This window comes from Sminthopsis crassicaudata, chromosome 5 (assembly GCF_048593235.1).
Source record: "Sminthopsis crassicaudata isolate SCR6 chromosome 5, ASM4859323v1, whole genome shotgun sequence".
NCBI classification, from domain to species: domain Eukaryota; kingdom Metazoa; phylum Chordata; class Mammalia; order Dasyuromorphia; family Dasyuridae; genus Sminthopsis; species Sminthopsis crassicaudata.
The window spans coordinates 53,880,405-53,952,493 of record NC_133621.1 but is presented as its reverse complement, the minus strand read 5'-3'; the positions used below and the strand labels follow the sequence as shown (position 1 = coordinate 53,952,493).

Sequence of the window (72,089 nt, the reverse complement as noted above, 5' to 3'; positions counted from 1 at the left end):
AATTATACCATGACAATATATGAACAAATTGCTAAGGCTGCAATAAAAGCTTGGGGTGTCCTCCCTGGACAGAAAGATCGCAGAGAGGCTTTCACTAAAATACAGCAAGGTCCCAATGAACCTTTTGCAGATTTTGTGGGACGTTTGCAAACTGCTGTCAAAAGAACTATTGGAGAAAATGCAGCTACAGAAATAATGACCAGACATCTGGCTAAGGAAAATGCCAATGAGATTTGTAAAAGAATTATATGGGGCTTAGACAAAGATGCTCCTTTAGAGGAGATCATAAGACGTTGTGCTACAGTGGGAACAAATGCTTTTTACACCCGGACAATGATGAACGTGGAAAGACAGGGTCCCTCCTGGCAAGGGATTTCTAGAGAAACTCGGCGATGTTTTCAATGTGGAAAAATTGCGCATCTAAGAGCTCAATGTATGCATGGAGATATAGTGAGAAGACAGGGTGAAAGAAGACCTAAAACCCCATGTCCAAAATGCAACAGAGGACTCCATTGGGCATCAGAGTGTAGAATAATTCAGGGAAATGGGATGAGGGGCCCAGGTCCAGGGCCCCAGGCAAAAAAGACTTGGGGCATGATGGCAGCTGATGTTACACCCAAAGAACCTTTAGAAGGCCAGGACTCTGATTTAATCAATCAGCAGAGAAGCAATCACATGGCAGAAAGGGATTACCTGATAAGTCAGTCAAAAGGCAATCAGATTGCAAAAATGGATTACACTTGGGGAGAATACAGGCCTTTTAAACCAACAGGGCTGTACCCAGTGCAAACAACTCCAATGTAATTGTCAGATGATGAGAAGAGATTTAGAAAGTGGTAAATAGAAGGAAATTAGATAGGTTAACTGCCTGGGAGAGAGGGTTTGCTTGTATTTCTTCAGCAGGAGAAGGAATCAGATGGGTGCCAACGAATCATATTCACCTTGTCCATCAGAGAGAGACAGAAAAAGAGAAAGACCTCAAAATAAAGGAGAAGATCTAAGAAACATCTGACACTGAAAGAGCATGGATAATAAGAAGACTGTTAAAGAATTTTAAAAACCAGCAGGAATCATTGGACTTCCTCACACAAGATGAGACTAATGGACAATGGACTTATGGACATTTATAAATTTTCAATTTATGATTATTTGATTATGTTATTTGTCATATACTTCTAGCATGTATTATGTTACTATGTTACTATGTGCTTATGTAATTTATGTAATTATGTGTAATACTTCCCATATTGATGGATTTATGTTTCAAGATCATGACTGTCCTATGTTCTAAATCAAAAGAAAGGGGGAGATGTTAGGATTACTAAGTGAGAACTCGAGTGACAAGGTGAGAATTCAGGTTGGACAATTACAAGGTGAGAACTCAGGTTGACTTGATGGAAGGAGCAGGCTCATTGGCTGAGGTGGTTCTTCCCAGAAGCCCTTGCATTATCCCACGCCCATTCTCTGGGAGAATAAAAGAGAGGACTCCCAGAGATAGAAGAAGACTCTGCACTACATCTGGCTTGACGGGGCTCTCTGCAGGAAGGGAAGTCACTTCTCTGGACAAGAGTTAACAGCAACTGCATGGAGACAACGGTTTGTTACAGGAAGAAGAATCTGTCGGAGAGATTTGAGTAAAGACACAGCAGATCTCTTCCCAGAGAGTGATCCGGCAGCTTCTAGAGACGACAGCTCACTACACTCTACAAGTCTTTAACCCTGGTATTTTCAACCTCCAGACTGCAGTTTCAGTCATATATTGTCTGTTATGGTCCTTCCTATAGTCCTATAGTCCTAAGAGCTAAGAGGGATGAAGACATTGCCAGTATGATTCCTTCAAACCTTATCCTTTGTTTCAAAAGAGGTTCTTTCCCTTTTTTCCTCCCAAATAAAATAAGCCAATTTCACATGAGGAAAGTGTCAGATCACTTCTAATTCTTTAAACAAAGCAATAGACATATATTTGGTCCAAGCAATTTCGTCTCTAACATCAATTTAGTAATCCATTTCCTAAGAATCTGATTCATTCTTTCCACTTTCCCTGATAAGGACAGACGCCCAGGAATATAGAATTGCCACTCAATTTGCAATCTCTTCCCATTATTTCTTATAAAACCTTAGAAGTAAAATATATTCCTTTATCAAAATCAATAGTCTCTACTAATCCATACTTAGGTAAAATTTGTTCCAATATTATTCCATTAATCCCTCTTAAAGCAGCAGAGTACCTATTTCCACTAATGTCATTTCATTAAAACTTAACTTGGATATTTTGGAGCCAGATTCACTCCCTCTAGAGGGACATTTCCTAAATCCCTTATTTATCTTTAGACATATTATAAACTTTTCAGATACAACTTGTTCTGCAATTACAAATATCCCTATTTACAAATTCTCTTGCTTTTACTTCTTTGTTAAAGGGAGAAAGCAAGATAAACCTTAAGTTCAGAATATAGGTAATATATAAATAACTTTGGACCACATTTCATAAAATTTATACCACATATCCAGCAGGCTAACAAAATGTTACAGCACATCTCATATAGTTTTACCCAATTACAATTACCCAGTTGTACAATATTACCTAATATATAATTTGAAAAGCAACATGGTTTAATTAGGAGATAGAAACATTAGGTATCAGAGAATCAAAAATTTTTAACTTAAAATCATATCAAATACAGATTTAAATTTCTAGTAGCAATACTTCAATATCTAAAATCTTATACCAGAATAAAAAAGATCACAATTTTAGCATGCATTAGTGAGCAGTAATTATCTCATACAATTTCAGAATCATTATTCCAATTTAAACACATACACAGCCCCAAAATTTAAGGGGGACAGAAAACTGACTTTTCAAGTCTATCTACAGGATTTTAAGAAATTGGTGGACTTTAGATACCCTGGGAGAGAGGGTTGGAGAAATTTGGACCTAGGTATCCAGCTACAGTTCTGTGACCCAGTGACTAGCCACCTCCCTCCAAAGATGCTGCAGTATCAGGGCAAACCTCAAAAGAATCCAGGCCAGTGAGGCACATCAGCTAGTCAGGACAGATCCCACAAGCCTCTCAGAAGGAAGAAAAGCTTGGAAAATCCCAAAGAGGGTGTTGTTTTTTTCTTTTGCAGTTTTTCTCTGAAAGCCTCTGGTTCAAGTCCTCAGAAGTCTTTTAGTCATGTAAATTAGGCCTATTTAAAAATACAATAGACTAACTCAAGTTAGCTGACTGAGAGATAGTGTCTAGCAATTTAAAACTTAATCTCAATCCCCTATACACAGCCTTCAGGGGACCCACAGCTCTTCCAAGCAAGAGGGGCACCTGCTCAAATAAAACAACAGTATTTAATCCCTATACATTTTGATACTTTATCCCAATTCCTCCTAAAGAGCTATCTTCCCAAGACACTAGATAAGTTTTCAGAACCAGCCCCCTTAGATTGTGATGAAGGACTTACTCAATCTTACCAACAGAAAATGGGAGAACCCTTACAGAGTGAAACCGCTTATAATTTCCCGACATAAAAGGAAAATAGGAGACTTTTATAGACCTTAACCACCTAAATTCTCCCGATCCCAGTCCTAGGTACCCAGGCGGCTCACTAATTCTTGGCAAAGAGGCATTCATCCCAATAGAACACCTGCAGCTTTTTAGCTATACCTCAACTTGTTATTGCAAAGTCGAAAGTCACAATTAGGGCATAATTCAAGACCACATTCCCATGAGAGGTCTTCACTCAGTTTATCCCATTCAAGTCCATCTAGACACAGGTAAATACAAAGAAATTTGCATACAGAGCACACTTCTTTCTCATGCTCAAGGACTCTGTCATGAACCCACAAAATCATACCATAACCACTTTCACCTAGAATATCTACCCTGACTGGCAGTGGTGGTGGACAATGTTTACTGTGGGAACCCTAAAAACAATGGCTGCACTGATAGGAAGCCTAGGTCTCCTCCAGTATACTGGGGGTTCTCCAGAGGGCTGATCCAATTCAAAAGTAACATGACTGAAGAGGTTTAGAATTGGGGTACCTAAATGAAATTAGGTTTAATTGAGGTCTAGTGACAGATTCAGGGTACAGGAAGTCAAATAGAGCTTTGGATTCGGCGCAAGGATACAGAGTTAAATGAGGTCTAGTAGTGGCTCAAGAGTCCTCTGTAAAGGAATTTATAGACCTGAAAACCTAGATTGATAAAAGAGGTTTATTGTGCGCTTTGGAAGTAAAGTCTAGTTAGTAAAGTTGAGGGTTAGAGATAAAAGGAGACCAGAACTATAGGTCTGGTGGGCAGAAATCCTTGACATGACTGGTGTAATGATATCATGTTTCGGATCTCTGCAAAGAGTGGACTCTAGTTTGGACCTTTTTATAATAGGGGGGCTTTGACAATCTGAAGGGGCTCGTGGGTGGAGTCCCAGGTTGGCTTCTGGCTTGAGCTTCAGCCAGTGTTAGAATTTGAATGGAAATTAATGGGTTTTTAGATAAGGAAGAAACTGTTTGTGCTTGGGGTGGGGGTTGGGAAACCTGAGCAGATCATTAGAATGGGACAGCCCAAGTTAGCTCAGATCCCATGGGGGCTGGGAGAGCCCAGATATCTCCCATTGGAATTCAAAAGGGTGCTTTTGACCAGGATTTGTCCTAGCTTCTTCAGCCATGGGGGTTGGGAATCAGAAAGGAATCTTAAAGGGACAATAACCCACATCATGACTAAGACTATCACTTTTTAAGTTTCTGAACTATAAATCAAGGTAGAGCTCCTTGGTGAAATTGCCAAGGAAGAAGGATGATCAAGGACTTGGCCAACAATGCAGCCACTAAGAAGCAGCAACAGGATCTTTTGAAGGATCTATTCTATCACTTCCCCTAAAACAAAAGGACCATGCTATTGAAGGGAGAGGGGAATGTTCCCTTTAAGATTATCACTCTTAGAAATTTGTGTCCCCTTTGATCAGCATCTCCCAGGCTTCAAGGAGTCAAGACAGAGCCCAAAACTTTAAGAATAAGAGAAGCAATACTATTCAGGGGTAAATCAACTGCCATAGAAATTCTAAATTCTCATTCAATTGAGGAATTCTGATCTGATCAGCTCAGGCTGTCCCAGTCCCCATCAAGATACCCAATATAATAGCTTCCCTCAATTAAGGCATTTGCAGATGGCCCTAGGTAGCTTGAGATCACTCTCAGATGCCAGGATCCTTCTACCCACTGAGAAAGCATTCTCAGGGCCAAAACTCCATTTTCCACTAGAAACTGATTTCTATCCAACAACAAACTTTCATTGCAAATAATAATTTGGGAATGAGTGAATTCTTTCACTCCTAAACCTGCAGCCAATTTAAAGGAGATTCTTAACAACTCTCTTATGGTCACTAACCTCTTGACCACCAGGAATTGAGACCATTCAAACTGCATCACTATCACCAGTGGGCTGGTAATTATTTGACAACCAGTTCTCAGGTGTTTTTTTTTTTAAATTCCATTTTAAGTTTAATCTGCATTCTTAATATTTTCTCTATCACTTTCTCAAGTCTAGACAATTAAAACAATAAATCAAGCCCTGATTTGTACCATTTACTGATTTCTAAGTTTAAATATTCAAAAATTATCTCTCGAGAGACAGTTTGAGCTAATACCAGCACATTCTTTTTTTTTTATAATTTTTTTCACAGTATATATGCATGAGTAATTTTTTTAATAATATTATCCCTTGTATTCATTTTTCCAAATTATCCCCTCCCTCTCTCTACTCCCTCCCCTTGATGACAGGCAATCCCATACATTTTACATATGTTACAATATAACCTAGATACAATATATGTGTGTAAATACCATTTTCTTGTTGCACGTTAAGCATTAGATTCCGAAGGTATAAGTAACCTGGGTTGTTAGACAGTAGTGCTAACAATTTACATTCACTTCCCAGTGTTCCTTCTCTGGGTGTAGTTGTTTCTGTCCATCATTGATCAACTGGAAATGAGTTGGATCTTCTTTATGTTGAAGATATCCACTTCCATCAGAATACATCCTCATACAGTATTGTTGTTGAAGTGTACAGTGATCTTCTGGTTCTGCTCATTTCACTCAGCATCAGTTGATGTAAGTCTCTCCAAGCCTCTCTGTATTCCTCCTGCTGGTCATTTCTTACAGAGCAATAATATTCCATAACATTCATATACCATAATTTACCCAACCATTCTCCAATTGATGGACATCCATTCATCTTCCAGTTTCTAGCTACTACAAAAAGAGCTGCTACAAATATTTTGGCACACACAGGTCCCTTTCCCCTTCTCAGTATTTCTTTGGGATATAAGCCCAATAGCAGCAATGCTGGATCAAAGGGTATGCACAGTTTGATAACTTTTTGGGCATAGTTCCAAATTGCTCTCCAGAATGGCTGGATTCTTTCACAACTCCACCAGCAATGTATTAGTGTCCCAGTTTTCCCACATCCCCTCCAACATTCATCATTATTTGTTCCTGTCATCTTAGCCAATCTGACAGGTGTGTAGTGGTATCTCAGAGTTGTCTTAATTTGCATTTCTCTGATCAATAGTGATTTGGAACACTCTTTCTTATGAGTGGATATAGTTTCAATTTCATCATCTGAGAATTGTCTGTTCATATCCTTTGACCATTTATCAATTGGAGAATGGTTTGATTTCTTATAGAGTCAGTTTTCTATATATTTTGGAAATGAGACCTTTGTTAGAATCTTTAACTTTAAAAATATTTTCCCAATTTGTTACTTCCCTTCTGATCTTGTTTGCATTAGTATTGTTTGTACAGAAACTTTTTAGTTTGATGTAATCAAAATCTTCTATTTTGTGATCAATAATGATCTCTAGTTCTCCTCTGGTCATAAATTCCTTCCTCCTCCACAGGTCTGAGAGGTAGACTATTCTCTGTTCCTCTAATCTATTTATGATCTCATTCTTTATGCCTAAATCATGGACCCATTTTAATCTTATCTTGGTATATGGTGTTAAGTGTGGATCCATATCTAATTTCTGCCATACTAATTTCCCGTTTTCCCAACAGTTTTTTTCCAAATAAAGAATTTTTATCCCTAATGTTGGTATCTTTGGGGTTGTCAAAGACTAGATTGCTATAGATGTACCCTTTTTTGTCCCTTGTATCTAATCTGTTCCACTGATCGACCGGTCTATTTCTTAGCCAGTACCAAATGGTTTTGGGGCCTGCTGCTATATAATATAGCTTTAGATCAGGTACACTTAGACCACCTTCATCTGACTTTTTTTTCATTAGTTCCCTTGCAATTCTCGACCTTTTATTCTTCCATATGAATTTTGTTGTTATTTTTTCTAGGTCATTGAAATAGTTTCTTGGGAGTCTGATTGGTATAGCACTAAATAAATAGATTAGTTTGGGGAGTATTGTCATCTTTATTATATTCGCTCGGCCTATCCAAGAGCACTGAATGTCTTTCCATTTATTTAAATCTGACTTTATTTTTGTGGCAAGTGTTTCATAATTTTTCTCATATAATTCCTGACTATTCTGTGGTAGATGAATTCCCAAATACTTTATACTCTCAACATTTGTTTGGAATGGAATTTCTCTTTGTATCTCTTGCTGTTGCATTTCGTTGGTGATATATAAAAATGCTGAGGATTTATGTGGATTTATTTTGTATCCTGCCACTTTGCTAAAATTCTGAATTATTTCTAATAACTTTTTAGCAGAGTCTTTGGGGTTCTCTAAGTATACCATCATGTCATCTGCAAAGAGTGATAGTTTGATTTCCTCATTTCCTACTCTAATTCCTTGAATCTCTTTCTCGGCTCTTATTGCCAAGGCTATAGTTTCTAGTACTATATTGAATAATAATGGTGATAGTGGGCAACCTTGTTTCACTCCTGATCTTACTAGGAAAGGTTGCAGTTTATTTCTATTGCATATTATGCTTACTGACGGTCGTAAATATATGCTCCTGATTATTTTAAGGAATAGTCCATTTATTCCTATACTCTCAAGCGTTTTTAGTAGGAATGGATGTTGGATTTTATCAAATGCTTTTTCTGCATCTATTGAGATGATCATATGGTTTTTATTAATTTGATTATTAATATGGTCAATTATACTAGTAGTTTTCCTAATATTAAACCAGCCCTACATTCCTGGTATAAATCCTACTTGATCATAGTGTATTATCCTGGGGATGATTTTCTGAAGTCTTTTTGCTAATATCTTATTTAAGATTTTAGCAACAATATTCGTTAAGGAAATTGGTCTATAATTTTCTTTCTCAGTTTTCGATCGACCTGGTTTAGGTATCAGTACCATGTCTGTGTCATAAAAGGAGTTTGGTAGGACTTCTTCATCCCCTATTTTTTCAAATAGTTTATATAGCATTGGGGCTAATTGTTCTTTAAATGTTTGGTAGAATTCACATGTAAATCCATCTGGTCCTGGGGATTTTTTCCTGGGGAGTTGATTAATAACTTGTTCTATTTCTTTTTCTGAAATGGGACTATTTAAGCAATTTATCTCCTCCTCTGTTAATCTAGGAAGCCTATATTTTTTGGAGGAAGTCATCCATTTCACTTAAGTTATCAAATTTATTGGCATAAAGTTGGGCAAAGTAACTCCTTATTATTTCTCTAATACCAGCACATTCTTGTCAGCTACTCTCCTAAACTGCCAGTTCCAAGGCTAGAGAGTCTGTTAGGAAGACTTGGCGTGAGGGACAGAACCTTATTCTCTGAGGAGATTATCAGCATGATGAAACCAAAAGACAATCAAGCTTCTGTCTCATTGCCCACTCTGGTTTTCTTTCACTCTAATGAAAGAATATAATATGTCGTCTGCTTCTGTTGAACATTCCTCCCACCCTCCTTTGCGTTTTAGTCTTCATTACAAGAAATAGCTTGATGGGTTGGAGAAACACATATAGAAATTACCACCACTGTTCTCTGAGTCACTTAGGCTCTCAACCTTGGTTTTATCCTTGACCCTTCATCTTACTCACTTCACATATCCCATCTGTTGCCAAGTTTTGCCATTCCTACCTTTACATTATTTTTAAAAATATGTTTCTTTCCAACTTGTACAATTACCTCCCTGGTACAGGTTTTCAATTCTTCATGCCTTAATTATTGCTATAGCCTTCGGTTTGGTTGCCAAGTCTCAAGTCTCTTTTTATTCTGATCCATTATCCCCTCTGCTACCAAAGCAACCTTTCTAAAACATAGGTCTGATCATGTTGCTTGGAAATCTCCAGTGACTTCACACTATTTCCACAGATAAATAGGAAATATTTCAACCTATATTAATGGTCTTTCACAGTCTAGTCCCTTCCTACTTTTCTAGTCCCTTCCTACTTTTCTAGTCTTCTTAAACTATTTCCCTTCACACATTGTATGAAATGTCTATACTGCTGTATTTGATGTTATTTGTAGATAATATTCTTCAGTTCCTGTCCCTTTTCACTGGTTGTTTCCCAATTTTTGAAAGTGCTTCTTGCTCACTGCCATCTTTGAGCTTCACTGGTTTACAGAACAAAGGTCTTTCCCAAGAGGTCTTTCTTGCCCTCTCCTCCCCTGACATACATATACTCTGCTGGGATCTCCCTTCTGAGATTACCCTCCACCTACTCTTTATATATATTTTATACACATATAATTGTTTGAATGTTGTCTCCCTGTCAGAAATAAGTTCTTGAGAGCAAGGTCTATATTTTTGCTTTTCTTTTAGTTTCTGGCATAGAGTAAGTGTGGAATAAATACTTATTAACTAAGAATTTCTCATAATTAGTACCACAGTTTTGTTTAACCAATAATATATTTATTTATTATATATTTATATAATTAACTTTTACAAAAAGCTATTTACTGCTAAGATGTAGCAAGAATAGAAGGTACCAAATACTTCCCTGGCATAGGTGACATTTCTGCTTTCACTGATCTGGGCTTTCTGTTCAAGGCTTTCTCCTCCCTTCATCTTGCTTTTGGTATCTCTGGCAAATCCCAAAATACATAACTACTTCTGGTTTCTGCTGCAGGTGAAACCATCTTCAATATGCCTTCACCTAGGAGCAAGAACGAACAAACACAAAGAGACAAGATTACAAGCTGGAATTCATAGACATGTATAGGTGTGAATAGGGAGACTAAGGTCCCTGGTCTCTGTCTCCCCCATCCTATTCCTTCCAACATAGTTGGGGAGAAAAATGTCTTAGTTATTTAGTGCAGTTGAATGCATTCTCAGTTCAGATTTGGCAACCCATCAAAAATCTCTTATTCTTCACATGGTAGAAGGATTGGGGAAAAACAAACAAACAAACAAACAAAAAACAACTGTTCACTCTGAATTGGGGAGCAGGGTCTTTCCATTAAGAATCATCTTACTTTTCTAGAGATAAGCTCCTTAGCTGGCTAGGGTTGGCAGCTGGCCATCTGAGGATGGGGAAGGGGGGGAGGTTCCATTTACTAGGTTCCCATTATATAAGATAATTTGAGGAAGGGGGAAAATAGCAACTAATAGGATCAGAGAAGTTTCCTGTAGCATATAACTCCTAAACTGAACCTTGAAAGAAGCTAAGGATTCTAAAAGGTTGAGGTAAGAAGAGAATTTATTCAAGACATGAGTATAATTTAGTGCCCTTTTCTTTTTTAGTGGCAGATAGGTGTACAGTGGGTAGAATACTCGTCCTAGAGTCAAGAAGACTCATCTTTGTAAGTTCATAAGTCTTCATAAGTTCAAATCCAGCCTCAGACACTAACTGTGTGACAATGGGCAAGTCACTTAATCCTGTTTGCTTCGATTTCCTCATCTGTTAAAGAAGCTAGAGAAGGATGTGTCAAACTATCCCAGTCTTTGCCAAGAAAACCCCAAATGGGATCATGAAGAGTTGAACACAACTGAACAACTTTTTTCAACAAATAAATTTGAGTCTTTTTTTTTTTTGAGTCTAGAAGAAATAACTAAAAGACCAGTTGATCACATGATTCTGTGATTCAGATTTTCCTGTCCATACTGTTTCCTTCATTTAGTAGCTATTGGCCTATAAATGAGTGGTTAACCTCTTTATCCAGGGAAGAAACAGACCAAATACACAGAATTTATATATCCTAATGGAAGTTTATTGAAAGACATTCATTGTAGTCCATAAAAATCTCACATAAGCCTAATATGGTCTTGGAGGTTATTCAGGTCTGTGTTGCTAGTTGGCTTACAACCATCTATCTGAACAATACTGAGATCTATATCCTTAAATCAGCTAGCATAAGAAAGATTAGTCAACTTCCCAAATGACTAGTTATGAACTGCAGCACCAAAAGCGATTCTGTCCCAGCTATCTACGAGATGCAGAAGGGGGTCACATATCAGCCTAGTAAGAGAAAGCGATTCCCAGTTGGATAGTGGGGATAGCAACACTAAAACTGAAGCAATAGCATGCCAATGGAGTGCCAGAACCATTGAGGGCTAGTGGTGACATTATCAAAGTTGGGTCACTAGGCTAACCTTTTTTTTTTTTTTTTTATATAGGAAAAGTTCCAATTCTGAAATAGACAGGAATGTTCTCATTTTCTAATTTCCAGGGTTTCCTTTGTAGTAATTGATTAGATGTAGTGGCAAGTGAATGTTTGTTTGCTGGCGTTGGTCTGGTTTTAAAACAAATCTTAGAGGGCAGCTAGGTGGCGCAGTCTTGAATTCAGGAGGACCCAAGTTCAAATTTGGTCTCAGACACTTAACACTTCCTCACTGTGTGACCCTGGGCAAGTCACTTAACCCCTGCCTGGGAAGGGGGGGGGGGAATAAATAAAACAAATCTTAGTAAGATTTTAGGTTAAGTTCAGAATGATGAGAAACTGATTGATCAGACTAACCCCCAACCCTGAGCCCCTTAGAAATAATTAATCATGGGTCTCACTAGAATGATAAGCAGGCCAGCATATTCCATAACCAAATTACCAGATTACCACATGACGATTACTGCAAAACATAATTCAGAAATCAGCCAATATTAAAGTAGCACAGGATGCAGAACAGGACAATAAATCTCTTCCCTGACATATCACCCGCCAGTTCCTGTTCTTTGTTATATCATTACCATACATTAAAACCCCATTAGGTGAGCTTTTTTGTCTATATTCTGGGTAGTTCCATCAAGGTTTTAGGACCTCCCCATGTTAGCAGACTCCTCCTATAATAGCAAATTTTACATATCTTTTGACGTAATCAGCATTATTCACTCTATAAAAATCCTTGTCTTAGTTTGCTGGGCTGCTGATTCCTTCAGGGAACTTGGCCTGCCCAAGGAGTGTGTAAATCTCTTTAAAAATGCCTTTGCTTGGGTTGGAGACTGAGACTGAATTTTTTCAGAGGTGAAATTATGACACATACCTAATACCTCACCAAGAATATGCAAGTGATATTTAAATGAGAGAATTAACTTGTTCAAACTAAAATGATTTAAAAAGGTTTCAGTAGAGTTGCTATATACTGTAATCCACTTCTAGCTAGCCACTGCCTTTTAAGGTTGCTTTGAGTAAAATATTTAGGAATAAGAGCCTCATTTAAAAATAAAAAATAAAAATCTGTTTAGGACGAGAAAATTTGCTATACGAAGTATCTAGAATGATAAAAAAAATACATTTCATTTGGGTTGAGAGAAGTATTATTTTGGAAATGAAGAGATTATTTTTAGCAGCTTAGGGACAAGAGATGATATAGTAAATTTCAATAAATTCTATAGATAAGAAGAAAAACCAAATAATTAAATCTTCCCAATGAATGTTCCTTATTCTAAATAGCTTTTTATGGTGTCAAAGGAAAAAGTCTATAAGCTTGTTTCTGAGTAAAAGACAATGGAGTTTTGGAGTTTCGACTCAAAAGAATTGACAAATTTTCCTTAGGATTCTATATATGAATGCAATGCCTGACATATAATAATCTCATTGATTAATTGATGAGGGTGGGAGGGAGAGAGAAAGGAAAGGGGGAAAGCTGCAGGATCTCAATCTTAGAAAGAAAAATATTTCAATTTACCAATAGGGCTAAAACAGATCTGTATCTATTTATACAATGTCTAACAAAGAATTGTGTATGTGTGTGTACATGTGTTAATTTTTTTTTACCATTCACAAAGGAATAATGACATTTGCAGGCACAATAATTCTAAATAGTACCAAAAATTGTTGAGCAGGGGAATAACAGATATTGTTAGTCTTATGTTTTAAAAAGTACATTTACTAGGCTAATACTGGGGAAAACTGCTGAGGACTTCACTAAGACATCAATATTATTTCCAAGGATTAGAAAAAAACAAAAACAAAGACAAAAACAACCTAATCTCAAAAAGCTTTAACTATTATTGTATTTATGTCTACGGATGCTTTTGAATTTTTGTTACAGTTAACATCAATTAGCTTCTACAAAGAGATGTTTACTTGATGCATATGGCAATGACTTAGTACAAATATTTCCCCCAACATGTGGGGACATATTTTCTTGTATACCATCTAGATCTCAGGGAAAAGTAGCTTCAGCTTTAACAGTATTTCTTCATAGCATTCACTGGGTAAGTTTTAAATATTCATGGAAGATGAATGAATAAATCTATTATCTCTGTTCCTACTGGATGGAACTTGATAGGTCATTAAAGACTTCTATCATTACTGTTGACTTATACCAACTCCAGCCCCTGGACTTATGGTTGTTCCATCTTCTGACCTTTCAAAGTTCACAAGATCATAGCTCTCTCCAATCTCCTTCATCTAAAGGCTAGGACTGAGTGAATACAAGTACAAAAAGAACAGAAATCTCTATTCATGGGTTAGATGGAGAGGGCTCTGCCTCTTTCCTTACTGCATTGTCTTTCTCCCTGGAGCCTGGTCTGATGGAAAAGAACCAGGTCTGGAAATAAAGTTCTAGTTGACACGTACCATTTAAATGACCCTCAGTCTTGGCTAATCATTCAATCAATAGTCTATCTCCTCATCATGTGATTAGCAGATCACAACCAGCTATAGAATGTTTATACATGTTCCAAAATGGGGTATAGGCCATTTCTATTCCATGTCATTATCATGTCTTTCCAGGAGCAAGCCTGAATCCTTCTCCACTTGAAGTTTACATACAACTCTTGTTCACTAGCTCACCCCATTTACTCCTATATCAGTACAAGTGATCTTCTCTATTAGAAAGTAATTTCTTAAAAAAACAAAAAAACTTCAACCTACCAAATAAACACAAAACACAGAAAGTAAGGTCCTTTAGCAGGGATTTTTTTCAGATTTGTTTTTATCTCCTGTACCTACCACAAAGCCTGGAAAACATAGTGTTAGTTTTTTTGTATTTGTATAGTTCCAAGTATAGAGTAAGCACTCAATAAGTGCTTGTTGACCAAATCAATCTATTGGAGTACATACTTTAAAGCATTTGACTCAATAGAACAAACTCCAAGTTCTCCTCAAATAAAGTGATTCCCAAGCATAAGTTAACATGAGTTTTTATGACATATGTCATTGTAGAGATAATTTTGTTATCTGCGGTAGCAATATTAAATGAGGTACAAAGAAGGGAAATAAATGTTTCTAGGCAAGGCATCTAATACTTCTATTCACAAAAAACATTGTTCTAATTTCATCATACTTTAGATTCCTAGGAAGCTTCAATAAAATTCAGTGTTCTAAAGAATAGGAAATTAGAGACAGTGGAAAAACAAAATGAATAAAAAACATATTTCATATTGAGACAAAAAAGTGGAGGGTCATTGAGTTGATACACTCCAGAGTGAGTTCAGATATATAATTCAAGATAGTGATAAAGATTTTTAAATGGACCTAAATTCTTAAAGAGGAACTTCCTGTTTTAAGGATTAAGACTTTCTCTCTAAAACTAACAGTTTTAAATTTTAAATAAACATATGGCCTGCAAACCTTGAAAAGTTAGATGACTATCCCAGGGTCACACAGCCTCTGCCTGGAATAGGCAGGATTTACATACATAAATATATACAGTATCAATATAAAATGAAGAACTACAAATATGTATAAAATAAATATAAGGTAGTTTGGGAGGGAGGGCATTAGCATTTGTGAGGATCAGGAAATAATTTATGCAAAAAATGGCATTTGAGCTGAATTTGCAAATTCTTGTTTATTTTATTTGCTTATTTACTTTTACAGATTCTCCAGGCTGGAAGAACAGGATTACTCACAACTGATCCTATTACCAATCAGCCTGACACCCTCTATTTCCAATTTGGGCCAGTTTGCTTCTTTAGTCAACCCAGTTTAGTCAAGTGGCCTAGCAGTCTTTAGCTAGTCTTTAGCTACCCTGGTTAGCTTTAGAACCTAAAACTTCTTTAGGCAGGGAAGCTCCCTGAGACTTCCTATATGAATGCTAAATCTGACACCAACTGCAGTTCAGAACTCCAGAGCTCAAGGGATTAGTCAGAAACAGCTAACCTAATAACTGGGATTATGTGGGCCACCATGCCTGGCTTTGAAATGCATGTTAATGGAAGAGAGTGCATTTCAGGTATGTGGGATGGCCACTGCAACAATAAGAGATAGGAGATAGAGTAACATGAATGAAAAAAAAAAAAAAGAAAAAATTGTGTCCTTCTTTGTCCATCTCACTTATTACAAGAAAGTCTATGCCACTGTAGTCCACTCTTCTTGCCATTGGCCATATGTGGCAAATTGGATGTCACTTTCTGGTACTATTTAAATGCTTGCTCCTCCTATCCAATAAAAGCTCTTTCCTCTATCCCCATACAGATTCTTCCAGTGGGGCAAATATGCAATATTGCTCACTCCAAAGTTGATTAATGGCAAAATTCCATTAGACACTAATGTTCTAGTCCCTTTTCTTTCATTTTTTAAAAATTAAGGCTTTTTATTTTCAAAATATATACGTGGATAATTTTCAACATTTACCCTTATAAAATCCTGTATTCTAAATTTTTCCCTCCCTTCTCCCCACCCCTCCCCTAGATGGCAAATTATTCAATGTTTTAAACATGTGCAATTCTTCTATACATATTTCCACAATTATCTTATTGCCCATGAAAAGTCAGATCAAAAAGGGAAAAAATGAGAAAGAAAACAAAATGCAAGCAAATAAAAAAAGAGAAAAATACTATGTTGTGATCCACACTCAGTTCCTACAGTTGTTCTCTCGGTATAGATGGCTTTGAACTGGCATTGTTGAAAAGGGCCACATCTATCAAAATTGATCATCGTACAATCTTGTTGCCGTGTACTATGGTTTCCTAGTTCTGCTCATTTCATTCAGCATCAGTTCATGTAAGTCTCTCCAGGCCTTTCTGAAATCATCCTCCTGATCATTTCTTATAGAACAATAATATTCCATGACATTCATATACTATAACTTACTCAGCCATTCTCCAACTGATGGGCATCCACTCAGTTTCCAGTTCCTTGCCACTACAAAAAAGGTTGCCACATACATTTTTGCACATATGGGTCTCTTTTCCTCCTTTGGGATATAAGCCCAGTAGACACTGCTGAGTCAAAGAGTATGCACATTTTGATAACCTTTTGAGCAGAGTTCCAAACTGCTCTCCAGAATGGCCGGATCCATTTACAACTTCACCAACAATGTATCAGTGTCCCAGTTTTCCCACATCCCCTCCAACATTCATCATTATCTTTTCCTGTCATTTTAGCCAATCTGAAAGGTGTGTAGTGGCATCTGAGTTGTCTTAATTTGCATTTCTCTGATCAATAGTGATTCAGAGCATCTTTTCATAGGTCTAGTTATTTTTCACATCTAGCATTCAAATGTTTTGTCAAGAAATAATTCCATGACTTTCTTATCCTTCTCATTAAATACCAACAGTCAAACTAGAAACAAGATTTAAAAAAAAATGGTAATGTCAATGATCATGCAGATGGCTATGGAAAAAAATAAACCTGTTAAGTTCCTGCTCATTTGTAAAACTTAACAAAATGGGATTGTATTTTAGTGTCTCCAGATTTTTTTTTTGTGCATTGGGTGATGGATCAGTGTATTTCAGAAATACTATTAGGAAAGTTCCCTCAATTTGATCAAGTAGTTTCAAAGTCCTGCAGTTTCATCAGCATGTGGTAAAAGAGAAATTTCCTGCCTATTTTTCCTCATAAATCCTTCATAGTCAAACTGCATAATACTCTAAAGGGTTTCCTTTTGTTCCTTTATCAGTATTTGGTACTGCTCAGATGATCCATTTATTAAGTTACTCTTTCCACATGATTGGTTAATTTTATTTTCTTCTCATACACATCCTTGAGAAAATTAAAATAGTATATATTAAATCTGGCAAAGAATAATGGTTGTTGAAGAATTTGGTGCTAGAACTTAAGTTATAATTCAATGAGTTCATTTGGAAACATTGAAGAAAATCAAGATGGCAGATACCAGATAGCCGGGGTCTTTCCTTAGAATCCTAATAAGATGTACTGAAAATAGAATTAGAATTAAGTCTTGACTATTTCTTACCAGTTGTTTGATCATGAGGTCAAGTAATTTAACCTATCTTTGCTCATTTTCCACAAGGTTATGAGGAAAATACTGTTATCTATAAAATGCAACATAAATGGGAGTTGTAATTATAGGATTTATAGTTAATAGTATCAATAACAAGTTACATTTCAGTTAATAAATATTTAATAAGCACTTATATAGTAGTCATGGTGGTAGAGTTTGGGGATATAAAGTAAAAAATGAAAGTATACATTTTCTACATAGTTCCAAACCATACATTTCATACACCAAACGCATACATGAAAAAAGGTACAAAATGTACACAAAGTAATTTGGAGAGCATTCAAGGCTGGGGGAATCAGAAAAAGACCTTAGGTAGGAGGAACTTGAGCTGAGCTTTGAAAAGATTGAAGAATTTTAAGAGGCAGAAGTGAATTTTAAGTATGTTCTGGATTGTGTGGACATCCTAAGCAAAGGCACTGAGGGAGACATGGACTGTTAGGTGTTGAACTTTTAGAAGAACCATGGGTGAGAATCTCACAGGAAGGACAGGCACTGGTGAGTTGTGTTCTGCCTTGGTGAATCAAACTCTTAAAACTGTGAGATCATTTCTATATGTATGATTGATATACTGCTTGCCTTTTTAATGAGAATTGGAGGGGCTGAAGAGTGAAAAAGTTGGAACTCAAAATGAAAAAAAAAGTTAAAAGTAAAAAATAAATTAAAACAATTTTGAATTCACAGACTCACATAAACGTTTGAGTAACCCTGGAATGCTATGCTGGAATCAGACTGGAATCAGGCTTTGAATACTAGGATTTTGTCTTTGGCTAAGGACTAGATTTCTTGAGCAGGATAATGACTTGATTAGACTTGTATTTAAGGATATTACTTTGGCAAATATGTGAAAGGACTGGAAAGATACAAGCCAGAATTAAGAAACCAATTATGAGGAAGTAAAAAAGTATTACTTGAATTATGTAAACTAGGAGGGCAGTCTAGGGTACTTTCCAGAACATTTTCCTCTTTTTAATATATAAATTTTCTTCATTTTAAACTTAAAACAAATATCAACAGTTCAGTCCACATTACAAAAGAGAATTGTACCCAGCCCTATAAACTTCCTTTAGGTATATTAAATGAGTTGGTTTTTTGTCCTTCCTTCTCAGAGGAGGGCCACAATTGGAAGGACTGTTAGGAATTGGATTTAAGGGAGGGAAGGCCTCACTCTGGCATCCAGAGCCATCTGGATCCAGCGGCAAGTCTAGGTCTGGATGCCTGGAGGTGGCTGTCTTATGACGGGAAATGTGATGCTGAAATTGTGTTCCGATTCCCTCCCTGTGCGAGTCACGGGACAAGGTTAGACCACATTGAGTCTCGAGGTCCCTTCTCTATGTGCTGCCACCATGTCTAGACCCACAACTCTAAGAACTGGGCTCCCTAGGACCTGCCAGCACGTTGCCGTCAGCGATTCTCTGGGCTTCAGCTTCTTGGAGGACACAATGAGGGGCTTGGACCAGCCCATCCCCTACCCTCCCAGCTCCCTTCTGATTCTGCTAATCTGATCTTTCTAATGATCTTGCAATCCCAAAACTTCCACAAAAGGAGTAATCTAAGAATTACCAAAAGCCGATATTGTGTTTGAAATCCACATGTCTATACGGAGTGCTTCGCCAGGGCCAGCCTCCTTTTACATCGGATGAGAATCTTGTGCACCCAGAGAAACTTTAGAGCGAGGCAAGCAGGCGGAAGGTTCAGATAAGAGATCAGTTTAGCCCCGTGGTCCCTCGGGGGAGGAGCCTGTCTCTGTCATATCCCGGAGGTTAAATCTTCTAAAAGTTTATGGCCCTTGACTTAGCCATTACCTTGCCTGGGCTCAGTGCCCCGGGGCACTGCCTGGCCCAGGCTTTTCCCTTTCCCAGTACCATGAGAGGGTCTCCCCGTACTCCACTATGCTTCCCAGTCCCCTTTCCCCTTAGTTAACGCTTTCAGGGGGCGCTAAGTCCCTTTTAGGGTTTAGCCTGCCAGCTAAAGGCATGCCCCCACCTCAGGGCTGTTCCCTTGCTATTGGGCAATGGCGAGTTCCACCGAGGAACCGGACTTTCTGCGTTCTTCCACATTTACCCTTTTCGATGTCTATTGCATCCCTTCATCTTGTCTGTAACTTCTTCCCTAAATAAGTCTACCTAGTGTCCGAGGAAGCCATTGTGGATTCTTCACGTGACCCAACCCCGACGTTGGGTGACAAACCACAAACCACAGATCACACACGGAAGTGCAGGAAGGTCCTGACTTTGACAGGACAGACCTGGGCCCGAGCTTGACCTCCTCTTAGGAGCTGAGAAAGTACCTCTTCTGTCCTTCACACCATCCCGTACCCCAGGCCAGCCCCCACCCCAACGCCTGGCCTCCTTCTGTCAACAATTAATAAACAGCCGCGGCCAGAGCCGTTAAACTCAGAGGCCCGAGGGAGACTTGCGGATTCCAGGAGTTACTTGGCCAAAGAGCCAACCCCTTCCCACTCTCCTAACCGGGAAAGGCTCCGGGTGGAAGCGCCCTCCCCTAGCCGACCTCACACGACCGGAGGCTGGCAGGGGTCGCTCCCACCACACGCGCACAGCCCCAGCTCAGGCGGCGCAAACAGGCTGTACACGGTACTCGCCGCGGCAGCTACGCCGGCTCCCGCGCCGTAATGATGCGTGCGCACTGTGCGTGATGACGTCGCACGCCCACATCCTGCCGCGGCCGATATCCGGGACCTCGAAAAGTCTCGCTTTGGCGTACTGGGCGGGAGCTCGGGGCACTTTTCCGACCCCCGTCCCGGCCCCGTTTCTTGTGCAGCTGCAAGCCGCAGGCTGGCGAGGTCGAGACCGCTTCCGCATCGCGTGAGCAGAGGCTGGAAGAAGCCTCGGCGCGCGCTTCCGGGCCCTAGGCGCGTCCCCGCGTTGCGTGGCGTGGATCTGCGCTGCTCGTCCTGCTTCAATCCGGGCCCGGGGGCCCACGTGTGTTTGTTTAAAAAACCAAACCAAACCCAAATTTATAAGTACTTTAAAGCAAAGCAAAAAAAAAAAAAAATCCTCTTTAGTGCTTTTTTCCGTGAAAAGGGAGAAAAATAAGAAAATGTCTCTTTTCCCTAAAATATCCTTGAGACCCGAAGTCGAAGACTACCTCAGGGCGAGCTTTAAGAATCAGGAGGTAGGTCGGACAGGGCAGTGGTTAGAAAGGGCTGGTTCAGAGAGGCCCAGGCCGCCGGACTTCGGAGGGGAAGGCTCCCCGGCCCTGGGGAGCTGCGGTGTGGGGGAGGGACTCGGCAGGAGCTCTCCACCCCCGAGATTAGGGCCCGGAGCACGTGGGGTAGGGGCCCGAAAGCAGCAGCTAATCCGCCGAGAGCAAGAGAAGCGCTGCTGCAGTTTTACTCCGTGCGTACGAAAGGGCTTCTTTAGTTTGTGATTATGAAGATCAGGACAAAAAAAAAAAAAGCTTTGAGTAGGAAGGAGCTGGAGAGATGATGAAAGAGGCGTCCCCTGCGGACGCTCGACCACCAGGGGGCGGCTGGGAGTCTGCGAGACCTGTATTCAAGTCCCTCGTGGGGGGGTGGGGGTCTGTCAAGCCCCCGCTGCGTGGCCCGTCTGGACGAGTGCCCGAACCTGTCGGGAGCCCGGGGTGGCAGCTGTGAAACGCAGCGAAGCGCCGCCTACCTGGGCCGAAGTCCCTGTCCCGGTGAAATTAAGGTCGCGCCACGAATTCAAGGGTTGGCTCAGTTAGGGAGAGAGTAGTAGGGAACGGAGAGCTCGTTTAGTCCAACTCCCTCCTTATGCCGCCCACTCGTGTGGTCCCTGAGGACTGTGGTGGGGAAGTAGAACAAGCCAGGCCTCTGAAATCGCAGGTTTTAAAGTAAGGAAGCAATGGGCTTCCCAGGCGTGGACAGACCCTGCAGCCTCCTAAGAGTTTCTGAGGATAGAAGTGGACTTCCCAGGCTGGACAGAGGCTAGCTTCTCTAAAGTGGCAGATGCGGCTTTTTGCACGTCTTTGTCTTTCTCCTTTCAGTCCTGAGCCTATACGAATAGTAGACACTTAGCGCTTGGGGTAGCAGTTTGTTTCATTGCAACTTACATCAATGCATTTTGGCACTTGTTCGCATTTTATGGCACGGAGAATTACAGGCACAGAAGTTGTGATGGGCCTGATGAAACCTGAATCCTGGTCTTCCTCTTAAGATTCCATGGCCCATCCTGTCCACAAACCTAGATTTAGGGACAAAGGAGATCCGAACTTTTTCCTACATTTCCTTGTTTTAGGAGACGCTATCTGACTGTTACTTGTCAGCCACCGCTCACAGCTGGTTCATATATTATATTACTTGTTAACATTTAGCATTTTTAGGAAGCCAAAATTGAATTCTTGAAAGAACCATGTAATTATACTGGTTTAAGTAGCACACAGAAAACAGCTAGTGTCCATCCAGTTGGAGTTCCATAATTGAGAAGCATATATCCAAGTTCAGCTTTGTGAGGCCGAAATGTGGTGTATGTATATATATATATATATATATATATATATATATATAGCAGCAGCAATAGATTTGGAGACAAGGCTTTGGTTTAGCTGTATCTAGGCGAACACTAGTTGGGGTAACATTAGTTTTCCATTTGTAAAACCATGAGGGCACAACATGTGATATCATCCTGAGGTTTCTTCTACCTCTTGCTCTTCCAGTATCTAAAGTCAGAAAACCATGGATTACATATGCCCATTCTAGTGTCTTTTTTCCCCTAAATAACATTACAAAATAATTTCATAATTATAATAGAAGCAAAGATAATTATGAGAATGATGCATAGAATATTAGTGAATAATACTTTGATACTTTTACCTTTTTTCGTGTTCCATATTTTTCAGTTTTTAATAACAGATATGATAATGCAGTGGAAATGCTAAAACATGCTTCTGTAAAGGCAGCAGTCAAATTTTTTTTTTCTTTTTTAAGATTTGTTTTAAGTTTTCCATTTGAAAAAAACTCAGTTTTACTTTTTTTTTTTTGTTTTTTTTTCTTTCAAGATTGTAACTGTTTTAGGTGCTCAGGAAGCAGAAAGGAAATTTGAAACCTTGTTAAGTTACTTGTCACACCCACCAGCATTCACAACTGTTAGAGTGAATACTCATTTAGCATCTGTAAAACATGTGAAAGATTTGCTACTTGAAGAAATAAATAAGGTTTGTTGAACTTTTTATCCATGTTAATAATCATAATCTAAGGTTTGTTGGATCGGGGAAGCTTTTCAGCAAGAGAGTTTTAAATTGTCTGGATCTTGGAATTGGGAGGGGGTTGGAGGATGAATTCATTGATTCTAAAGTTCTTTTTACAAAAAAAAAAAAAAAAAATTGAGATTCAGTGAAAAGAAAAAACCCAACTACATGTCATGGTTATCTTTGAGTTGATTGCTTCTTTGTAACTTTGATTTTCCCTTCTGCTTATCTGAAAGAGGAAAGAGTAATTGAGGGTAATCACTTTTTTTTATCTTTTCCTCCCAATAATTCATCTTTTATTTATTTTAACTTTTAAACTGGCAGAAATAGGGACAGCTAGGTGGTACAGTGGATAGCGCACCAGCCCTGAAGTCAGGAGGACTTGAGTTCAAATGAGATTTCAGACGCATAACACTGACTAGCTGTGTGATCCTGGACAAGTCACTTAACCCCAATTGCCTCAGCCAAAAATTAAAAAAAAAAAAAAAAAAAAACCCAAAAAACTGGCAGAAATAGAGAGTTGTGTGATCTGGCAATCATTTCTCTGAGCTGCTGTTTCTGTATAAAATTTCTCCTTAAATGACTTGCACTGCTTAACCCTAAACAGTCAAATGGGAAAAATATATATGCTATGTGCTATACTATTTTGTAAAGTAAAACAGTATATAAATAATGTATGCCATCTTTTTTTTAACTTCTTTTTAAATTAAGAAACTTTTTTTTTTTCCTTCTTACATTCTTTCTAGGGTGAAAAATACAAAAACAAAAAATATAAACGTATTGGACAAAACATATTTCCATATTTGCCACATTCAAAAATGTATTTTATCATTTTTCTCATTAGTCTGTCACATCTGTCATGAAGATTATTCGTTTTCTAGAATCATTCTGTTGATTAAAGCTCTTCAGTCTTTCAGAAGTGCTCCTTTTTACAATATTCATGTGATAGTATAAATTGCTTTCTTGATTCTCCTCACTTCATTCTGTTTCAGAGAATACATATTTTTCAGGTTTCTTTCCCCTCATCCTTAATATGGGAGCAAAAGTATTATCAAAAAAATGTAGAAGCTGATACACTGACATGGACCCACACATTTCTTGGCTCTGTGACTTCATGACATAACAATCACAAGTATTATTCAAAAGCTCAATATGTCTATCTATACATATTTATAAGAGAGATTACTTTCTTACTAAATATCATATATATCTCCATCTGCGTATACTTATTTGGTGATCTGCTTTATAAATGCTAATTATGGCTACAACTCCCATTAAGGACTTATTCAGAAATTATTCTGGAAACAAGTATACATATGAGTGTATGTGGGGCCAGCTTTGTTAAGTCAGAGAGTTTCATTATTAGAAAGTTGAGCAGCTAGTGATTCGTTATTTTTAGGTCACAATTCGAAGAGTGTTTATGTTTACTAAGTTAAAGAGAGTATTGTGATCTGTATCTGTGAATGCAATCTACACAGGTGAATTAAGTGCCTGTTATATGAGTCTTTAATAGTTGTGTCTCTTTATTTTTAACAGCAATTTAAAGGACTAAGTGTTCCAATTCTTCAGCACCCAGATGTTTGGGATATGTTACTTATTCCTGTAATTGGACCCAGGTTTGTAATGACTTGGTTCAAAAACCATATATTATTAAATAATAGGATTCTTCTCACTAGTATGTTTTAATCTTTTTTTTTTTTTTTTTTTTTTTTTTTTTTTAATGTTTTAATGATAACATCTAGTTACTTTACCTTGCCTTGAAAATGTATTTGGTTTCATCATTGTTGGTCAGTGAAAATTCATATTAACCCTGATAAAGAAGATAGCTACTTAAGAACAAGCCAGAATTATTGCAAAGGCAAAGCAATGGACCTAGAATGTATTTTTTTAATTTAATGAAATTAATTTTAGTTTGATCTATGCATAAGCAGTAGACTTTGTCATTGGGGAAGATACTGTGCTAAAATCTTTTTCAGCAGCAAAACTGATAGATTCATATATTATAAGTTAGATATTTTAAGATAAACACTAGCCAAAGACTGTAGTTGAGAATAATTTGTTTTGATATTTTGGGATTTAAGCTGTAGACTGAAAGGCATGACATCTGCATTTCCCTTTGTGTCAGATATTGTTGAGGGGCATGAGGAAATTGAGGCAGGAAATTAAAAGAATTTATTAAGCTAACACCTATTATGTACCAGGAAGTAAAGTAAGCCCTTTACAGATATCTCATTTAATCTTCATAGTGACCTTGGGAGGTAGACACTATTATTCACTCCATTTGATAGTTGAGGAAATTGAGCCAGAAGGGAAGTGACTTGGCAGGGTCTCAGGGTTCAGTGTCTGAGGCGTGGTCCACTCTTGACTCCTCCTGATTCCTGGGGCAGCACTCTATCCCATCTTCTGCCTACCACCAAACTGACATTGTATTTATCCTTCTTTCTATTTGTCTGATTTCATTGAGGGTCATTGTGGTCCAATAGAAAGCTTGCCTTGTACCCAGGGACACCCACATTTGAGTCCCACCTCTAACTTCTAATACGGGTGCTTTGTCCTCCAGAGCTTGAGGGCACCCTGAAGAGTTGGGGGTGCAGGGTCAGCAGAGGCCCCTCTGGGAACTCTCTAAGCTAAGGAGTTCTCACGGCCATCTCTGCTCTGATTCTGAAGACTGCTCACATCCCCAGAGCTCAGCCTTTCTTGGAGCACACTGGAAATGTTTCCATAATCTTCATTAAGTGTTTGTTCAATGTCCATCAAGAGAGCAGCATTGTATCTTGGGGACAGGGGGGTGGTGGGAGGCAGTCCCTGCTTCCCAGCAGCTCAAGGAGAGGGAAACAGGTGTGATTGGAGGAAGAGATGCTCAAAGGGTGGGAATTGGCAAGTCTATTGCACAGAGGAAAACTAACCTGCTTAGCTGCACATGCAGGATTCCTTGGCAGAGGTTCATTGTTTTAAGAATCGCTGATTCTCTACCATCTTTCCTTTGTCTCTTGGATTCTTAGGGACTGGATATGAGATGCCATTGGATTGGGAAAACTGGGGGATCTTCTCTAATCATGTAGCTCAACATCTTTGCCCTATGTGCCTGTGCAGACTTGTCTGGAGTCATATGAAGTCTATGTCTGAGACAAAACTTGACCCTAACTGTTCCTGACTGACACCTTTTGTTTGATCCTTTCTGACAAAGGCCTTAGCTGCTCTTGCTTTTGTTTTTGCTCTTCCAGTTTTCTGTGAGCAGCTCATAGATATTCAGGAACTGACTCTGTTACCTGAGCAACTCCTACCACTACTTACCAAATGGAGTTTTTCCCCTTTCTAATGTTCTCTATTTGTTTTTCCATTTTCCCTCTTTTCTTTTAGACATTATTTTCTCTTTCTTACCCACCATTTCTTAGATGGCAATATCTCATAGTTTTAGTCAGCTGCAGTGATAATACTTCAAGCTGAAAAGTTGCTTATAAAAATAGCTTGGGGTCAGGAAAACTCTTCTTCCAGATTTAAATCCAGCCAGCCTCAGATACTTACTAGCTGTATAACCCTATGCAAGTCACTTAACCCTGTTTGCCTTTGTTTCCTTATCTATAAAATTATCTGAAGCTGGAAATGGCAAGCAAGTATCTGCTTAGAAAATCCCAATCATGGCAAGTCAGACATAACTGAAAATGACTAAATAAAAAGGACAAAACTGGAATTTGAAAAAACTTATAGATTTTAGTTTATATTATTCTATTTAACTTCCATGGTTTTATATTCTCAGGAAAAATATAAATAAACAACCTTCTGAAGTCATTGTTGGAGCTCACTGTGGTAATGCAGTGCTAAGGGGAGCACATGTCTACGTTCCAGGAATCATGTCTGCATCAAGATGTAAGCACACGTTTTTCTTTTGGAGAGAATTATCCAAATGTGTTGGTTGTTGTTTTTTTTCCTTACCATAAATTTCCTTCTGCCAAGTAAAATATTAGAGCTTAATGCACATAATTATGATCAATAAATGACTTCCGTTCAGTTTATCCTTCCTTTTTTCTGCTCTCCTCCACATCTGTAGTTCTTGGACCTTTTGGGATTACTTGGACTAATTGGACTAGTGCTTTCTTGGCATTTTTCTATTTGTTAGAGATTAGAATTTATTATCTCAAAATTTGTGACATGCTTTTTTTTTTTTTTTTTAAACAAATGTTTTTCAGAATTAAATCTCTTTCCAAATGAAAACTGTGATTTATCACTGAGTAAATGGGATATATGTATGTGTGTGAAAACAGTTTTTTTTATTTCATTTTATGACTTCATCTTTGTGGCTTTTCAGTAATATTAGGTATATACACATTTTTTAATAAACTTTTTTATGAGTCTGTAAATTAGGAATTAAGTTGAATTTAATTACTTTTTACATGACTTTAATAGCATAGTGCTCAACTCATTTAAGCTGAGTGAATTTTTTTTTTTATTTTGGTTGCTTTACCATTATTAGCTGGAGAATATTTAATGAACTAATAAGGCTGCATGACATAATTCAGGGCCCATGACTGTTCCATCTTGGAGGGAAGTGCACAGAAGTTCTTTAAAAGGGAACTGGGTTACAAATAGTTGTGACTATGCTTTATGTGTCTAAAATGACAAGGCTAGAGGCAGTATGACACAAAAAACTAGTAATTAATTTTTGCACAATTTTCTAAAATTGTATTGCCTGTATAATTTATATAAATGCCAAACACCAAACCAATCTTATTCCTTTCAGCTTCACCCATCTTTTTTTTTTAACTGATCCCCAGCTGGTTAGACTGAGAGTAAAAGTATCTTCTCATAGCAAATATAGCTTAATTTCTTCTATAAACCAAGAAAAAATTTTTAAAGAGATCAGAAAAAAGAAATCCTATAAGCATTACTAATTGGCACATGTCTAGATCTTTGAAAAAATTGAATACACCGAATACATGTTTATAAAAAATATTGTTATTTTGATTCTTCCTCAGAAAGCCATTAGCTTTGTTCTAAAAATGTAAATTAGATTTTTTTTGGTCAAGGACAGCATTAAGGGCAGTTCTGTTAAATGAGAAATCTCTGTAAAGATCCCTGATGTTCATTTTTCCTTGAAAAAACGTAGTTTAATAGGGTCTTTTAATTTTCTCCTTTTTCTAGTTATGAAAGCTGGAGATGTTGTCTCTGTTTATTCCGATATTGAAGGAAAATGTAAAAAAGGAGCCAAAGAGTTTGATGGAAAAAAAGTATTTCTTGGAAATGGGATTTCTGAACTAAGCCGCAATGAAATGTTCAGTTTGAGCAGCCCACTGAAGTATGTCATAAGATGTTTTATTAAAGAGTTGTATTCTTTTATTTATTTAAAGGAAATTTTTAAAAGAAGTATAAGAATTAATAAATTTATTTAATATTAGTTTGTCTAGAAAGTGGGACTGAGGGCAATGATTTTTTTTTTTAATTGGAAAAAAAGTAGAATTCATATAAATGGTTAAAGTAATTCTTACTAAGGTTCATCCATGATCCATCTCATCAGTGCAGCCTCTGGCACTTACTAGCTGTATGACTCCGGGTAATCACTGCCTACCTCAGTTTCTTACCTTCAAAATGGGTATAATAATAGCAGCTCTCTTCTAGAGTTGTTGTGAGGATCAAATGAGATAATATTTGTAAAGCACTTAACACAGTGTCTGGCATAAGCATTATGTAAATGTTAGCTTTTATTATCATTGTTGTTGATGATGTTCTATACATCTTTTACAAGAGGTCTACCCTACATAGAGATCTTTTAAATTTCTCTCTCTCCATAGACCCACTTCACCCCCTTTACTGGTTGTACATAGTTTATTCAGACTTTTTTTTATATAGCTACTTAGGCATAGTCATCATATTTCGTCTTTGAGAATATCTGTAATTTTGATTTTTTAAAGATTGTAGCATTTCATGATTCCTAGCCATAATGTATTACCAGAAGAATAGTGGCTTTAAGATGATGGGCTTTAAAAAAGAATCTTGCAATCTTTGAGAATTCTATGCCGTTTTGTGAGGGCTATCCATTTTGCCTTATTCCCTATTTGAATCTGAACCTCAATTCTTTGTCTGTTAATAACTGTCACTCCCAATTACATCTGCTGATGAACAAGCTCAAAACTACAGTTTGGTTCAGATTCTTGATTACTAATTTAAGAAGGAAAAAAAGCAGTAGTTTATTAAGTTAAATCCCAGTATAATTTTTAAACCTTATTTAAATCTAATTTCGTCCTTTTCTTCCAAAATTTTGTAGAAAACTTTGCATTCATGAAGTAAACCATTTAAATGGATAAATTTAAAGACTAGATAAACCATTTTTGTAGATAATGGTTTCAACTCTTATCTATAAGAGGAACTTCTAGTTCCTCTTGTTTCCTAGACTTTAGACATTTATGTATAGATATTCAAAGCTATACATTTTAAAACCATTTACTTTTTTGATTTTGTCTCTTGTGAATATGTATCTCAACTACTTTTCTTCCTTTTTTGTTGTTACTCTTTATAGTATCTAATTGGAGAGCTATATACATAGATAGTTTTGGCCCACTTCCATCCTTTTTAATTTGCAGTCCTTTTACTTGGATTTACAAAGCATTAGATGATTTCATTTGTACTTACTTTTTCTCCCAAAACCAAACCAGACAATCTTTGAACTTTTGTGGGTTTTAGTTTCTTTAGTAAGACTTTATAATTATTAATGATACTTCAGTGTTCCTTCTCACAGTGCTATTTTTATCTATATTGATTACTAGAAATGGTGGCTTTCATTCATTGGGGGAGTTTCCTTGTTATGTCTTGTATATCCCAAAGAGACACCAGATCTCTGTTAGATTTCCAGATAGGTGCCTCAGTCAGTGTTCTTCCCTTCATCTCTTTTTCATCTGAATCATATTGGATGATCTTATTTATACTTGATAGCTTCTAATGTCCCACTGTATCATTCTTTTGGAGGACTAGCAGCTTTTTTCCTCATAAAAGCATTAGAGCTCTTTAAGTCTCTAATCAGTTTTTAAGGTCTTAATTATACAACTGGTTTTCCTTCCTTTTCTTCTTTTGTGTAATGCTCTTTTACTCTTTTGCATCTTGAGGAGGATTTTTCTCATAAGTTCTATTTTGGATCCTTTTGTTCCTCCTAATTAAAGCCATGTTGTTTTCTTCCAGAACGCTTCATTCTCTTTAACTGTAGAGTATGGAGAGGCATTCTTTGAGTACCTTTGACTTTTTTCTCCAAGAGGGAGATCAGCCTGCATTTGAAAAACTGAGAAGTCAGTTGATGATGGCATAAATAAAAAAAACATGCAAACTGGAAGTTTACTGTACAATTTCCTCTTCTCTAAAAAAAGTTGAGATTCTCAGCCCCGTTTCTTTGATTTACTCATTGATATTTGCACTTCAAGCTAAAGGTCTGGTTAAAATTTTTTATAGTCAATTATCACCTCTTAACAACTTAACAACTCCACTCAACTTCCTTTCCTTAGTCTAAACAGCAATTCCACCCCCCAATCTTCTTTTCTTTAGACTTGCATCAATTTCTTACCTTTTTTTTTTTTTTTTTTTTTTAAAGTTGCCCAACACACTGTTAAATCAACAATCCAATTTTGTGTCTGGCACTGTGCTAATAAATTATGGGCATACAAAGAAGAAAAAAATAGTCCCTGCCTTCAAGAAACTTCATAATTTAGTGACTGTAATCTATTTTATTAGTCTGCTTAACTGACATTATTCCACTTAGTTCTCTTACTTTCTTAATCTGTTTTGGCAATTACCTTCTTTTTCTTCTTGAGTATTCCTCTTCAGATTCTGTTTTCTAATTTTTCTTGTTACTTTTATATTCTTAGTTGTTCTTTTTTCTTTATTAATTAAAAAAATTTTAATTAGCCCAAATCCATTATTTTCTCCTCCTTTCTTCCCCCAGATTGAGAATACAAGCAAAACAAAGCCCATTATGAAAAAAGTTTTTGTCAGTCAAAATAAATTTCCACATTGACCATGTCTAAAAAATACTCGTCTCATTTTGCATTTTGAGTCCTTCTTTATGACAAGGTGTAGCATGTTTTATCATTAGTCCTCTGGTGTAGTGGTTGGTTGCTTGTAAGAGCCCAGCACAATAGTATTCCATGGAATACTTTATATATTTACACACACATACACACACACACACACACACACACACACACACACACACCCATATATATACTATAACTTGTTCGTTATTTTCCCAATTTATGGGTACCCTCTCAGGTTTTCATCCTTTGCCACCTCAAAAATAACTATGTATTTTTGCAGATAATTTGTTTCACTTGGGACCATTCCCTCTCTGCTTTTGCTAATTCCCCCTTTATTCTTCTTCCATCCCTCTGATTTCCTTTGATTGAAATGTATTTCTAAAACCGTCTGTTGTGTGTGTTTATTCTTCCTTTTTTTTTTTGACCATTAAAGGGAGGTTCAAATGTCAAGCTGCTGCCCCAACTTCCTCCTCTTGGTATAGATGTATATTTGTGCCCCCGATAAGTGAATTGATTTGCCATAACTATGCCCACCCCAATACCACCTTGTATTCCTCTTTTCTTTTAACATTTCATAAGATCATCAAGGCATAACAAGACCACTGCTAAGTTTTGTTTAATTGGCTCCCCTTTGTGAACCCTCACAACGATAGCATTCAAAAGGGACATCATGTGCCTTCTCTCTATATTTGAATTTAAGCAATTTATGCTTGTTTAGAACTGTTATCATTATTCATCATATTCACTTTTTTTTTTCTTTATCCTGTGTTTGAACTTCAGAGTTTTTATGCAACTCTGATCTTTTCATTAGAAATGCTTAGAAGTCCTCTGTTAAATTAAAGGCTGCTTGTAGAATTATACTTTTGCTGGGTCAGTTATTCTTGGTCTTAAGCTAATATTTATACTTGTTTTTTTGGAATATTGTTATTTCAAGTTCTCTCTTCCTTTATAGGAGCTAAATGATGTGTGATTTTGACTATAGTTCTTTGGTATCTGAAGTATTTTTTTTTCTGGTTACTTGTATTATTTTTTTCTAAACTCAAACTCTGGATTTTGATTGTGATATTCTTGGGAGATTACATTTTGGGACTTGGTAGATTATTTCTATTTTATCTTGTCCTCTAATACGAAGAAATTTGAGCAGTTTTCTTTCAAGATTTCTTGAAATAAGTTGTCTAGCACTTTTTCTTGATTATAGCATTCAGATTATCGTTCAGTGATTCTTCATCTGTTTTCTAGGTTATTGTTATTGTCATCATCATTATTGTGGCTATGAGATGCCTTAGATTTTTTTCCCCTTCAGTCTTTTGACTTTGTTTTAACATTTCTTATTGGTATATGTAGTCACTGTTTTCTGTTCGGTTTGCAATAATTTTCATGGAGTTTGTTACTTGTGTATACTTTTATATCTATTGTTCTAAGCTGCCAATTAATTCTAATTCTCTCCTTTCAAGATCTCAATTTCTAAGTTTTTCCTCAAAAGTGCTCATTCTATTTGTTAAAACATTTTAAATCTTTTTTTTTTTTTTTTTAAACAGCTATTCTAGGTGGGTTTGATCTCAAGCCGTATTTTTTTCTGAGGCTTCACTTGTAGATCTTAGAATTGTTCCTTTTTTCCTGGTTTACATTTTGAATTTCTCTTGCCACCATAGTAGTTTTTATGGTAGGATCCTTTTTTTCCTTTCAATTTTTTTTCCTTTTTTTTGGGGGGGGGGTTAATTTTTCCAGCTTTTTGCCGTTGGATTTTAGGGCTGGCTAATTCTGTATTCTGAAGGGAAGTTGTGGAGTGATCCTGTTGCTATTTTCTTGGGGTATTTTCTTCTAGGGTCTCAGGGACAGGCTGGAGGACTTGTAAACTTTTACTTTCTAATTGATTTGAACCAGGGCAATGTCTTGCTTTATGACACGTGGTCTGTGTTCTGCAAATTCCTGGCTTGAACATTAGATTGTTGCACTCCATCCCTCTCAGCCAGCTGAAAGACTGTGTTGCTTCTCAGGAGAAGAATATTAGAGTCCCTTTTGCTTTGGGATTTTTGTTCTTTTACATTCCTCTGCTGTCTGATACTAGAAATGAGACCTTGCCTTGTGCTTGAGGTCTGAATTTTGGGGCTTTCCTGGTTTGGATGTCACCCTGGGCCACGTGTCCTGTCCTCAGGCCATCCTGGGTCTATGTCTTGGAACTTGAGAATGGGTTGCCAAGCTTCCAGTTACCCCATGTCACAGCATGAGGAATCCTTTTTTTTTTTTTTTTTTTTCCCACATTCTTAACCAATTTACTTTATGCCTCACTTTGCATTGAAGTTACTGAGAATCAGAATATCAGTTTGGAGAATCTTAGTTCATAGAATTTTTTTCATTAGATATTGATGTATAAGTTGCAAATATTTTCAAAGTAATTTTTTCTTTTGCTCATAAGTACTGCAAACCAGAATAACCAGGATAAATACTACAAATATTATGCTGAATAAATATGAATATGTATGAAAATAATAAATACTATAAATATTAAGTTTCTTTTGGGCATTATGATAAAAGCCCTTTTATCAATTTCTTTGTTTTCTTCTACAAGAAGAACCGTTAAGCCATTCTTTTCAATCTTCTCATTAGGAGTAACTTCTTTTTGCCTTTTAACTTAATTTATTTTTCGAATTTCCTTGATAGAATACAATTTTTCCATGTGGTATGTCAAAATTTAACATTTAAAGTATCCATAGTTTAGTTAATATTTATAGGATGATCATAAATTTTATGATTACTACTTTGTGTTATATTAAATATAGATATAGATTCAGGTATTCATTGCTTTTAGGTTCATCAAAAGCTTGGGAAATTTTATTTTGGTGTCATTTATAGTTAGGTGAAAAATTAAGAAAACAAGCTCATTCCCTTGAAGAATTTTCTCTAAAATTATCCCACAAAATTACTAGCAAAAATTAAGACGAATCAAAACAAACTTTTCTTAAAATGTTTGGGTTGTATGATTTCATCTTTGTTTCACTAAGTCTACTGTTTTCTTAGAAATATAAACTGAATATCAATAATTTAAGTTAGATTAATGTAAGTATTTTTACTTTTCAGAGGCATAGGTATACGAATGACAGAACCAGTATATCTCAGCCCTTCATTTGACAATGTACTGTCCAGTGCCTTGTTTCTGCAGGTAAGTATCTACATAAAATTATTTTGTGATATTTAAATATAGAATAAAGCCTAGAATGCTTTCATTTCTTATCTCAATTCCTAGAATCTTTGGTTTCTGTCAAGACTCAATTTTTATAGGAAGCCATTTCTGGTATATTTTCCCTACTCCCCTTTTAGATTAGATGTATTTCTTTTTTTATATATGATATCTCCATTATTAACATGTAAGTTCCTTGAAGTCAGGATGCCTGGCACATAATAAGCAATTAATCTCTTGTTTGGTGTTGTAAATCCTACATAACCTGTTTTTATATTTCCCAACTTAATTTTGGATTAACAGTAAATGTAATTTTGCCAACTTTCTCCTTTTTTTTTTTTAAACTATCAAGCTACACACAGAAATGGTCAAACTATTTTGTCTTGACCAATAATTATTTTACTTTGTTGTTTATGAACTCAGAAATCTCAATATTTGATCATAATCTTATTCTTTTTAACCTGTGCCTTATGACTTCCTGGTCTCCATTCTCTCTGATGTCTATCCCTTAGGTTTTTCCTAGGCCATCACCTACCTTTCCACTGGCTATACTCTCCTTCCTTCCCTTTGTGAACCTCTTGTTGAAACACTTCAACTGCATCCTAGGTTATTCTCTCAAATATTTTACCCCATTGTCCTTTTTTTATTTTTATTTTTTTTATTTAAAGCTTTTTTTTCCAAAACATATACCTGGATGATTTTTAACACTGACCCTTGCAAAATCCTGTGTTCCAAATTTCTCCCCTTTCCTTCCACCCCCTCCCCTAGGTGGCAAGCAATCCAATATATGTTAAACATGTGCAATTTTTCTGTACATATTTCTACAATTATTGTGCTGCACAAGAAAAACAGATGAAAAAGGAAAAAAAATGAGAAAGAAAACAAAATGCAAGTGAACAACAACAAAAAGAGTAAAAATGCTATGTTATGAACCACACTCAGTTCCTACGGTCCTTTCCCTGGGTGTAGATGGCTCTCTTCATCCCAAAATCATTGGAATAGGCCTGAAATCATTTCCTTGTTGAAAAGAGCCACACCCACCAGAATTGATCATCTTCTAGTCTTTTTTTTTTTCCCCCCTGAGGCTGGGGTTAAGTGACTTGCCCAGGGTCACACAGCTAGGAAGTGTTAAGTGTCTGAGACCAATTTTGAATTCGTGTCCTCCTGAATTCAGGGCTGGTGCTCTATCCACTGCGCCACCTAGCTGCCCCCAATCATTTTATAGTCTTGTGGTTGCCATGTACAATGATCTAGTTCTGCTCACTTCACTCGGCATCAGTTCATATAAGTCTCTCCAAGCCTCTCTTAAATCATCCTGTTGATCTTTTCTTACAGAACAATAATATTCCATAACATTCACATACCATAACTTACTCAGCCTTTCTCCAATTGATGGGCATCCACTCAGTTTCCAGGCTGCCACAAACATTTATGCACATATGGGTCCTTTCCCTTTTTTAATGATCTCTTTGGGATACAGACCCTGTAAAAACACTACTGGGTCAAAGGGTATGTACAGTTTAATAGCCCTTTAGGCATAGTTCCAAATTGCTCCAGAATGGTTGAATTCGTTCACAACTCCACCCCATTGTTCTTTTTTTGATCTCATTCCCATTCATGGATCACTTTGTCTCCCTAATTGATTCTTGGCCTCATTTAGCCCCAATGTTATCTTGCTTCCCCTTCTCACTCCTTGAGAAAGCCACCTGACACAATGAGTTATTAAAACTTCTTTCCTCTCGGGGCTTCACAACCTTTTTCCATGCGGAGTTACTGGCAATTTCATAATTAACAAATCTAATAGTCTTTCCAAAATCCTAATATTGTTTTAATTCTTTGTCCCACTGCACCCTCCCTTCCTGGATACTTTCACTTTCCAGACTTGTTTGAGACCTCTCTCTCCTGATATTCCTTCTGCTTGTCTTTCTCTGTGGAGTCTTCATGAAGGACCTGCCCACTAATTAGACATTCCCTAAAACTCTTGTAGACCTTCTGCTCTTCTCTTTTTATGCAGGATTCCTAATATGGCATTTGTGAATTTGTTTTTAAAAATATTTTTGTAGCAATATACTAATAGAGTTTGGTTTCCTTTATGATTTTGTGTTTTTAAAAGTATGATCATGAGAAGTCCTTTGTCTTCAGAAGACGGCCAGAAGCCTAAGAATGCCCCTTTTGGAGCTCTTGGCGGCCCTCATGCTGTCAGTTGCCTTTGAGGCTGCCCTCGCCTCTCTCCTGCCCAATGTCACCACCTGCCTTGGGGGCTTCTCCAACCAGGTGCATCTAAGACAGCCGCCACAGCCTTTCTGTCCTGTGCCTTTTGGGGGCCCCATGAGCTTCCCCAACACTGCCATGCTGCTTGTCTATCTGTCAGACGGCCTCCAGTTTGCGCCTGCTTCTCAGGCCTTGGTCACCTCACTGTCAAATCCCTATGGCGGCCTCTTGGTCTCTGCCTCGAGTGTGACTTCTCTGAGCCACTGGAGTCAGTTTTCTGGAGTGCCTCCCCTCCCTCCCCTTACTCCGCAGTCCCAGGGCCATGTCTCCCCTCCAGAAGCTGGCAAGACTCCTCTCTTCACTTCTTTGGTTTCCTTCAAGACTCAGTGTATCTGCAAAGATTGCAGATTGGTTTGCAGGTTCCAACACCCCTTTTGCAGCTCAGGTAACAGATGAGGAAACTGAGGCCAACAGGCCTGCCAAGGGTCCTGCCACTAATAGGTATCTGAGCCTGGATTTGAACTCGGGTCTTCCTAACTCTAGGTTGGTGCTCTATTGCCTATGCTGCCTAGCTGCTCATCTGTACTTGCAGTTTTATTTTCATGACTTCTGATTCATATTGGGCTCTTTGAGAGCAGGAACAGATTTTTTTCCCTTTGTGTTCCCTGTGCTGAGCATCATTTCTCCCAAGTGCTTAATAAAAGCTTGGTGATTGTCTGTGCTAGAAAACATTTCCCTGACCTGTGATTTCCTGTGGGGATCTGTATCTGCATCTGGGCCCCACACAGATGAGACCACAAAAGGGTGGGAGTGTGGATTCTGCCCGGCTAAGGGCAGCCCTGTGATGCCCCTCCCCCTCCCCTGTCCACAGAGCGCCGCAGCTGGTCTGAGGAAAACCCGAATTCAGACGCTCCAGACTCTCTGGGTGATCCTGGGATGGTCACAGAACCCCTGGCCGCCATAGCTGCCTCAGCTGTCCAGTGGCTGTGATAACAGGGCCCACCTCCCAGGGTGGTGGTAGGGATCAAATGAGGTCACATTTGTAAGGTACTTTGCACAGTGCAGGAGGCACTTGGTCTTTGGGTGTTTGCTTTCTTTCTTCCTTTGTATTACTTTGGATCTTCATTTCAAAAAGGTGATTTCAGGAGTGAGTCCCATGTCAGTAATCCCTTGCTTCTAGTTTCTTAAAACTGATTTGTGAGTCTGATGCTAGGTTAGGTTTGGCCTAGAATAGGGGGCTTCACACCTTTAGCATGATTGAGCAGTCTTTAGGTCGCTTTTGTACCTTTCTCTTGATGTATATTTTCCAACATATTTTAGGTGCCTAAATTATTCATTAATTTAATTACTTATAGTTTAAAAACAAAAATTACTTTATTTGCTTCTTGCCTCCACTTCTCAAACATTAACATCTTTATTACTAAACTAGTATTTTGCAATCCTAGATATCCAGTGAACATTTCTGAATATAATCAGTTACATGTCAGTAGATTGAAGAATGACTCAGTATTTGAATAAACTTGGTAAACTTTAAGCATTAAGAATAAATATCTTTGCTACTTTTCTTCCATATTTCTTTGACAAATGATAATTAAAATTGGGGGAAATGAAAGAAATGTGAGAATTGTTTTCTAATACTGCTCTGGCAGAAGCATAATTAATTTCCCCTACCTTTTCCTTCCTGGCCCGCTTGATAAGTATCCTGATTGAATCAGAATTTCAAAGGGATCAAATAACCTTGTAAATGTAAATTGCTTTAGTTAAGTGTGTTTGAAAGGGCCTTCTTTACCCTCTAACCTGGAAGCTGCCTGTTGTTTGGATTTGGGATTGTTCTCTGTGTGAATTCTATTCCAGACACTTTGATATCTTGGAAAATTAACCTGAGCTTCAGTTTCCCCAATTGTAAAATGCTGATGATAATACTTGAAGTGCATATTTTAAAAGGTAGTTTTGAGAACCCAATGAGATGTTGTATTTAAGCATGTTACATACTTTATAATCCCCCTCTGATTAGTAGTAACTGTAGTAGTAATCACCCTAATCTATAATAAAATGTTTTGGGATTTTTGACTTTGTTTTGATTTTAGTATTAGAAAAAACTATATCCTTCCCGGGTAATAATAGAAGCTGAAAATAATATTTCACCTGCTTCTCTTTAGTTTTGTTTTTTAAAAACAAATTCATAAAAAAAAGTGGTTGGGGGAAAATTGATACTAAATGTTGCAAAATGACAAATTTCAAAAATGACCTAAATGAAGAGGTATGTGAAAACATCCTTATAAAATTTATTTAAAGGTGTGGGAGGTCAATAAATGTAGAACATGGCATATGTTTTCAGTCATCTTTTTAGTTGGTTTTGTTCATATTTTTCTTTTCTTTTTTTTCCTTAGATATTATTTCTATATGTTATAGCTCTAGGAAAAGGAGGGATATATTTTGCATAACTTCATATGTACTTATCAGGGAGTAGGATTGAGGGAGAGAATCTGGAACTCAAAATTTTAAATGTAACTGGGGAAAAATGAAACATTAAATAAGGAAAAAGGAGGGATAGTGGGAGAAATTCTAATGTTATAAAAGTATATCAATAAAATTTTAAAAAGAAAAAGTCATGGAAGACAGCATGGCTTTAAATATACCTTTGTGATGAATTTAGATGTAGAAAAAGGCATACTCACTTTTTCTGATATCCACTTTTTTCCTTTTTTTTTTAAATTATAGCTTTTTATTTACAAAGCATATGTATGGGTAATTTTTTCAACATTGACCCTTGCAACACCTTCTGTTCCAAATTTTCCCCTCCTTTCCCCCACCGTCTCTCCTAGATGACAGGTAGTCCAATATAATAACATCCATTTTCGAAAGCCCTAGAATATCTATCCATATATAACAATAAGTATTTTAAATTCTAGATAATGCAAATTAATCACATTGCCAGAATTTGTTAATAAGAGAATTAGAAAATTTACTTTTAAGAGAAAGCCACAGTTTTCTTTTATTGTCCTGACTTACTTTCCCAAATTATCCTGACTCAGTCTCCCTTAATTGTCCTGCCTTGGTTTCTAATTGTTCTGCTCAATCCTACAAAACCACCCCTCCCTCTTAATCAGAATATTTGATAAGGATAAAAGATCTTACCTTTTAGAATAATTAGAATGCCTCTCCCCATCTCTAGGGTGCCTCCCCCCATTATGTCATCCCCATTTCTGGTGGCTCACCCCATACTGTCCCATTCCTGCTCTCAGCACTCCTCTCCTGCCTCAGTCTACCCCATGTCTGAGCCACATGTATATATGTCATTGAGAACTCACATTGTGTGCTGGATTCTTGGAGATGATAGTTTCATTCAGCCCTGGGACTGTAATGCTGGAGAAACTGAGCAACATAGAGATTAGAGAACAATTTAATAATTTATTAAATGTGAAAGATTTACTGGGACCAAATGGATCCATGGTTTGGTCCCAGGGTTGAATGAGACTATAGTCTCCAAGAATCCAGCCATGAATGTCAGATAAAAGATTCTTTTATAGGGTAACAAGAACAATGACTTAATGGGATAGGTACCTGGATGGGGGATAACCTAATGGGGGGAGGAACCTAGAATGAGGATGACATAATGGAGGGAGGTACTAGTGAGGCTCCTTCTTATGACGTCTAAAATGAATAAAGATCTTTATCCCATCAAACAAAAAGAGGGAATGACTATAGCCTAAGTTCTAAGATATAAAACCTTTATCCTAACATTAAGAATGGTTATAACCTGAGGCAGAGTAACTGAATAGGACAATTTGGGAAACTGGGTCTGGACATTAAAAGATAATTGTGGCACAACAGGACCAAACCATGGATCCATTTGGTCTCAGTGAATCTCTCCCTTTCAAATAAAATGTTAAATATTCTCTTAGCTTTATCTTGCCTCAGTTTCTCGGGCATTACAACTTTACTTGGTATTCAGTGGTGAAGGAAATTTTATGGGGACCAAAAAAATGCTTGAATTTCTTTTCATTATTAGGACTTAGAATGATGACGATACCTGCTACTTGTGATTGAGGAAATATATTTGCATTCATTTTTAATATGATAGCATTTAAGACATTTGGATGGTAATCATAACTAATTAAACATTATGTTTCCTTCTTTTGCTCTTTAGAATTTGCCCTCAGCAGTGGTAAGCCATGTTTTGAATCCACAGCCTGGAGAAAAGATTCTGGATATGTGTGCAGCACCTGGAGGCAAAACAACTCATATTGGGGCATTAATGCATGATCAGGTGAGACTGCACAAGGAAATTGTATGCTTAGATGAGGAAGAGTGGGACTTAAGTCAGTTGAGGGATCGATCTTCTGTGAGGATTAATTTATTTTCATTGTTAAAATGAACAGTTAGAAAGTTATCTTAAAGTAGTGAGGATACTTGGAGTCCTGCAGAAACCTTTAATAGATCCTAAATACAGGAGTTCTGTATCTCTTTTTATTTTGAAAACTTGGAACAAATGTAGGATTGTGAATTCTGTTTTTCCTTTATTTCTTTAGTGTCTGGTAGGTGGGCAGTATCAGGATAAAGGCTTTGAGATTAGAGGAGAGGTAACTGAGGCTAGAGATGCTGCGGAGGTGGAATTGATAAGAGCTGTAACTAATTTGCTGTGAGAGGGGGAGGCCGGGGAAGTGGCCGAGATAACTATGACATAGCCCCAGGCGGAAATGTTTAAATCCTTAGGAGCAGGCTTTGGACAGGGGCGATTAGATGTCCTCCAAGAGCAGCTGGAGATGTAGGTCTGGGGTTCTAGAGATAACCTTGCTTCTGGCCTCATTGCTGCTAACTCAGCTGCCCCCTACCTCAGGCTCTCATCCCCTCCCATGGAGATCATTAGTCTCCCTGCCTCCTCATTCACTCCTTCCTTTACACTGCTGCCAGCCCTGATCAGACCCTGTGACCCATTCCTAGACTCAGCCAACTCCAGGAGCTTCCAGCTGCCCTAGAGTATCAACTTCTCTTTACAAAACCTCATCCCAGCACAGCCAGACAGGATTCTGTCTTGCTCTTCACTCTTGTTCCTGTTCAAGATTTTACATTCCCTCTCTTGGTGCTTTTGCACTGGCCATCCTCCACGACTGGAATGGAACCATCTCTCAGCTTCATGTGCTGTTTCTTTTTCTTTAAGGTGCATCCCAGGCACCATCTTTTGCATAAAGCCTTTATTCATTCCCCCTACCTGCTTAAAGCCTTCCCTCTCAAGTGCCTTGGATTAACTACTCTGTGTATAAACTTTATATTTATGCCAAATATGTTTGTAAATATAGTTGTCTATCCATTAGAATATAAGCCTATAGTGAGTAAAAATTTATCCATTTTTTGTTCTTGTATTCCTAGAGCTTGGAATATAAGTACTTGATTGATTGGAGATAGATACTCTATAATCTCAACTAGAATTTGACTGTTGTACTTTAGTCTTGTTATTTATTTTTTTTGATCAGCAATTATGCTTCCCACAAGATTTCTACACTAATTCTTCCTTCTGCCTTTCAGCAGCTTATGCCTTCAACTTTATGGAGATAATTAAGACCATCTCTTTTCTCTTCATTCCACATCTCAAAAAATTCTCCATTCAATGAAATTATCTTTCCTGATAGCAGTTATATTCCCTCAAAAGTGTAAGAGAAAAGAAACCTCATTATCTGAGTTATATTCTATTTTGTATTAGCTAATATAGTTCTGAAATTTTTTTCTGGTAATTTGTAGTGCTTCTTATTAATTGTCATTCAGGAAGACAAAATATATTACATTAGAAAAGTGAAATTCTAGAATATGTATAGAACATAATCCACTAATTTTCAGACTCAGGCTATTCATCATTAGTATTTTCACAGTCTGTTTATCTAGAATTTTATTAACATTTTTCCTGAGCAACTCAAAATATCATAGCACATCATCTGCTATAGAGAATTACATTTGAAACCAATCCTATTAAATTACCTTAAGAAAGACATCTTAAGTATAGAAAAATTAATATATACAGTGTAATTTTTTGAGGATTGAGCAATCCTATTTCAATGAACAATATAAAGTACCAATGGAACTGATTTTACATTTGCCTTGCTTTATGCTGTAGCTTTGCTTTATGCACATTTTTGTTTAAATTAACTCCTACTCTAAGTACATTCAGTTTGCCATGTAAAGTAATCCTGAAGTGAACACTTTAGAAAAGTGAATAGTATCGTATTAAATTTATATATTGTAGTATAGCAGATTTATTTCAATAAAAGCATATCTTTTAATTGCTATTTTTTTTATTAGCAAAATGCTTCTCTGTATAAATAAGACAGTGTAGTGAAGATGCATAGAGAAAATTCAGGGAAAAATTAGCCAAAAATTTTATTCCAAATCTTAACTTTATATCTATCAATTAGCCAATTTTTGGCATTTTTGTTTTTGGTCAAATGAAAGAAAAAGACTTTTGGGTTAAGAACAAGAGTTTGGTGTTTATTCTTTTTTTTTTCTTCTTCTTTTTTTTTCTTTTTCTGAGACATGGGGTTAAAGTGACTTGCCCAGGGTCACACAGCTAGGAAGTGTTAAGTGTCTGAGACCAGATTTGAACTCAGGTCCTCTTGACTTCAGGGCTGGTGCTCTATCCACTGAGCCACCTAGCTGCCCCCTGGTGTTTATTTTTAAAATAAATCCTTTAGAGAAGGATTTTTCCAGTTTCTTAAATCTTTGTCAGATCATTATTCTTAGTTATTTAAATCTATATTATTGTTCCTCACATATTTAAGACTATTAAATTAGTTTGTGTCATCCAACATCAAAAGTATTATTCTTTAATCCTTTGTCTTTTAAACACTGTCCAAGTTCTCCAAATCCCTCTGAGTTGTGGAGTAAGAATATGAAAAATGCTTAACAAAATATGAACGAACATCTTTAATATTTCAAAAATATTTCATTGGCAAAAATGAAGTGAGCAGGGTACATTGTTATCCAAAAGGGTAATCATTGTTCTGTTCACTTCTGGAAGGTATGTTCTTATCCCAAAATTCCTTTTGACATTTTGCAAATATTATTATTTAATGTTTCTTTTTGAGCTTTGATTGAAAGTAGCTTGGCATTGTGTTTACCTTTCCAGTTTTATTCAGATTAAGGGAATTTTTTTCTTAAAATCAAGCAATCTTTCAAGTCAGGTGTATCTTGTTGGCAAACATTTTATAAAAGAAAAGCACTAAAATATTTAGCTATTCATTTGTTTACTGCCTTTCTTTTTATAATAGTTTATGTGAAACAAATGTATTTGTTTAATGAAATTTGTTCTTAAAATTAGGAATGGGGGGCAGAAAGACTATTTTTTTTAGGGGTTTTTACATATTAAAACTTCTAATGACTGTATTGATTTGTTTTAATTTTTAAAATTTCTATAGGGTGAAGTAATAGCACTGGACAAAATACCCAATAAAGTAGAAAAAATAAAGCAAAATGCTGCATTATTACATTTGAACTGCATCAGGGCCTTCTGCTATAATGGGACAAAAGCACTTGGGAAGGTAGAGAATGGACAAGGTAAGGTTTATTTTAAAAGCTTCCAAAATGGGATTTTAAAGATAAATATTATTTTTATTTTCCTATTTTGCTATGGTATAAAGGAGCATGTTAGCATCCATAAGTCTGTGAAACCTTAACAATGAAAATAGGGTACTTTAGCACAGTGGATATATTTTAATTACTTTTTTCTTCATTATTCCTTGTGCATTAACATACACTTGAACCAACCCTACAAACCCTATACGTCTAAGAGGCCTTAATTTTAATTCCATTTATCACAGAAACCTTATATAAGCTTTTTTTTTTTTTTTTTTTTTAAGATCTCAGCTACTTTGCTCATTTTCACTTATTTTTAAGTTCTCACCTATTTTGCCTTAATATGACATTTTTAATGTGATGAATTTGTTTTTTAAAGATTATGGTAAATTAGTACAGTATTACATGTCATTGATGGAAGGCATTTTTGTTATGGAAATCTTTGTACATTTTTTCACTTTTCATTTGTTTGTTGTCCTCCTAGTTTCATCGTTAAGTAGTCTGGAGATATCTGGCTTAATTGGGTCTCTCACCAGGCTTTATATAACACTGTTTTTATTTCTCTTCAAGCTGTTTGTGTCATTGTAAAGCTGACAGTTTTTTGTATCCCTATCTGTAAAACTTTTATGAATGATTACATTTTAAACTGATGGTGTTCTTGGCTGTCCTATTTCTAGGCTTGTCAAGGGAATTTGTTACTTGCTAGATAAAATAAAACACTAATAAGATCAAGTCTAAATCTAGGTCATCCAGCTCAGCTTGGTCATGGAGCCTTGGAAAGCATGAAAGTCCCTTCTCCTGTGACTTCTGAATTGCATGTCCTTGAGGATTCTTATTTTGGCATTTTCTTTTCTTTCTTGAAAATATTCCTTGGTCATCTCCTGATCCCTTACCTTGTCACCTCTGGGTGAGTGGCTTTCAAGTCTGTACCTCCCCATTGGCCTCTTCCTGGGCTTCCATTCCTGTATTGTCTCCTGGATTTTCTTGGTCGTTTCATTGGCCCCTCAAGTTAAATGTGCCCAAGGGCTGTTCTCCCAAGTCCTACTTCTCCTTTGTGCTCCCAGATCCCATCAGCTGTCAGATTTCCCTTTCTGCTGCTACCATGTTTCTTACACTCTCAGTCACTTCAGGGGCTGGCAGCTCCCAGCCGTCACCCCCCCACAGATGTTTCTGCTGCCACTCTTATAAATACACTGTCGAAATCATCTCGGAACCTCTCAAACCTCCGGCCGATCCTTGTGGTCTCTCAAATAGAGGAGAGGCCGCACGTCCTCCGCACACAAACCACTTTTTTTTAGTCTGTTCTCACACTTCAACTTTACACACACGTACAAAGTTCAAGAATATACAAAATAGAAGAGTGTCCATCTCTTCTTTACTTGTAGGTTGTTCTCTGCTGTACACTTTTTAACTTTATTCTTTAATCCCCCCACCTTCCACAAGCAGGTTATATTCAAACAAGGATACATTTTTTTGTGTGTGTGACACACACACACACACACACACACACACACACACACACACACACACACACACACACACACACACACACACACACCTTTTTATCCTTGCTGACTCTGCTTTAATTCTGCTCCTTAACTTGCCTTGCTATTACTTAACCTTCCCTCACTCTTTGCTTTCCTCTCTGCCCATCCTTACCCTCTTTATTTCTTTATAGATTTTGGAGGGTACTGTACCCTTCATGATCTATATATAGTGTTGCCTATTGAACCCATTCCTGATGTGTCAGTTTTCAGAACTATGAGCCCTCCTTCCCCCAATATCTCTGTGTCTATTCCTCCTCTGCACCTCATTTGTATAACATGAATACTAAAACAGGGGAGGTAGACTTCAGCCGCTGCTCTGGGGTCCATTCCCCTGGTGCGTGAACTTGTCAGGTTTGGAAGAAGCTTGGTTCTGGGGGCAGAGTTCTAGTCTCTTCACTTTGGCAGTTTTGGTAGTTAATCTGAAATTTAGGATTGAAAACTATAGTTATTTGCATGATCTGTTGACTTGGGAAAATGAAGGCTTAGTCCATCTTTCTCTCACTGGATGTGGCTGCTCCTTAAAAGTGAGAAAACTAGCCTACTATCTGGAGTTTACTTTCCCCTTCCTTCCCCCCCAGCTAAATGAAATTATTTTAACATTAATTGCTTCTTTTATTTAAAGGAATAGCTTATGTTGATGCAGTATTAATAACTGAATTTTTTTTTTCAAATCTGGTTATTTTAAGGCAAAGTCATTTGTAATATCAAATGATCTACTGCTTAGCAATGCAAGAAACTTCTAAGAGAAGTTTGTTAGGTTTCTGGTTAACTGCAAATTATTTAAAAATGATTATTTCAAAACCCCTTCAGCAAATAGCCAATTTATTAGGTGTATCATGATTTCATTGTTTAATGTACTTTCTGCAAGTATCTAGGACAGGATTTCAACATCTAGTTTTGGCTGTGGTACCCTGCAGGCACATGGGATTAGGATCTAAAAACCTCTGATTAGTGAAACTTGCTATCTGGATGAAATCTCTTGGGATTATAATTGATACTGTTTTGAGTTGTGAATTTGGGAATAATTATCTGAATTAAGTAATGAAACCCATCATTTAAGAGGAGTACCATTAATTTACTCTAACGAATTTCTGAGTTGGCTATTAGGTAGCCCCTACTTTTTCCTCTTAAAGCAAATTTCTGTAATTCACATGAGTGGTCAATAGAAGCCATAAGCACAGATCAAGTATATATAATATCTTGCTATTTTTTGATTAGAAAATATGTAGTAATTATCTTATAATTAGGTAAATGAGCAGTTGGTTTAGTCATCTATGTGTTGCTAGATATATGTCTGTACAAAATAAGGGTCTTAAAGGACTTTATGTAAATGTAAAGTAATAGAACTGTCTGTGGGACCTGGTATTTTATTGGTTATTGAAACTAAAGCTGAAATATCTTTCTTATGGTTTAGAGAAGAAGATTTTAGAGTAGTCAAGTTTTCTTAGAAGGATGTAATTTATAGAATATTTTGTGACATCAATAGGAAAGTCATTTTACTTAATACTTTATACTAGTCCCTAATCTCTGGAGATCAGCTAGCTTGCTTCTCATGGCAGGGTGAAAGATTCCAAAATCTAGGGATTGTAGTGGCATGTACCCGAGTGGAATGTAACTGAGGGTAGCTCTGGCATCTTCTTGGGTGAGCATGCCCCAAGCAAACCTTGGGTGGTGATACTGTGAAAGCAACACTCTCAAAGCTGCTTTGCCCAGGAACTGAATGGGCACCTGTCCCCGACCCAGTTGACTATTCCTTTTACAAAACTTGGCTTACTTACCTCAAAGTAAGAAGAGTGAATCAGGAAGAATTAAGTCAAGGACAGTACCAGATCAATTCAAGGCTGGAAATCTAGTTCTGAATTTGGATGATTCCCACTCTGCTAAGTAAATATTACTAGACAAATTACACGGAGATGCAATGAAGGGAATAGCAGAGCAGTTAGATGCCACTAGTAGAATGGCATGGGAAAAGAATGACTTTAGAAAGGTTAATGTCAGGAAAAGGAGCAACATATGTTGTAATTGGAAGTAGTTTCACTCCTAGTACAGCCCTATCAGAAGAATTAGCAGGGAATTGAGGGCTTAATTATCCATCCTGTGTAAGGAGGTCTGTGTAGGGATTAATAGACTTTTCTGAAGTGGGATGTAGAAAGCATTAGCCAAATTTGAGGGATTAGAAAAAGGATGTGGAAGCCAAAGTATTAAAAAAGGAAAAAAAAAAGGGGGGAGAGCTAGGGGGCGCAGTGGATAGAGCACCAGCCTTCAAGTCAGGAGGACCCAAGTTCAAATCTGGTCTCAGACACTTAACACTTCCTAGCTGTGTGACCCTGGGCAAGTCATTTAACCCCAGCCTCAGAAAAAAAGGGAGGATGGTGGAAATTGTGAGAAATGGTTGGGCATTTTGGTTTTCACAGTTATGAAAATTAAATTGGAGAAATGAAACTTAAATTAGAAAATTCAAACCCACAAGGACATCAAGGATTAATCAAAAGGTACCTCCCCACTTCTAGAATGTAAGCTCCTTGGGAGCAGAGACTGACTATGCAACAAGGGGTAGAGATTCATGTCATATAACTTCTGTAACATCAATTAATGGGAAATTAGGGGAGGGGCTTGTGCTTCAGAATAGGAAATAAAATGCTACTTTTGAAGTTTCAAAGGTGTCTCTACTCATTCTTGCAAGAAATAAATCTCTCCTGTACTCAACAGTGAGTCAGTGGTGGAGTTCTTGGTAAGATATTTTGTTCTTATAAGAACTTCTCCCACTTCTGATGCCTCTATGTCTATTCTTCTGTACCTCATTTGTATAACATGATGACTATTTTTAACTTAACTCTGCCCCAATCTTTCTTTTGAACTATTCTGTTGTTATGAATCTTAAACATATAAGATACATTTTCCATGTAAAAAAATCAATTTATCCATATTTAAACAGTTTGTCCACGTTGAGTTCCTTAAAACAGATCTTTGATATTGGCTATTAGATGTTAACTTTTCCGTTAACTTTGGGGTTGGTTGATAGAAAGTTCTGAAAATCTCCAAGTTTGTTGAAGGTCTATTTTTTTCCCATTCAGGATTATAGATAATTTTGCTGGATATGGCATTTTTGGCCACTGGCCTGGTTCTTTTGCTTATTGGTAGATGTGATACCAGGACCTGCCAGCTACTTTTGAGAAGATTCTAGGTTGGACTGACTTTGTACCTCCAGTGGTTTACTGTCTGCCTTGTAAGCAGGAGAAGGTTATAAACAGGATTTAATGGAGAAAGAGTGAAGATGAAAAAGACATTCTGAAGTTGAGAGGATAGGTTGGTAAAGAAGGAAGGTCAGATGACCTAGGCTGTGGCAGCAGAGTGGTCTCAGCCTTAGGCCTGGGCAGATCTGGGGGCTCCTGGGCAAAGCAGGCTATCTCTCTGGGCCTCAGCTTCCATGTCCGTAAAATGAGAGGATTGGAGGATGGGCCTCCTGTGGACTTCTGGCTGGTGAGGACAGGACCAGGGGTAAGCCCTTAGGTTGCACCCTTTGTTTGCCAGCTGCCACCCTAAGTGCTTTACAATGATTATCTCATTGGATCTCACAAGGTGGGCAGATGCTGTTTTGACCTCTGTTTTACAGCTGAGGAAACTGAGGCAAGCAGCAGCAAAGGGACTGGTCCAAGATTACACAGCTAGTACAGTGCCTCAGATTGCATTTGAACTCGGGGCTTCCTGACTCCCTAATCTGTTTGCCAGATTATAGTTCTTTGTATCAAACAAGAAAGCAGGGAGTCCCGTGCCATGTGGGTGTGAGTGGGGGCAGTGCAGAAAAGGTTCAGGCCTTTAATGGTAAAATGTGCTCCAGTGAAGACAGGACTCTCAGTGTATCCTTGGAATAAAGGTCATTAAAGTTGAGTGCTAGGAGCACATCCTCAGAAACCATCTCTTTGGGTGTGTTTTTTTTATTTTTTTTTGCCTTGGTTTGTGCCATGCCAGATCTAGAATTAGACTGGAGTGGGTTCCAGACTGAGACTTATTTACAGTTGCTTATTCACTGGAAGTAGGTTGCAAGCTGTCTTTTTCTCAGACCTTCATATGACATTAAGTTGTAATTGACACACATGCCAACTGCTATTAGTTTTGGTTTTTAAAGGTAAGTATTCTATGTCAATTCTATGCTAAAGCTTAAGCTAGTGATAACACACTAGTTTTTTGGGCGAGATGAAAAACTTGTCTGTTATTTTTGCTCTTTTTGGCCTGCTATTACTAATGATACTTGTAATATTTTAAAATTCATTGGTAACAGATTTGTAAGAGTAAATTGGAAACATGTGCATAATTCCAGTTACAGGAGGACCACCTTTCTCTCCTGAGTCCTTTGATCGAATTCTTCTTGATGCCCCCTGTAGTGGGATGGGACAAAGACCAAACATGGCTTATACTTGGACTCTAAAGGAAGTGACATCTTATCAGCCCTTACAAAGGAAACTCTTTACAGTGGTAGGTATTTATCATTCAGCTTCGTTTCAGTTTTACATTTCAAAGAGGCACGTTGTTGGAGGACCAAAGCTCTGTTCTTGTAGTTCTCTAAAAGTTTTTGAGTAAACCTTAAAATTATGCAGATGGGTTACTGTTATGTCATTGATATCTTCAAAAATTTTTATACTTTTAGTGTCAGCCTATTGAAAAATAGGCTTTCACTATAAAAATGACCAGTGCATTGATGTAGAGAAACATATAATTTATACCTTTTAACTCTTATCCAAAAATAACAGATTTCAGGACATAATATTCAGCTTGAATTACCTGTTTTTATAGCTACTTCTTATTCCTTTAAAATTGAATGTGAGTAATGTTTCGCTTTCTTTGTGGTAAATTCATTGGTTCCCATGAAATTTTTCTCTTTTCATGGATATATACAAAGGCTAGATTAGTAAGACAGATGAGAAAATTTTCTTTTTCTTCCTTTTTTCCCTGGAGAGTTTTCTCTTTAGCTTTCTACAGCTTTCCTTCTTGATCAAGGGTTGTAGCTTCCTAGCTCCCTCCCTCCCTCCCTCCCTCCCTCCCTCCCTCCCTCCCTCCCTCCCTCCCTCCCTCCCTCCCTCCCTCCCTCCCTCCCTCCCTCCCTCCCTCCCTCCCTCCCTCCCTCCCTCCCTCCCTTCCTTCCTTCCTTCCTTCCTTCCTTCCTTCCTTCCTTCCTTTTTTGCTTTATTTTTTTCTAGATATTCATGTAGTCCCTGTGGAAAGGCAGTTTTTTCTTTGGGTCTGTGCTCACATTTGTCCCAGAATAACTATCTCCTTTCTTGGAGGATCTTTAGATTTGCAGTAATTTTTGGTACTGGTCAGTGTTTCCTTTGACTTACTCATCTCTAGCTTTAGTTCCTAAACTGAGGTTTTATGCTCGGGCCAGACTCCATCCCATCATGTACTTTAGGAGAGGGTGGTTAGCCCTGTATCACATGGATTCCTGCACTAAACCCCCCCCCCCCCACAACTCTCCATCATATCTTTGAACCTCAGAACATTGGATCTTCAGGGCTTTTTTTGGAAGGCATCTCAGGGCAAGGTACTAGGACTGCTGGGAAGGGGGATGCTTGATAAGGGCTTGCTTTTGTGCAGTTGTGTGGTAGGAGTCACTTAATGGAGTATCTCATTGAATTTCTTGTTCGTTATTTGGTTTGTTGTGAACTCAGAAGGTTTTGTTGCTCTTAGGTGGACTGTCCTTTTCTCAGGCATGGGAAACACTGGGAACTTAGATACTTGCATGGAAATTTACCTCCCCTCCTGCCTGGTTAGAGTGAAAAATACTTTGCAGAATGGAGAAAATTATTCTTGTAAATGTGTGGAGTGTTTAAGAATATATTCAGATAGAAAATAATCTCATTTAAATGTGTATACACTTTTGGAAGGGGAGACAGATTTGGCTCTAATACTAGTCAAGTACAAAAAGACTGACTGCTGTGTGCCTCAAACCATTCATCAACCCCTTTACACTCTTACCTAGAAGCTCTTCCTTTAATTCCTGTTAATGTGTTCCAGTGCCCAACTTGGTAAGTATTTTATTCAGCCTCAGTATTCAAAAGCATTGATTCCTTCATGTGACTGTCTTTTAGGCAGTTCAGTTGCTTAAGCCAGGGGGTGTGCTGGTCTATAGCACATGTACAGTCACCTTGGCAGAGAATGAAGAACAGGTTGCTTGGGCCCTCAAGACTTTTCCTTGTCTCCGGCTTCAGCCCCAGGTAAGAAGAAACATTCACTCTTAGCTCTTGGGGAGATAAGACTCTAGGAGTCTTATGTAGATTCTATTCAGTGGCTCTCCCTAATTGCAACCAGAATAATCCAATCTACATAGAATTGAAGAGAGAATTATGTTTTTAGAATTTGTTGTTACTGTTTTTGTTAGCCTGGGTCATTTGTTAGCCATAATAAAAATAATATAGGCTCTGAGGGTAATTGTTACAGATGAAGCTATTCTTATTATTCACTATCTTTGATATTTTCTAAGAGGTTTTTTTTTTTAGTTTTTTATTTTTTTAAGTGCTTTATTGTTCATGGGAGAACATGATGCCCAGTTTTCCTCATGTCATTTCAAAGCTAGCCCTTTGGCTTTAGAAGATCAGTAGCCAAGATAGGAAAATGGTGGAGAAGTCTAATTTTTTTGTAGGTCATTATACAAACTTTTACAAAATTTGCACTTGATTACATCTAGAACAGTCTATGTTCCCTAGTAGTTTTAATCTGATAACTTTTATGGTCACATTTCTATATGGTGATATTTGGGTTTTAGTTCAGTCCTGGAAGAAAATTTATTATTCCAAACACATTAAGTATTACACTTCTGTTCCTTATGTGGTACTATCGATGTTTTCAACATTCATCCTTGCAAGAACTTTGTGTTCCAGATTTTTCTCCCTCCTCCTTCCCCTAAACAGTAGGTAATCCAATAGAGGTTAAACATGTGCAATTCTTTTAAACATAGTTTATACGGCACTGTAGAATGAATAAGGGAAGAGAATAATCATTTCTGTCCAAAAGGTAGCAGGAGCTGCAGCGGGCTCTACAAATCTCGGGTCTTTAGAGCCTTACAATCTTTCTTAGAAGTAGGTGCTGTTGTCCTTCCCCTTTTACTTTGGAGACAAACCAAAGTTATGTGACTTGCTCAGGTTCACAGCTAAGAAAGGTCTGAGGTCATGTCCTGACTCCAGGCCCAGAGCTTCATCCACCATGCCATCAGCGGCCTCTGAGAAGAAGCAAGTTTCAGCAAAGTTGGCACCAAGACAGCGAAATGCCAACATGGTTTCTGGAGTCAGTTCATGGTAATCTCCAAACAGTTTTTATGCATGAACGGCATTTTCTGGAGTGAGTTGTTATAGTGCAAAGTGCATTGGACTTGGAGCCAGGAGGTCCCAGTTCTACTTTTTACTGATTGTGCTGCTTTGGGCAAGTTGCTTACCCCCTCGGGTCCATGATTGTCATTGGGTGTAATAGGGAGAGTGCCTCTTGTCCCTAATGCCTGCCTCCTGGGATGTCAGGCTTCCCAAGGGCAGAGAGATCCCGGAGGCAGGATTGTGGGAAGGAGCCTGCAAATGTCTGGTCTCAAACTCTCCTTTTACCAGTGGGATGGTCCTGTGAATGCTTTGTGACTGAAAGTGATGACGGCATCAAGGAAACAACTTTGTCGGCACCCGTTGGCCCTTCAAGGATCAAATATTTGTGCTTTATCTGGTGTTTTCAGGGTATGATATGAAATGATGATTTGGGGGCTAAGAATCTGCAGACAGCTCAAAGAGAATTCTGAGTTATGTAATTTTTTCCCTCAGCTTGATTTTGTCTTCACTAATATATTTCTTCATGATAAATTTTGTTTTCTTGATACATTAAAGTCCTTTTGATGTTTTCTTACCACTCAAGTGCTATAGATCAAAGTAAGGCATTTTAAAGTTTGTCGTAATATTCCTTGGAAGTTATTATTTCTTTGAGATCATTATTCTTTGAGATTCTGATAGATAAAGAGTGTTTATCTTATCATATAAGGGAACTAGGTCCTGTTACTGTTCTTATCTGGCTACTGTTCTAATCCCAATTTGATACCCTGGAAAATATATAACTCTCTCCAGAATAAAGATGCTTCACTGTTCTTGTTATAAAGAACTATGTAAATGATAATTTGAATTTATATTGTAATTAGAAAAAATGTTCTGGTTCATGTCATCAATACTGAATATAGCCTTTTAAGGTGATAAATTTAAGTAGTGTGAATTAACATATGCATGTATTAGTTACAGACAAATAAGAAGCCTAACTATTGTAATAGTTCTTGATGACTTTCTACAAACAGGAACCACATATTGGAGGACTAGGAATGGTAGGAGCTGGCCTATCTCTTGATCAGCTGAAGCAGTTGCAGCGATTTGATCCATCCATCATACCTTTAAAGGGCACCGACATAACCTCTGTTAGAAATGCCAGCAGAGAAGACATGATTTGGTTAGCAAATAAGGACTGTATAGGGTTTTTTATTGCAAAATTTGTAAAGTGTGAAAGTGTTTAGAAAAAGAATTATTGGAAGTCAGAATTTCGTTGAGTGTCTATTACATAAAAATATTATTGCTGTAGTATTTTCAGGCCAATAAGCTGATGATATGGTTGCTATGGAAGCAGGAAAATCTGCCAGTTTTTCTTTTAGGAATCAAGAGTCACAGGTTAAAAAAGTCAAAAGAGTAGAGTGGATTATGTTTATAAAGGATTTTTTTTTACTTATATCTTTAACAGACTACAAAGAAGATACCTTCAAATGACTGAAAATAGCTTCTTTGTTCTGTTTTTGTTCATAAAAAATATATGATCAATGTCAGATTATATTTTCTACAGATTTCCTTTTTAAAGTGCAAATTTAACTTTAATAAATAAATCACTTTGTTATATTAAAAGTATTTTCTGTTCCAACATTTTGTAATACTATCACTGCATAAGGAATTGACATTTTTATATGTTTTGTTAGTTTACCTTTTTCAGCTGTTATTTGGAAAATCTTATCTCTTCTAACTGAAATAAAGTTAATAGTATTTCTTGAACACTTCTAAATGATATGATTTTGTTACTTTTATTTTTGTTCAATCATTTTTCAGTTGTATTCAATTTCTAGTGATCCTGTTTGGGATTTTCTTAGCATACATACTAGAGTGATTTGCCATTTCCTTCTCCCGCTCATTTTACAGATGAGGAAACTGAGGCAAACAAGGTTAAATGGCTTGCCCCCCAGGATCATACAGCTAGTAAGTATCTGAGACCAGACTTAAACTCAGGAAGCTATGACTTCCTGATTCCAGGCTCAGCACTCTATCCTCTGCACCATTTAGCAGCAGTTAGTCATTTTAAAAAATTTTAACTACAAAGGGAAGTATAATAGGCTTTTCAGGATAGTTGTATTCCTTTGTGGATTAATATAGTTCTTCAGTATGAAACAATTACTCTTCTGACATATGATTAAGCATATCTTGTTTAAATTCATATAAATATGTTTAGAGGCCTCATGGTATAGCCTATCAATTTTTTTTTTTTTGTAATTTATATTGCTTTAAGCAGTACCAACTGTTAGTAGTCTCAAGCAGAATTCAAGTTGAGGAGACATTCCCAATGGATGATGAAGTCTTTCCGATATTCCAATTTGCAGATGAAATTCTGATTGCAACAAATCCTGGAACACTGCAGATTGTCCTAAATGAGAGGGATAATTATTCTAAAGAGTTTGGTTCATCTAGCCACCCAGGAAAACACAAACAAATGAATACTTCTTGTCCAGACTGCATCTAAGTGAATGAACCAGACACTAAAACTAGACAGTGAGTTAGGGCCAGAATTACAGGAGGAGGAGCATAGGCTGATTTTAGGAAAACTGAAAAGTTCTTTCAGGGATCCCAAAACTTCTCCCTGAAACAAGGTCCACATTTCTAATACCAATACTCTTGTGGAATGACTGTGAGGTGAAGAGCTCCAAAGAGTCCGAGATGGTTATCACCTCAACGGCTCTGGAGGTGCATGGAGGGCACAGACAAACTGCAACGCATCCCAACAAGGCATTAAGGGGATGATGTCTAGAAATTCGACCAAAAAACATGAGTTGGTTATGCAGGGGGAGTGAAGGTCAAGCCGAGGTGTCGGATGGTGCTCCATCATGCTCCCTTGACAGCTTCACGATACCAAGGAACCTGAGGGAGACCTCCCTGTCCCCCAACATCTTCTAGGGGTTCCCTTCGGGGAGATCATACCACCAAATGCAGAAGGGTTACCCAGAAGGAGTAGGCCTGAATGGGTTACCTCCTGCATCTCTGAAGGAAGGAGATGAGCCGGGCCCTGTTCTTCACAGAAAACTCATCGGACCCTCACAGCAGCTAGCCTTATGACAGCAGAGGCAGACGAAAGTCCACTTGGCCAGGCTCACCCAGCAAGTAAGTATCTGAGGCCAGAATTGGGGGCTCTAACCATAGGTCACCCTGCTGCCTCTCTTTGGAGGAAACACCTACACCACAAGCTTCTACAGCTATTGCCATTCTGTTTTTCCTTTTACTGATTTTAAATGTAAGCAAGGAGGACTTCATTTGAGTGCATTTGAAAAACTCTCAGGAAACAGTTTGTATATACTTTATTTGTAATATTTGTGTTATGAAATAGGACATTAAGAATCTTCTGCTTCATCTTTAGGGCAGAAACTGTTTCCTGCTATGGAGGACATAGCTGATCATTTTTGTCAGTTGTCATTATAAGTGAATTCTGTATAAACACTGGCAGAGTGGTCTATGTATGTGGCCCTGTATTCTTGCTGAGGGAGAGGCAAAATTAGCAAATAGTCTGTCCTGAAAGCCCTGACGAGGGCATAGTGATAATTATCTAAGTTAATACAAACTGTTGCCAGAGAGTTAAAAAGTCTACATAGGCTTGGGCTGCTCTGTACAAAGTATAGGTCTGTGATTGGAAAAAGAGCACTATGTTTAACCACAGCCCTAAATTTCCTTTAATTTTGGGCACATAAGAGATAAACCATTTCTTACATCTTTTTAAATCATTCAATATAATAAATGATCATTACTCCTTTTAGAACTTATTTTCATCTCTAAGACTTATTGTGCTCCCACTATAAGTACAATTGAGAAAATAAAATACATTCATTTAAACATATGATGTTTCAGTCCCTGTCCATATTTTAAAATTTTCATGCCTAGTATACTTTTCTTTATCAGAGCCTGAAGTAATGTATGTTAAAGGAAAAGCAAGTATTTCAATAGTATAATTACATTTTGGAAGGCTGGAGAGAATTTTGATTGATGATAGATACATAAACATTTTTGGCAAGAAGAACAGAGATGAGAAAAAGGTCTGTGGAATGAGACAGAAAATCTAAAGAATATTGTTAAAAGTCACTTTTCCTGGGACAGAAAAAGAAGTTTGCAGTGAATTTCACTCCTTTACTAAAGTCAAAGAATAAATTGAAATAAAAGTTTAAAAAATACTCAACAACCTCAAATTTAAGAAGCAAAGTTAAAACAAAAGCAGTAGAAACTGATGATAAAAAGCTCAAAATATCTTGAGAAATTTGAAAATATAATTTAAAGGAATATTTTGTAGGCTGATAAGAAGAAATACAATTTAAGTACAATTTGTATATAAATTCATTAGAATTTATATACATAGTTGACTATGGATGTTCTGCAGAATTGACAGTGGATCAAAATTAACAGCAAATGCATTTTACTTTTTTCTCTCAAAGCCTGAGCTAGTTTTAGTTTAAATGGTGTTGAAATGAAAATAAATGCATAGGTTAGCTGGTGGGGAAGGGAATCTGCTTTTCATGTAATATAACTTCATTCTACCCATGCAACAATTCAGGGGGAACGAAAGTAGTAATTCTCAACTGACTCATTATCAGATGGAGGAGATTGCACCAGTGTGGAGTACAATTTATCCAGATAGCTTGTTCTTTAAAAATATTTTATAGTAAAATTCAAAGTAACTTTTGTCATCTTGATCATGGATTTTAGCACACAGGCAGAATTAAAAAAAAAAAACAATGAAAAGAGAAACAAAGTATTGCTGAGGAATAAATTCCCATTTGTCAGGACTGCCAGCATCTTTTTTTAGCAAGTCACTTACCTTGTTCACATGAAATCAGTGAGCTGTTTGTTGTGTCATCGGCCTCTTGAACAGCCTCATGATGGCAGGACTCGTGTTATAGAAGGAAGTGAACTTTGAATTGCTATCGTTTTTCCAAAGGAAGAAACTACACAAATTGATAATTTGATAACAGAAGCAGTAACAGACACAAAGCATTTCCTACTAAAATAATTAGTTCTGAAATCAAGTAATACTGCTACTACTAATAAACAGTGCAGAAGCCAGCTCTTTATTTGTTTCATATGGATGATTTAAAACCAGGATTATTGAAGAACAATTTTGTGTGGCTGCTGACAAGTGAACGTCTCTCAACAGGAATGCATAGCAAACCATGTTTAAAGGGTGGTGACATCCCAAAGTACAATATGTCTAAAACTAGTCCCTATGTTTAGCAGCACCTTTTTGCAACAGTAAATGAAATCAGTGGAGAAAGAGCATAGAAAGGAAAAATGGAAATGAATAGGACAAGAACACAGTAAGTCATTTCCACCATTTCTCAAGATTGACTGACTAAATTATGATGCCGCAACTAAATATGTCAATGACAAAAACGCTCAGGTGAAAGACTACATCTTTATATTCCACAAACCGATGAAATCCTATTGTACCTGAGCTTACTTTCTTTGTCACTCTGTCTACATTTATGCCCACTGGACAGTTTTTCGTGTATAATGACTCAAAAGATTTGCAGTCCTGCAAAAGAATCCACAAGTAGGAACTGAAATGAGAAATGTGGTTGGAGCAGTGGAAATCTTAAGGTAATTAAGATGAAATCCCATTGAGCTCAAGGAGAGAGGAGGAGAAATGAAGCAGTGGAGGCAGTCTAGAATATTAGTCACATTTTAACAATATAAATGATTCTGAGCCAGCAAGCTGGCCAACATGATATGTTGGAACAATAGGGATGAATATCATAGCTGTCTATTTTAGCTAAAACATTTTTTAAAAGCAAGGTTATTGGAATGAAGTTCTCACTGATGCAACGAGATTTCAGCATGTCCATTATAGCCACTGTTGGTATGGTACAATAAATAAATCAGTTTTAACAGTTCAAGAGATCTAATTACTGAGCATCATTTACCTACATTATATACAAAAGTGTGTCATCCTGAAAAGAAAAAAAAAAAAAGATTCAGGAAATGGGTTTATAAAGCACTCCACTTGTTTTGATTAGTTCCTCTCAAAGTGTGTGTGTGGGTTTTTTTTTTTTTCACCTTGGTGAGAAAGTAGGGTTATGGAAGAGTAGAAAAAGCCAAATCTGTGACAAATTTTAATTTAAAAGGTTAAAACAATAGTTTTAGTTTTTAGGCTAGAGACTGGAATAAACAAGGGCATTTGAAAAAAATGGAATTTCGTATTTTTTTGGACAATGTACATTATTTGAAATTGGGCAATTATATCCACTTTTTTTTTTCCCCAGAAAAACTTCAAGTGTTAAAAACTCACCTAATAATAACATTACCTATCCAGTGATGTCTGGATAACATGTGCACTTACAGACATCTATAGTATTTGTCTTAAAACTATTAGCAACATTTTCAATCATTTACAGCAGAATAGCTGAAGGCAGGAGATAGTATCTTCTAGGCATTTTTCATCAAAGCAGATGTCTAATGAAGTAAAATATCCCCACATTTTACTAGCAGTTCAGGTCAATTCATTTTGACCTGGTTGATTCTAAATAGCAGAGACTTTGGTTACAAAACTCACTTTCTAGGTTCCTGACAAACAAACACCAAAACTGCTTGATTTGGAGAGAGATTGGATGGAAGGTGGAAGGGTAGGAACACCAGATGACAAGAATTAATGGGAGTAATTGGCAAGTGTAGAAATGAAGTGGGAGAAACTACAAAAATTTATTTTCCCACAAAATAATTCCACAAGCTGTGTAAACTTTTCTTCCTAAAACAAGTACTATAAAACACAAAGATTGTACCATTTCCAGTGAAACACTCACAGTAACAAGTGCCTGTGTTTATGCTCCGGGAGTATCACAAAAAGAGCCAGCAGATTATGCTTCCCTATTTACCTTTGGCAGCAAACTTCCTCAAATTCCCTGACTGCGCATTGGATTATTAAAGTAACAGAGAACAACAAAATAGAAATCCAATTGGGCAGAATTTTAAGTATCAGTCTCTATTTTTTCTTCAACAGACTCTTTTTTTTTTTTTTTTTGCATTCAGATTCATCATATTCACTCAAACTTACCGTATCACACACACGTGTGCACACATATATCCACGTGTGCACACACATACACACACACACCCCTGCACGCAAAGATTTCTGGCTCATATGCTCCAGTGCTATGACTCTTAACAGACACCAACTACTAAGAATGTGTTTGTTACAATCAGTGTGAATCCTATGGATTAGAATTTCTAGAGTTTGGTTACCTCTACCATACCTCGTGGTCAAAAAGATAAGCTTGTAAGGATGGCATGGTACTCTTGAATTAAACCTTTCTTTATCTCAAGCAATCACACATATTTACAATATGTACAGGAGACTTTCTGCTATAGAGGGAAAAGTATCAAGACTGAATGTTGTTACAAATTTCCTGAATTGAGGGTATTTCCAGTCCCTGTAATTCAAAAGCAAATCTGCTGACTTGGCATTAGGACTCTTAAAATAGTGTGATCAAACCGATATAATAAGAAGGTGTTTACAGAAATAACATTTACAAACTGTATATACAGTACACAGTACCAGTACATAGAAAATAGATTCTCACTTTATGATCCCCTTTGTGTAAGGCAAGACTGAATCTGTCCCCCAAATTTAGTCAACCAGAGGTACAAGCAACAGATAGTGGTCCTTAAATGAATATGCAAATTGGGAGAAAATACAATTTTGTTTGTTGTGTAGGCTGACTCTGGCTTGCTGAATACACAGGAGATTATTACACATCAACTCTAGCTTGTTTAAAACACTAATAACCACCTGAAGATGACAACAGATATTGTTCAAGGGGCAGCTACCAAAAACAGCTTTGTAAAAGTCAAATACGACACCAGAAGCCTGTAACTGTACCGGGTGAGTCAATAGAGCACTTCCAAAAATAATAATAAAAAAGGATGTGAATATTCTATCTCATGCTATTGCTCTGCAAGCAACAGCAATACAAACTGTACAAGACAGATATCATTTGATTTGTGATGGAGAGCCAAAATATTTTGTGAGGTGTTTTTTTTGGGGGGAGGCAGGGTGGTGGTTGGGGAGTGTGGCTGTTTGACAAGACTTCCAAGAGACAAACAAAAATGCCTCAAAGGCTTAAGTCACTGCCGGATGTAAATATCCCTGTTCCACTCCCCAGCCTCATTCCGTTTTTTGGATATCACTTCTCCATCCTTGTCACAGTATCGATCTTTTGATTTGTGTCGACTGCGCTGCTTGTGGCATTCATTGTGGTCCTGCTCTCGGTCAGCCTCCCGAGACCGGTGCCGAGATTCCCTGTGTCTGTGGTCACTGACCCCGTGCACGTCTTCCCGGTGGTTGTGATCCCGGTGGGGGGCGTAGTGGTCTCCGTGCTCATGGGAGTAATCTTCCTTTGGCTCCACGTAGGCCGAGTCTCGACTTTCTTGGGTTTCTGAGTCAAACGTCTCTTGCCTGGAGAGGCCTCGGCCCAGGCCGCTGCGATGGTTGTGGTGTGGCGCTGAGGAGGAGGAACGGTGCTGGGATTTCCGGACGGGCTCAAGACAGGGCTCCTCTTCAGCTTGGGAAGCAGAGCGGGTGGGAGCAGAGTAGTCATTCCTCTGGTCTTGGGAACCCTGGGTACGGTCAGAAGAGTAAGTGGAGGTTAGCCAGGGTACTGACAGAGAAGGACAAGGAGGAAGAAAAGGAAAAGAAGGAAGAGAAGGAAGAAAAGGAGGAGGAGGAGAAGGAAAAGAAGAGGAGGAGAAGGAAAAAGAAAAGAAGGAGGAGGAGGAAAAAGAAAAGAAGAGGAGAAAGAAGGAGGAGGAGAAAGAAGAAGGAAAAGGAAGAAAAGGAGGAGAAGGAAAAGAAGGAGAAGAAAGGAGAAAGAAAAGGAGAAAAGGAAAAAAAGGAGAAAGGAGGAGATGGAGAAGAAGGAAAGGAAAGAGGAGGAGGAGAAGGGAAAGGAAAAAGAGGAGGAGATGAAGGAAAAGGAGAAGGAGAAAAGGAGAAGAAAGGAGAAAGAAAAGGAGGAAAAGGAAAAAAGGAGAAAGGAGATGGAGAAGAAGGAAAGGAAGGAGAAGAAAAGAAAAAGGAGGAGGAAAAAGAAGGAAAAAGAAGGAGGAGAAGGACAAGGAGAAAAGGAGAAGGACAAGGAGAAGGAGAAGAAAGGAGAAAGAAGGAGGAGGAGGTCAAGGAGGAAAATAAGGAGAAAGGAAGAGATGGAGAAGAAGAAAAGGAAGAAGGAGGAGAAGTAAACGGAGAAGGAAAGAAGGAGAATGAGAAAGCAGAGAAAGAAAGAAGAAAAGAACATGGAGAAGAAGAAGGAGAAGGTCTTGCACCTGTGAATTGGAGGCTGGGGTGGAGCTGATTGGAAGAGATGCCGTAGCTAGAGTTCGACTAAGGAGGGGATTGGGGGGATTGCTGCTAGGAGGGTGTGTGGCCTTCCAGTAAGCCTCCATGTAGTCAGCAAGATGTTCACAGGCATCTTCAAGCTGGTTTTCATCTAGGATTACATCAAACAATTCCTGTAGAGAGGAAAAAAAGGTTAAGATCCTACTTCAAGCAGGCCAGCATTATGATTCGAGGGACAATAACAAAACAACCAAACCAGAAAACTGAACCCTACACGTAGAGACGTATGTTGATGTTTGATCTTCCCTACCATGTTGTGTCTACTTCTCCCTCTTACAGATGAAGAAATGGATTAGAAGAAGTTGTGTCCAGGTCCTTGTAGGACTTGTAAAGGCCATGTTTCACTTCCATGCTGGGAAATCTATAACCCATTAATTTTGGAGCCCCAATCAGGTTTTGGCTTATGTACAAATTTCTACACTGAAGAGAAGTAGTAACTCACTGGTGGACACTGGGCCAGTTTATCAGCTGCCACCATCTGGACATTGAGGTGTTTTGCTTGAGATTTTCCTCGAGATTTTATTAGCCTTTGCAAAACCTGCAAGAAACAATAATAAGATGATTCAAAATAAGATGTTCGAAAAAGAGCAAAATTTACTAAAAATTTAAAATTCCCATAATCTTTGTGAAGCAGGATGGAGTAGAAAGCAAGGTGTTTCAGAAGCAAAGCATTTTGCTTATAATGGACTGAACTGCCATCTCTCTCTACGAATCATTGAAATTCCAAACTGTAAAAAGCACATATTTACAGAAATCTCAATTAGGGACTTCACAACACATGCATACACCTGATTCACTCTGAGTTCCATCATTTTTCAAGACTCAAAAGCTATAATCATGTTTTCCTCACCTTGCTCTCCAAAACCACTGCCTGAGATGACAACCATTTACCTCCAGTCATTTTCTTACCAGAAATTTGGGCAAAAAGAGGTACATAATCCATTCATCATTGATTATTGACATTTAATAGAAGCCATATGTTTCTTTATAACCTTGGCTTCAATTTCAAAGAAAAATAACTTGTTGCATTAGAAACTAAGAACATAAAACACATTCTGGGGGAAGGCAAGTTAGCAAATAAACAACAGCAACCCTCTTTACCTTAGGAGAAGAAATCTTTACATAGACTATAATTGGAGCCAGAGAGGTTTTGCTGAGCTGGGCTGGATGATTGATGGTGTCTGCATCCAGGACTACCAACTGCAAAGTCCTTGCCAGTTCAAATATCCTTTCAATCTCACTCTGAACTTCAGCTGTAAAGGGAAGTGAGGTTCAATTATTTCAGGTGCAGCCTATTAAACAAAATTAGATTAAAATAAAGTAATAATGTGCTGTTCCTGCCACAGAAGAGGACACTGATGCTGAGTGAAATGCTAGAATTATAGACATGATAGTGGATTTTTTAAAGATTCCTTTGAAAGGAGCTATTTCCTCCAAAATATGTGCAGAATTGAGAAAATATGCTCTCAAGCTAAAAGACTGATGGTGAGAGGAAAAGTAAACTTCAAAGGGACATCAGATTTCCATAAGAAATGTATGCCATGGCTCTCTGTACTCACTTATATTTTCACTTGAAAGCTTTCACCTGATCATAATCCTTTCATACAAATAGAGAAAAGTAATACTAGAGACAGACCATTACCCCCCTTTCCTCTGTGGGTACTTCTCCTTGATCACAGCCATCTTCTAGAGCTTGCAAGTTTCTCATCTTCTTAGATATACAAATCAAACATTTACTGATAATAAATCATAATTTTGCAACCATCAGGCTTAGTAACACAACGCCATATGAGGAAGGTAGTGATGACTATGATGAAAGTCCAGCTTTTGGGATCCAGAAGAAACCAGAAAGTTGGAGACATTGCTTTCTGTTCCCAGCACACCTAGCAAACTCATAATTTCCATGACCAGAAGAATGAGCCCACAACTTCCACATTTCAAAAACATGCGCCCCCAACAAAGACAATACCACAAAAAACCAGTCTGCCCAGAAACCAGAGCTGGTCTGGAAGAAAAAAAAGGGGAAGACCATTTGTCTAGGTCCTTTTCTTTTTTCTCTAAATGGAACGGACCTTAATGTCCATAGTTAGAGGGACTTCCTCATTTTTATCCTGTGTTTAAAAAACATTTAAAAAATCATTTTCAGATACATTTTTACTATCATTTTAAAATGTCATCTGCATTTCACAATATTCATCCCCTCCCCCCTCCCATAACCCTTTACAGAGAGCCATTCTTCATAATAAAGAATGAGGGAAAAAAATTCAAAATAATCCCACATATGGTGAAAGTCTCAAATCATAATTTAGACACATCTTTAAATCACACTCACATGCCTAGCCTTGGGAACAGAAGTTTCTTAAGGGTAGTCTTAACTAGTATCCATTCCAGAACAAGAGAAAAAGATAAATTAGTTACTTCTTGAGACCTACTACTGAAGTGATAGTGATTATAGTTACAAAAACCATTTAAGGCATTACAATTTTACTCAACAATTCTTGGTTAAGGTGTGGTGTTTGTAATCTCTTTAAAAGCTTCTACTTTAATCCTTCTCTTACAGTATAGTCGTGTTCCACTTTAATTTCAAGCTAGATTATGAATTCAACTTTTTTTTTTTTTTAAACACCAGCATCCAAGTGACTTGGTCATTGGAAAGTCTATGGTTATCGTTATGATAAGCTCTAATAGGATCTATCCAGTTGGAACAAACAAATAAGGGGTTTAGGGGTGGGGCACTATGGTGGTTGTCCAAGGATCCAAACTCTGCTGATTGGGCAAGTCATTCCCCACCACCTTGACACAATCACTTTCTTCTTTAAAGACCATTAAGCTAGATTGTCATGGAAGTCTCTTATCTGTAGATCTAAAATCCAATAACCATACAATATTTAGAAGCTCTTCACTACAACCTTGGACAAAAAAACAAAACAAAAAAAACAAAACAAAAAACTTTAACAACATATAAAAACTTTTATTAAGACAGGTGTTCTCAACTTTGTACCATAGATTATTTTTGCAGTGTAGCAAAACTTATATTTCCCTTCTCAGGATAATGTTTTTAAATGAACAAAATATATAAAAATCCATTATATTGAAATAGAGCTTGCAAATTTTTTTTTAAAAAAGCAAGTTCACAAATACTTATATTACTAAGGTATTCAGGGCTTTACAATATGTAGTAGCAGAGCAAGCAGTCATAATTGATGCAATGAGGTTGATAAAAATCTTTTAAAGAAGTATGGAAGCACTTAAAGCTTCATATTGTATCTATTTCTTTGCTCTGGGACTTAGAGCAATATTTATCTGATCTGAGTTAAAAGCCATATAATACATTTAATCAATTGTGTATGTCAATATCCACTATAAAAATAACTAGAGGTCACATACATACACAACACATCCTCAAGCACTACTTTTGATGCAAAGAAATGAGTTTATTTGGGGATGACCAATAAGAGTTCTAAGCCATCAAAAGGTACTATCTTAAAAATCTGTCTTCTCACCTTTGCATCTTAGAAATGGATTTTGGTTTTTTCCCCAGATTCATCTCAAGAGGCACCCGCAGGAGGTTTTTATTAATCCTATCCATTGCTAGTACTTTCATCTCTCTGATTATTTTCTATGGGGCAGCTAAATAATAACTCTGTAGATAGAGCATCAGCCCTGGAGCGAGGAGGACATGAGTTCAAATTCAGCCCGACACTTAACACTTATTAGATCTATGACCCTGGACAAGTCACTTAGCTGCAACTGCATCCCCCCCCCCCAAAAAAAAGAATCAGATTGTCTTCACATCTTCTGTATATATTTTATATGTACCTATTGACTTTCATGTATATGTGCTTATCCCATTAAAATGTGAGATCTTTGAGGGCAGGGAGTGATTTGCCTTTTCTTTGTGTTTTCCATAGTAGATACTTAATAAATGCTTGGTGATTGAATACTTATTGATTTATTGATTAGACCTAGAAGAATATGACTGACATTTTCTAGCGAGAGAAAATACTGTAAACACACGTAGTTTGTAGTTAGAGAAACATGTTAACATGAGAAATCTTCCTCTGGCTCAGTGCATTATTTTTTTTTATTATAGCTTTTTATTTACAAGATATATGCATGGGTAATTTTTCAACACTGACCCTTGCAAAACCTGTTCCAACTTTTCCCCTCCTTGCCTCCACCCTCTCCCCTAGATGGCAGGTAGTCCCATACATGTTAAACTGTTAAAGTATATGTTAAATCCAATATTTATACAGTTATTTTGCTAGCACATTATCTTCCTGAAAGATTAGTTCAACAAAAGAGATGTCAAAGATTTTTGACATTCGTTTCTGTCTAAAAACTAAAAAGCCTCCAAACCAATTGTCTCACAGAAGGATTTCAACTTGAAGGACGAAGGAAGTTGTCTCCTTGAGGAGAGGGATGATATTTATTGTTGTATTCCATACATCATTTTAGCACACAATGTTTGCATGTTGCAAGTGCTTGAGTCAGGAGCATCCTTCAATAAAATGACTTTATAGATGACTTTTCTACTCTTCTAGAAAAAGAGGCCACTAGGTGGCACAATAGTGCACAGAGCTATGGGCTTGGAATTTGGAGGACTCATTTTCCCGAGTTCAAATCTGCCCCAAGAGACTCACCAGCTGGGCAACCCTCGGCACATCACTTAACCCTATTTGCCTCAGTTTACTCATCTGCAAAATGAGCTGAAGTGGCAAACCATTCTAGTATCTTTGCCAAGAAAACCCCAAATGGGGGCACAAAGAGTCATTCACAACTGGAAAATGGGGAAACAAGAAAGAAAAGAGTGCTCAACTCAGAAGAAACATTCTAATCCTTCCCAGAGTTAAAAATGAAGATAAGGGATTAATTTATGAAGGAATTTCCAAGAAACACCACAATTCAAAAACAACATAGAAAATCTAGCTAATTTGACTGTGATTATAGCTGTAGTGAACCAAGTTAGAAAAATAAGAAGGGGATGATTCTGTCTGCGCTCACAGCATTGAGAAGTAAGCTGTCGCAATAAAAATTTCAATAACCTTATAAATTCTCTTGCGTTTACTTATTTCTGCATATAATTCCAGCTCTATAGAGTTTACCTTTATCTCCTTCCTGAATTCTAATCAAAATCTAATCTAAATAATAAACATTTAATCAGCATCTAATCTAAGTAAAAATAATAAAAGTCTAATCTAAATCATAATAAACATTTAATCTGATCTTCAATGGTCTACATTCTGAAACAGACATCCCACATGGATCTCAAACAACATTTCTGGAAATTATTTCTCCCCCTAAATTCAACCATCTTCTAAAGTTCCCTATTTTTGTTGAGAGCATTTCCACCCTTCTAGGTATTCAAGGTTGCAGTCTTAATACTATCCTTGACTCTCCAGTCTCATGCATCCTTATAAACTCAATTGTCACATTAACACATTTCTCATGTATATCTTCTCTTCGCTGACATGATTACTATCATTGTTCAATCTCTTTCTCACTCTTTTTTATGGGATTTGTCCAAGTTTTTTTTTTTTTTTAATAGCTTTTTATTTACAATCTCTTTCACTCTTACTTGGATTATTCCAATAGTTTCCTAATTGGTTCTTCTGCCTCTTCTCTCTATTTCAAACCATCCTCCATTAAGTCACCAAAGTTATTTTCCTAAAGTGCAGGACTAATCATGTTACTCTTCTACTCAATATGTCCAGCAGATCTCTGGGATCATATAGAAACTCCTGTTTGGCATTTAGAGCTTTTCACAATCTGGGCCTGTACTCCCTTTCCTGCCTTATTACATATTTATTCCATATACTCTATGGACTGGCCCAACTGGTCTATCTCCCAATTTCCATGGTTTAGCAATGGCCATCTATCCCTTATTTCTAGAACATATCTTACATTTCACCTATATGAGAAGTAAAATTGTTAGGTTCTGTTTCCACAATTGAAAAGTTTCAGAGATTCACTATCTGTTGCCTGGTAAAAAAAAGAATGTGACCCTCCAAAAGGGGTATCTCTTTTTTTTTTTTTAAATGAAGGAAATTGGGGTTAAGTGACTTGCCCAGGGTCTCAAAGCTAGGAGGTGTTCAGTGTCTGAGGTCAAATTTGAATTCAGGTCCTCCTGACTTCAGGGCTGGTGCTCTATCCACTGCACCACCTAGCTGCCCCTGTGTATTACTTTAAAAGTATAAATCAGTTGGTCAGGGATCTGTGCAACTTTCCGTTTGTTTTTTAAATTTCCACTCCCTTTTATTTCTCTTCTTTGAACTTTTTTTTTGGGGGGTGCACTTTCAAAATTGTATTCTTTAGAGTTTTCCATCCCTGTTATGCTGATTTCCCTAACAGAATTTTACTTCATGGGATCCTCCCTCTCCTTGCTCTAAATACTTTGAAAGGTATTTTCCAAAGATCATTCCCATCAGACTTATATTTACCAACTCTTATTTTTATCAACTTCAATTTATCAACTAACTCTAGGATGTAATAGTTCCCTTTAATATTCATTATTTGCAATCTAGTACTCTCTGATGATGAGAATCAGGTCCAAAGGAGAATTTTCCCTTGTTGGTTACACCATCTTGTGAAAGAGCTAATGCAAGTAAAAATGAGTTGTCTGTGCTTTAGCAATAAGAAATTTGGGTAATTGAAATTTCCCTTTATTTACTCATACCTCTGTGCTTGGCTTGTGGGTTCCCCAAATTGCTAAGTTCCTCTTTCTGTCTGCATGGCCTAAAGTACACTCTAATGAAGAAAAAAAAAGCTTCTGTTTTTGGATACAATGAGCTACATTCACTCAAAAGCTTTCTATTACGCTTCCCCTATTTGGTTCCTGACATCCGAGTATCACTCAATTCTCTTTTACCTATCTTATTTTTAAAAAATGACACGCCAATCCAGATGCTTATTCTATTCATGAGGTCAAATCTGTTCCCTAGTTTTAGGGCCCTTAATGCATTTTATTTGTTGATAATATATTTTTGCTGATACTTTTGATCCTATGTGAAAACATTTATTTATTTATTTATTTTCCCCTAAACTATGTGCTTCCTTGAATTTTTTTTTTCTCCTATGAACTTGGTTTGGAGTTGGAAGGGACCTTAACTATTACTCTGTCCAATTCTCTCACTTGACAAAGAAGGAAACTGAGGTCAAGAGAAGTTAGATGATTTGCCCACAATCATAAAGCTAGTAAGTATCTGAGTTGGGATTTGAACTCAAGTCTTTTTAATTCAAATTTCAGCATTATCACATTGTGCTATTTCATTACACTAGTTTATAAACAACTGAATGTAATTAATAATCCAAATATGATTTGCCTGTCAAATTAGTCCATACATATGCAACAGATCTACTGTATAGACTACTGAGAATGGATTATTTGAAAACATTGGTGGAATCTTTCCTTTGTATGAGTCTTATCATTCATAGCTTCAATGTGGAGGGCAATGGTGATTGAGGAGAGATAAAGAATATGTGACCCATTTATTCTCTTAAATTATGAATAAGAGGTAGGATGTTCATTTATGACTCATGTATATAACCTCAATATTTTTGAGATAGTGAATATTTTCCTACTCCCTTTGTGGCAGTTTGGTTCCATTGAACTCACTGTTCCTGCTTTCCAAAACAAAATCCCCCCGGCTCTTGGCTGCAGGTTAAGGTAGTAGAAAGGACAATAGCTTTGGAATCATAAGATATGAGTTCAAATCCTGACTCTGCTATTTATTATCTGTGTGCCCTTAACTTCTCTACTATTCAGTTTCCTCACTTGCATTTGAACTATAATTTTTGAGGTCCCTTCTAGTTCTGTATTCTGTGATCCTTTGTGCTTATCCCTTTTTCTGTTCCTATAACAGACAACTTGCCAACAAATCATTAAAAATGCTACTTTTATAAGACTTTTTCCAATCTAGTGCCAAAAATAGTTTAAAAATAACATCTGTGAAGAGGGTACAACTGTCAGCTGCATTATGTTGCTTTCATCATTCTTGCTGGAGAATTTATCTGGACAGACCACTTCACTGGATAAAGCATCCTGTCAAAGTTAAGGAAACTGATTTAATTAAATTAGTATGTGCCAGGTGGCGCCTACTGAAGATAAAAAGATTTAAAAACAATTACAAGGATCTAGATGTTTAGGATTTAGAACTCTTAGGTTTTACTTGGAGGCCATCAAGTCCAACCTTCTCATTTTGTAGATGAGAAAGCTGAGACCCAGAAGTCTAGATGATTCCCCTAAAGTCATATATAGGAAGTGGCAGGATCAAAATTATCTTCCACTTCCTAACTTTGAGTCCAGCAATTTTTGCTCCATTGTACTAATTAATTAAACTCTTGCCTCTACATCATTATAAATTTTTTTAAAAATTTAAACAAAACTGATGGAGATTTAACAGAAAGTATGTCCCATATTAGGAAATGTAAGGGTAAGTGGGAGTTGGGATAGAAAGCTCATCTGAGGGTAAACATTGGATCCTCTGCATTTGCAGGGACCCACTGGAGAGATTTTCTACCTGGAACTCTTCTCATTTCATTAGTTTTAGGATATATTAGAGAAAAATTGTATATTTTCTCTGTTTTGTTTTAAAGATCACTGACCTAAATAAAGTTTGATTTTGTTTTTGTGTGCTATTGTTGCTGTTTTGGTGTTTCTTCAAAAGTCAAACCAATTTGTTGTGATTTTTGTTTGTTGAATATATATATATATATATATAGTATATATATATGTATATGTATACATATATATGTGTGTATATATATATACATATATATAAAATTCAGTATCTACAGTATATAAATAAAATCTTAGAATCTACAGTACTGCCCAGTACAAGTATTGCTGCTAATATGAGAAGTATTGATTTTACATTCCTAAAATGCTGAGTCTTAGCTGATATATGTTCATATTTTTCTTCTGATTTCAAGCAGAATAAGACTGCTTATCTTATTGTGAAATCTTAAAATATGTACTTTAATTAGATAAAGTTTGCCCCCTGGCCTGTAAACCTCAAGAAATCAATCTTAAGAGCACCAGCCCTGAAGTCAGAAGGACCTGAATTCAAATTTGACCTCAAACACTTAATATGTCCTGCTATGTGACCCTGGATAAGTCACTTAACCCCAATTGTCTCAGCAAAAAAAAAATCATTCTTAAATATTTTATACTTTTCTGGGAGCCCCATACCTCTTTGAGGGCTATTCTAAGTATATTTTCTTTATGTTATCCTAGTGAGGTGAAAGTCTGAAACTGTTTGGATTTCTCTTGAAGACAGAAGGATCTATTTGGGGAAGTTTTGGGGTGCTTTTTAATTTAGGAAGATTTTCTTGGCTTTATAGGTTAGTATGTGATTAATCTCAGATACAGATAATATTATAATATTTAGTACTTCAAAGAGATCAAAGTCAAAGGGTCCCTTCATGGGAGAGGGAGAGGACAAGAAGTTCAGTTACTCTAGAGTCAGTTGACTAGTGTTGCTTTCAAGACATCTGACCCAATTGGTTTAGTTCCTTAATTATTGGTGAGTAGGGTGAGGAGGGGATTTCCAGTCAACCCCAACTCTGCAATTTCCCTAGCAGGGAGATTCCCTCAGGAAAATCTCTAAAGACCCATGGTTTCTCTTTGAGAAAGGAAACTTGCTTATCTTTATTATTTTGGGGTTGGAGAAGGCCCCCCTTTTTTGGCAAGCCAAGAATTGACATATTAGGAATTTTGTCAAATGGTATTGGTTTGTTAATTCTATCATGAAGTATTTGTAAATATGGAAGAATCTTAGTACTATATTTAATTAAGGACTACACCAGAAAGACTCTTCCTGAGATTCTTTAGTGGGAAAAGCATTAAAAAAAAGACAATGTGGAACTTCCCTCAGTAACAAAAGAGCTATTCAGCATCTGGGATTGTAAAATTTCCAAACACTCTAGCAGATTTGTTGAGGATAACAAACATTAAAATTGGGGACAGTGTAAGGATGGAGTCAAAAGCATCCTGTCCCACTTAGCACTGATGGATTTGTTAAGTGACAACCCATTGTGATAATTCAGTACCTATATATCTCCATATGTGGAAGGAAATCTTTGAGGACTTGGACATGCTCTCTGAGAAACAGGGAGCTATAGTCTATTTCCAAACTGGGTTGGCACTTAAGAGACATGACTCACTTCTCACAGAATTC

The 72,089-nt window shown here is 37.2% G+C and overlaps 2 protein-coding genes across 11 annotated transcripts in view; one reads left to right on the top strand and one right to left on the bottom strand.

Moving 5' to 3' along the window:
- The first annotated feature begins 20,299 nt into the window (after positions 1–20,299).
- NSUN6 (NOP2/Sun RNA methyltransferase 6) lies at positions 20,300–54,279 on the top strand. 3 transcript variants are annotated; one of them, XM_074266798.1, is made up of 11 exons: positions 20,300–20,659; positions 22,523–22,678; positions 24,248–24,327; positions 26,469–26,578; positions 27,851–28,004; positions 33,802–33,883; positions 40,263–40,382; positions 43,519–43,657; positions 49,541–49,695; positions 51,309–51,434; positions 53,534–54,279. In XM_074266798.1, exons 1-11 carry the CDS (start codon positions 20,585–20,587, stop codon positions 53,744–53,746), a joined length of 1,410 nt encoding a protein of 469 aa, XP_074122899.1. In that variant the 5' UTR covers positions 20,300–20,584; the 3' UTR covers positions 53,747–54,279. The 3 variants fall into 3 exon arrangements, with proteins under 3 accessions (XP_074122899.1, XP_074122900.1, XP_074122901.1); XM_074266799.1 differs by lacking the exon at positions 53,534–54,279 and adding an exon at positions 52,812–53,527 and having other exon boundaries at positions 20,527–20,659; XM_074266800.1 differs by lacking the exon at positions 53,534–54,279 and adding an exon at positions 52,359–52,795 and having other exon boundaries at positions 20,527–20,659.
- A 3,293-nt stretch (positions 54,280–57,572) lies between these two features.
- The window catches only part of CACNB2 (calcium voltage-gated channel auxiliary subunit beta 2), a 379,562-nt gene continuing 365,045 nt past the window's right edge, over positions 57,573–72,089 (bottom strand). For all 8 annotated transcript variants that reach the window (XM_074266791.1, XM_074266797.1, XM_074266790.1 and 5 more), the window contains 4 exons: positions 63,013–63,164; positions 62,354–62,449; positions 61,839–62,024; positions 57,573–61,133 (listed from right to left, as the gene is read on the bottom strand). In XM_074266791.1, coding sequence (XP_074122892.1) covers positions 60,642–61,133; positions 61,839–62,024; positions 62,354–62,449; positions 63,013–63,164 — 926 coding nt within the window. In that variant the 3' untranslated portion in view covers positions 57,573–60,641. The remainder of the gene's footprint in view (positions 61,134–61,838; positions 62,025–62,353; positions 62,450–63,012; positions 63,165–72,089) is intronic.

Bases quoted from the DNA above. Each gene is read 5' to 3' on its own strand.
- NSUN6 (XM_074266798.1), top strand. From the start codon at position 20,585: ATGTCTCTTTTCCCTAAAATATCCTTGAGACCCGAAGTCGAAGACTAC. The intron at 22,679-24,247 runs GTTTGTTGAACT...TATTTTTAACAG, and splicing joins TACTTGAAGAAATAAATAAG to CAATTTAAAGGACTAAGTGT. The intron at 33,884-40,262 runs GTAAGTATCTAC...TTTGCTCTTTAG, and splicing joins CCAGTGCCTTGTTTCTGCAG to AATTTGCCCTCAGCAGTGGT.